The 70,935-nt window shown below is 45.4% G+C and overlaps 3 protein-coding genes across 4 annotated transcripts; 2 read left to right on the top strand and 1 right to left on the bottom strand.

Moving 5' to 3' along the window:
• Positions 1–15,165: 15,165 nt before the first annotated feature.
• Mrps5 (mitochondrial ribosomal protein S5) lies at positions 15,166–31,813 on the bottom strand. Its single transcript, XM_059261367.1, has 12 exons — positions 31,683–31,813; positions 28,411–28,494; positions 27,281–27,418; positions 24,529–24,654; positions 23,169–23,402; positions 22,124–22,158; positions 20,805–20,895; positions 19,037–19,083; positions 18,206–18,263; positions 17,885–17,947; positions 16,669–16,805; positions 15,166–15,513 (listed from the first exon to the last, which is right to left on the bottom strand). Exons 1-12 carry the CDS (start codon positions 31,738–31,740, stop codon positions 15,289–15,291), a joined length of 1,296 nt encoding a protein of 431 aa, XP_059117350.1. The 5' UTR covers positions 31,741–31,813; the 3' UTR covers positions 15,166–15,288.
• A 158-nt stretch (positions 31,814–31,971) lies between these two features.
• On the top strand, positions 31,972–44,450 carry Znf2 (zinc finger protein 2). Of its 2 annotated transcripts, none has more exons than XM_059261369.1 (5): positions 31,972–32,366; positions 38,366–38,414; positions 38,818–38,944; positions 41,303–41,416; positions 41,872–44,450. In XM_059261369.1, the coding sequence occupies exons 2-5, from the start codon at positions 38,382–38,384 to the stop codon at positions 42,861–42,863; spliced, it is 1,266 nt and encodes a 421-aa protein (XP_059117352.1). In that variant the 5' UTR covers positions 31,972–32,366; positions 38,366–38,381; the 3' UTR covers positions 42,864–44,450. The 2 variants fall into 2 exon arrangements, with proteins under 2 accessions (XP_059117352.1, XP_059117351.1); XM_059261368.1 differs by lacking the exon at positions 31,972–32,366 and adding an exon at positions 33,921–34,566.
• An 11,693-nt stretch (positions 44,451–56,143) lies between these two features.
• Positions 56,144–57,484, top strand: Znf892 (zinc finger protein 892). Its single transcript, XM_059261370.1, has one exon. The coding sequence runs from the start codon at positions 56,358–56,360 to the stop codon at positions 57,396–57,398; it is 1,041 nt and encodes a 346-aa protein (XP_059117353.1). The 5' UTR covers positions 56,144–56,357; the 3' UTR covers positions 57,399–57,484.
• The last annotated feature ends 13,451 nt before the right edge of the window (positions 57,485–70,935 follow it).

The following is a 70,935-nucleotide window of genomic DNA, read 5'->3' as shown; positions in this document are numbered from 1 at the left end:
GAGAGAGAGAGAGAGAGAGAGAGAGAGAGAGAGAGAGAGAGACATGGGGGGGATGGAGAGAGGGGGACCAATGGGGGAGAAGGAGCGCAAAGGAGAGGGGACAGAGAGAGAGCCCACAGAGGGCTCAACCGCTTTTTTAGGCTGGGAAGCCAGCGAAGGCTGATGACATAATTAAAGGACGTAAATAAGGACCAAATCCTAACATCCCAGACTTTCCCTTATTATAAAGAAAGCAGGTAGATGGGACTAGGGGCGTCGTTCCTCTCAAAAACTGCTTCCAGCTGACTTTTGGACGTTGGTTGGCTCTTGGGGGAATGGAGAATGGGAGTTTTCTGAGGTAGACAGGCGTTGTGGGATGCTGTCTGTCATCGGTTTGCTCTGGAGACTTGTATCCCTCTTGGCTGTGGCTGGGAACTTTTTGTTTGACAAGATGCTGGTGACATAGGAAAAAACTTGGAGAGACAAAAGAATCATTGTTATTTTATGTTGACATTTATCTGAGGTAGATGCAGCCTGTCCCTATGGATTTTGAAACATGTTAAGCTTTATCAGAGACAGATTACTTTAAAACACCTATTTCCTTTACTGGTTCAGCATCTAGGAGACAGGTGATCAATTGTTAAAAGCATCTCATAGTAATAGATGTTTACATTAAAGTCTTTGTAGCGCCCAGACGCTTTTGGGTCTGGGGGTGTAAATACCTTTTAGCTGTTACAGTCTTATTTGATGATCTCTGGACTCCGGTTCTGTGGTGGTCCTGTACCATTAGCTGAACAGTGAGTTAGAACAGGGAACTGGGAAGAGAAAAGCTTGTGGTACGTGAGAAATTTTTTTCCCCCCTTTGGAATTAGGGACAAGGCAAAGATCAGGGCCCTGTCTGTATGCACATGAGAAACACAGGCAGTGGATCTGGAGTGAAGCAATGAGCTCTTATTTTAGGTGGAAATCTTTTTTCATTAAGTAACTCTGAAAGTGTAATTAAATCTGGTGAGGTGATAAGGCTGTCCTCTGTACCCGACAATAAAGGAGAGGTGACATCTCAAAACTCCCAGGACTGAGTCAGTGGCTCTGGTGTCCAGAAGGAAAGAAACGGAACGCTTCCCTGCTGCGTTCTGGGTTCCCTGCCATGTCTGTAGCCAAGCCTAGGTCTGCTGGAGGTCTTAGCTTGATTTACCCATGTGTCTTGGCATCTGGGGGCAGTCAGCTGACTCTTTGTCTTCCTAGGCGGCACTTTTAACAAGGCTGTCAATGGCCTGGCAGGGCATTCGCTAGCCCGTGGCCTTTTCCTCACTTAAAACAGGGACCCAACAGCTTTTGGAGTCAGCGAGTGTCAGCACTTGGCAATTTTGTTTTCGGGTTTTTATCTCTTCCCTGGCACACCTTAAATGCCACAGATAACTCTTTTGCCTGTGGGGTCAGGAGCCTTGCTCTCCAGATGTTTAAGTTTTAGTCGGGGAGGTCTGGGGAACAAGAGACGGATTTTACTCTATGTCCTGAATTTCTTTTTCTTTTTTTTTTTTTTCCTGCTGATCGATGGCTTAAGGGCAGCTTTTGGAAGATCTGCCAGGAGGCAGACTATAATCCGATACTTTCCGGAAGACTTGCCTGAGGCTATAAGCTGAATAGTTTTGGCTGAGCCATCCTGACTACTGTAAACTTGTTTGTATGAATCTTAGCCGCTTCCGGACCTGTCTGTGCTTCTCAAGGCAGTTTGAGAATGAGTGGGTGGAGTTAAGGTGAGTTAGGGCAAGTCGTAGAAGCCGCCTAAGCCCGCCCACTTGAGCCCGCCCACCGCCGGCGGAAGTCAGACAGAAAAGGTTGTGGAGACGCAGAAGTGGGGAAGGAGAAGGGTTTAAAACTTTAGCAGAAAGCTTGGAGATAAAGTAACTCTTATTTGCCCGTTTTCTGGCAGAAGTTCCCGCGACTTTGTTATGTGGCCAGGTTTACGCTGTTATGAGGCCAGGTTTACCAGTGCCCGCCCCTATCCGCCAATGTATCTTCCCTTTTGTCCCATGGCTGTAGCCGAGAGAAAAAATAAAAAAATTAAAATAACAAACCGGGATCAGACTACAATCTTGGGCGTCCCCAAAGAGTGGAGATCCATGAATCAGCTCAAGTTTGCCATCCTCTTCGTCAAGGGATGCGAAGGGCTGCAACTGCACCACACTTGATCCACCCGGTAGACCAAGACATCATTTACTTTCTCGTCAGAAACGAAAATATGCCGTTGTTGGTGCAACTCGAGGACAACCCCCGGGGTGTCCGTCGCAGAGAACATAGCTCGGACTACGGCCGCGAGAACCGTGGACTTACTGTGGTGAAGAATCATGGTGGTAGCGGTGTGGGGGTCCAGCGGAGGCAGCAAGGGACGTGTGCGCGTGCTCACGGTCTCGCTGGATGGGGGAAGAGGCGGCAAGCAGCAGCAGTCAGCAGGTCCTCAGTGTTTGGTGGTGTATCCAAGTCTGAACAGCACCAATGTTGGTTATGCCACGGCACTGCCCCTCGTGGCTGGTCACCACCCGCGGCGGCCATGCCGGCAGAGGAGCGTGCTGATTAAAAGAATCATAGCCATGGTTACTTTTTAGAGCTTTATTGGGGGGGGAGAGACAGAAAAAGACAGAGAGAGAGAGGGGGGGGGGAGGGAGAGAGGGGGACCAACGGGGGGGGGGGGGAGGAGCGCAAAGGAGAGGGGACAGAGAGAGCCCACAGAGGGCTCAACCGCTTTTTTAGGCTGGGAAGCCGGCGAAGGCTGATGACGTAATTAAAGGACGTAAATAAGGACCAAATCCTTACAGTTTGTGCATGTGTTCAGCTGTGTACTGATGTACATTTGTGCTGTGTGTGTGTATGTGTGAATGTGTTCAAGTGTGTGCATGTGTTCAGGTGTGTACTGATGTACATTTGTGCACGTGTGTATAGAAGCCAGAGGACAACCTCTGGCGTGGTTCCTCAGGCACGACCCACCTTTTGTTGTTGTTATTTGTTTTTGACAGGGTCTCTCACTGGTCTGGAACTCATCAAAAAGGCCAGGCTGGCTGACAGAGAACTCCAGGGTTTGCCCTTTCCTGGTGCCGAGAACTGTAATTGCACGCCATCACAACTGCCTTTTTGATTTCAGGTCGGGGACCCAACTCTGTTCTGCAAGCTCTTCTGTCACCAAGCCCTCTCCAGTCTGGAATCCGTCCTTTGCTTTGTTTGGTTTGGTTTTTCAAGACAGGGTTTCTCTGTGTAGCTCTGGCTTTCCTAAACTCACTCTGTAGACCAGGCTGGCCCCAAACTCAGAGACCTGCCTGCCTCTGCCTCCCGAGTGCTGGGATTAAGAACATGGGCCCCCACCTCCTGGCTGGAATCTGTACTTTTAAGAAGGCTGTAGAAGTTTCTTATGGAAGTCAGGTTTGGAGACACAGATGCAAGCGTCCAGAAAGAGCCTGGCCTCAAACTTACTGTCCTAAAATAGAGGGTTCCTGGAAGGTCTGAGATGTCCCGAGTACCATGGGCCTCTAGGGACTGATCTAGTGTGAGCTCCAGTCAGGATGAAGCAAGAGTACATGTGCCCCAATGCGCATATCCTGGACCATTCCTCACTAGGGAACTGGGAGGCTCTCTGATTTCAAAGCCCTTGGCTTCTACCCTGGGGGTCCTTGAAACTGGCTCTGAGCCCCACCCCACCACCTTGTTCTGTTGTTGTTTGTTTTTTACTCTATTTTTTTTGGGGGGGGGGAGTGGGCCACCACCCAGCTCCCAAATAAATCACACACAGAGGCTTATTCTTATTTATGAATGCCCGGCCTTAGCTTAGCTTAGTTTCTACTAGCTTTCCTTAACTTATCCCATCTACCTTCTGCCTCTGGGCTTTTCCTGTTCTCTTACTTCTGTAAATCTTACTCTTACTCCGTGGCTTGCTGTGTAGCTGGGTGGTTGGCCCCTGGAGTCCTCCTCCTCCTCTGGCTGCTAGCTCATTCTCTCCCAGATTTCTCCCTCTATATATGCTCTCTGCCTGCCAGCCCCACCTATCCTTTCTCTTGCCTTGCTATTGGCCAGCTCTTTATTAGACCATCAGGTGTTTTACACAAGTACAGTAACACAGCTTCACAGAGTTAAACAAATGCAACATGAACAAAAGTAACACCCCTTAAAATAACATTCCCCAACAAGTGCCCATAAACATTGTAATGCTAGTTTTCAAACATACGCAAATATATCTGTGAAGCCCACATTCAAAGCATTGCTGAAGTCAGAGCAACATTTAGATTTTAATTTCCTCTATCGCCAGTCACTAGAAGCACACCTATCACCAGTGTGTGCCACAGGTGGAGGGTCAATTGTTTTACCAAAAAATAAAAATAAAAAAATTGGGAATAAAGTTTTATACAGTCCAGGCTGACCTTAAACACACTATGTAGCCATGGATGGCCTTGAAAGTCTGACCCTCCTCCTCTACCTCTCAAGTACTGGGATTACAGGAATATACCACCATATCCAGTTTTGTGTGGTGCTGAGGATTGAACCCAGAGTTTCATGCATGCTAGGAAAGTACTCAGCTGACTGAGCCATATCAGCAGCCATGTTTTACAGATACCGAACAGATATCTTCCCATGTGGGCAGACTGGGAATTCTTGGGGTAAGAGCCTTCCTGGAGCAGGCAGTGGCTAGTGGCTACTGGCCTGACCACTGAGCCGATAGTCACCCCATTCCTCCACCCTACTCGGGTGACCAGCTGTCTTGGGTGCTCTCCAGGACTTGTGTCATCTCAGAGGAGAGGACAGAGTGAGCCTTTGGACCACAACAGCTTGGGATGGGGGTGAGAGTGCCTCAGGCACCACCTTTAGTGAGTTCCTCACCCACTACCTGACCCTGCAGGCTGGCTTCTATTCTAGAAGAGTTCTCAGCACGCCCAACATTGAGTAGAAACGTGTAGATGCCAATGACCCTAAAGGTTCTAGTCAAAATGGTCACTCCAAGTCCCTCATGGCTGCCTGCCGAGAGGACAGACTGTGCTGTAGAGACGGGGGTGAGTCTTTATTGCACAGGAAGCCCTAATCACATGGCGATCTTGAGAACACTGCGGACCTGGGACCCGAGGAAGGGTTGGGGGTAAAGGACTGCATTTCCCTGAGCTGTCTTCAACCTCCTTTTCTCAAAGCACCTTTTCTAAGCCCCGCTCTCTTCAGCTGAGAAGTTCTGCTTGGTTCCGAGCAAATGTGGTCAGTAAAAGAGAAATGCTACCTTCTCAAGAATCCCCATTTTTTTTCCTGCCCTCTGAGAACCAACAGAATACTCTGAACTTGCTGTTCGCATCCTCTGAAGATCTGCTGTTCTCTGAAGTTTTGTGTGGTAGCAAGAACAAGTCAAATTCCTTAGTGTTCACTTCAGGAGGAAGGGAGGGACCTGGTGGAATTTGTCAGGTCCAAAGGAAACTCTGTTTCCCCAAGGTCTGGCAGTTAGACAAAAGCCAGCATTCTTTAGAACTTGTGAAGCTGGTTCCCCTCAACCAAAAGGAGTCATTTCTCTTATCACCGGCAGAAGGGACAAATGGCTACCTGTGGTGCCTATTAGCATACCAAAGCGCATGCTGATTCCTCAGCCTCACCAAAGTACCTGTGATACATTTCAGAGTCCATGCTAGCATCCTGGCTCTTCTTGCCTCCTCCCCTACCCTAAACTTCTCCAGATCATGGGCTTCCTTCTCCCTGGCTCCTCATTCTCCTTATAACCCTGCTATTCCAGCTGTGCATTCTCTTGGTTATCTCTTTATCTTCATCTCTTGCTCTCCCCCTGACCCCTGTCTGCCTCTCTCTGTCTCCCTGCCCTGCTCCTGCTTCTCTCCTGGCCAGGATCGGTCCCCTGGCCACGTCCAGTCTACTACTTTCTCTCTGTGCTCTGCATTCTTTCAGAAGTCTCCAGCTCATATCCCCCTCATCTCTACAATGAAAACCTTCCCCTTAACCACACCTTTGAGTGGTCATGATCTCCATTCATACGGAACCCAGGGTGGGAGAAGTTTCTGGCCCTGCAGCAGGCAACCAGCTTAAGGGCTGGAGCTGCCATAGGGAGCTGCCAGGAGGGCTTCGGCTGGGGGAGCATTCTACTAACCCTGGCAACACAGAGTAAGGGCTACTCACAGGGCTATGTCACAGCAGTTCCAGCGGACAGCTGCAGTCTGGAGGGGAAGTCTTGATTTCCAGGAGTTCGGGCTGGGATTTGGGCAGTGCCACAGAGTCCCTGCTGGGTCTGGCCAGCATTTGGGAGGAGGAGACTGAAACTGGAAGACAAAAACCTTATTCCGACTTTTCTGGTATATCTACTATTACTTTTAAAGATTTATTTTTGTTATTTTTAAAGTGTGTGTGTGTGTGTGTGTGTGTGTGTGTGTGTGTGTTTAAGTGCAGGTACTCATGGAGGCCAGAAGCTGGAGATCCTCCTGGAAGCTAGAGTTACATGCAGTTGTGAGCCATCCAATCTGGATGTTGGGAACCCAACTGAATGGTCTGTGCTTTTAAGCACCAGCCAGCCATCTTTCCAGCCCACCCACACTATTCTTAACTAGAGAACTTTCTAGATTATATTTACTAGGTGCTACAGGAATAAGATAAATATAGTGCCGCCCTGCTGTGTGGACACTGGTGGGTATGCCCCAACAAGGGGTAGCTTACTTTCAAGGAGCCCCCAGTGCTGAAGTCTGCTCTCGGCTAAGAGCTTGTTTGCTCAGTCCCCTCCCTCCAGCCTGGTCTATGCAGGGAGTTGTTCTCTTCAGGCAGAGGGCTGCAACAGCAACACCATGATCTGAGTCTGTTAACCATTCCATCTGTCTTTTAACTTTATAGGTAGGTAAACTGAGGACCCAGGGCCACATGGTCTTCTTTTGTTATTCATTCATTGACTCCACGTACACAGAATTTTGATTCCCCATCACTGGGGAAGGGGAGATGTATTTTCTTCCTGCCCTTTAATCAATCACAGGTCTCTCTGTGTTTGAAAACTGTCCAGAGCTTTGACGCCACCTAACTCCGTTGCCCACTTTGTATCTGGACATGAATGTGAAGTTCGTGGGTTTACTGCTTCCCACTGTGTTTGAAAATCAGTCACCACAGAGTTCTGGCCTTGGCCACCCACAGTGTGTTTGGCTCTCCAGGAACAGCCCCCTCTCCATCCTCTGTAGACACCAGGTCGCCAGGTCTGAGGCCCTGACAGAAGGAACTTCCTGGTGCCTGACAGGCTGGAAGCCCAGTGGTGGTGTCAGCTGAGGACACAGCCAGGGACTTGTTTGCTAGGACCCACTTTGGAAATGGCCTCGGTCCACTCAAGCCGAGGATTATAGGTCCCACACAGAGCACCCACCCCTCTGTAACACAAATCTTAAAAGGTCTTATCAATAAAGACAAACCCAGAGCCAGGTATTGGGGTGAATGCTGGAAGATCAGAGAAACAGAACAAGCCACAGCTAACCTCACTTCGCCAATTCCTCAGCTGATCTCATTTCCTCAAACTGGAAGCCTCTGTGTCCTCATCTGAATGGATCTCAGCTGAACTGCTGCTCAAAAGCCTAAAAGCTTAAGACTCTAGTTCCTGGTTTTCACGCCTTATATACCTTTCTGCTTCCTGCCATCACTTCCTGGGATTAAGGTTGTGTGTCACCATGCCTGGCTATTTCCAGGGTGGCTTTGAACTCACAGAGATCCAGACAGATCTCTGTCTCCAGAATGCTAGGATTAAAAGTGTGTGTGCCATTATTTTCTGGCCTCTATGTCTATCTAGCGGCTGTTCTGTCCTCTGACCCCAGATAAGTTTATTAAGGTGCACAATATATTGGGGGACACAGTATCACCACACCTCTCCTGTAGTCCTGGGTCAACGCTCACCATGCAGTTGCTTCCACAGACCTTCAGGCTCAGTCAAGGCTCATAGAACCATACCAACCTGAGACCAGGCCCCAGAGCTGCCCGCTCTGCCCTGCAAGGCCAGCCTGGGAGAAGGTGCTGGAGCAGATGCAGGAGGGATCCTGTGGGGAGGAGGAGACCTCCTGGACAGCAATGCTCCAGCTTCCCCGGGGTGAACCCAGTCGCCCACCACAGCCCTGGAGCCATTAGCAGCCCAAATTGGAGTGCGCCTGCCTGACTGCCCCAGAGCTGTCCCTGCTGGGTGGGGTGTCATCTTCCAGCAGTGACCCGGAGGCTGCGGTTGGGTGGGGATCCATCAGACAGGGAATAGGAGAGGGGCACCTCAGGCCTGGCTATCCCTCTTCCACGGCAGTGTCCCAGGACAGTTCTGGCCTTTTCCCACCCCCACCCCAGGGGCTGCAGAGCCCCTCAGAACTAGCCAGGCAAGTTCTCACTGTTGAGGAACAAAGTGTGATCACAGACACACACATACACCCCCACCTGCACTCAAGACCCCAAGAGAAAAACTATTCCATCCTCCCAACTCTCCTACCTTCTTTTCTCTAGAAACCCAGTAAGCTTCCCATATAAGCACCACTCTCCCCCACCCCACCCAATGCTCCTCAAGAAAAAAAAGCCCCAGATAAAGGAACTCACCCTGTGTTCTTGGGCATACTGGCTTCGGGAGCTGGCTCTAGAGGTCAGGTGCTCAGGCAGCCTTTAACTAGCTGTTATCCTGAGCAAATTCATTTAATCTAGGAATCTCAGGACTCAAGGGATCTTAGTTTACCCAAGTGGACTACAACACTGTCTAACATGTTAGCTACTCAATAAATGCCAGTCTTTTGGTGCCCACTGTAAAAACATTGTAAATTACAGTGACACCCCCCCCCCCAACAATATTTGTGGCCCAAACGAGAATCCTATTCAACAGCAAAGTAATAGCTGATCTCTGAGGGGCAGGAATCGGATTTCATGCTAAGAAAAAGGCTGAGTGCCTCTGCACTGGCTGCCACATTACAGCCAGTGACAGTACTGGGTGCCTGACACCCAGTTGCTCCCCAAAAATCCCAGACTGAGGCACCTCCTGCCTCTGCCAGGCTCTCCTCTCTCATTCCCATCAATTCTGGAATTTTTCTAAAACAATGGGCTGCTGTCGAGATGCTGGTGCCTCACAAGCCAGGGCCATGAGGAGCCCCCGACTCAGAAGGCTCCAATCCCCATTCCGTCAGACAGACCTGGTTCACACACAGTCTTCTCTCACCTGTGCTGCCCTGGCAGGAAATGTGGGCTGCATGTGCCACATTTGTGTCACTACCCGCTCTTCGAAAGCTAAACTGGACCTAGGGGTAGAGAGTAATTCAGCAACTTGACTCATGACACATGCATTGAGGGACTTGGAAGCCATCCCACAATCCTGACTTCAGTTTGGGCCTGCAATACCTGTCTGAGGCCCAGCATGGTGGTGCACATCTTTAATCCCAGCACTCATAAGGCAGAGGCAAGAAAGGATCTCTGTGAGTTTTAGGCCAGCTTTGTCCACATAGCAAGTCCCAGGCCAGATAATGAGACTGTCTCAAATAAATAATACAATTAAATAAATAAACCTGTTTGAACCTTGTGATCTGTGGCTGGAAGCCAGAAACAACAGCTACACCTCATGAAGAAAGACAGGAGATTCTCTCACAACAGCACTTGCGAAGGCAGAGTGGAAGTTCAAATGGAGTTGGCATCCAGCATTTGAAAGAACAATCCCCCTGTAGTAGACAGGCTCTTCTAACTGCATGTCAGTGACAGACAGGTTTCTGTGGGAATTTCCACACGGTAGCAGTCCAAAAGGGAACAGAACTATTGGAGGAACTCTCTGCCCTCTGGTGGTTGTAACTAACTTTAAAAAAACAAATGAAGTGTAAATAATAGTGGGAAGAGAGCCCCACCCCCACCCCATCACATGCTGCCATGGTGGTGACCCTGTCTAGAGCATCAGGAGGGTCCCCAACATCTGTCTGAGCTCCACAGCAGCCCAGGTGCTAAGGCAATCAGACGTTATTGCAATCCACAGCAACCGCAAACCCCCAGCTTCCAGAGCTGCCTTTGACAGCTTACAGCCACATTGGATTGGACCCACCCTACCAAGACAGGAGCTGCCTCCGTTAACAGCCAGGTAGGTATCTGCTCCCAGGGAATGAAGCTCAACAGACACCAAACCTCCCCAACACAGTAGGCTGCACTTAGCCCCGACAAACTCTGCAGGACTCAAGTATTTCCCATGCATCATATAGAGAGTGGGAGAGGAGAGGGCTCGCTCATTGAGGACACGCTCAGGTTTGGGCTGGCCTTTTCTTCTCAATGGTCCCATTTTATATCCCACTTGCACACACTCAACAAATCAGGGACCCCCCCAGGCTCTGTGTAATGGGGCACACTGCCTCTGTCCTGACCCCCAGCTGGGGTGGGAAGCAGTTCTTTTCAGAGGAACCTGAAGATTTCAGTCTGGCTCCCAGAGAAGATGCTCCCAGGCACCCACTCCCAAACAGACCCGCAGACCTGCCACAGCAGCGGGAACTGCTCCTACTCCTGCTGGATGCTGCTCCTGCTTCCTCAAGGCTGCTCCTGCCTTGAAGGGCTGTTATTCTGCCGCTTCACCTACAAGTAGAAACTGGGGCCCCAGACTTCCGATGTCCCAGGAACCGGGACCTGCTCTCTGCAGACTGGTTCCACAAAGGACTGCTTTCAACCGGCAGGCCAAGACCCCCCGCAAGAGCTTAGAACAGTCTCTCCCTGACACCCAGAAGCTAGCTAAGGGTGGAGTTACCACACTGGAAACATCTCCCAGCCGGCATTCTGTGGCCCTAGAGGATCTCAGAATATCTATTTCCCTTTGCATTTGGATTGTTACTCCTGATTGGCAAAAAAAAAAAAAAAAAAAAAAAAAAAAAAAAAAAAAAAAAAAAAAAAAAAAAAAGTCCCCTGTCTGCTCACCCTTTGCTGTCTGCCCCTCCATTCTTGGAGGGAGGGTAAGTCAAGAGCTCAAGAACAGAACCCTTCAGCCCATGTTCAAAGCATCCTCTTGGCAGTCTTGATGTCTATAAGCACTGTGGAACCATCGCCACACACCCCGGCATCTACCATCCAGAAAGTTGCCTCACACCCCTCAGTAACACCCTCTTCCATCCTAACAACCACTATCCTGATTTCTACTATAGTCTTCACGTCAGGAACTTTCCACAGCTGGAACCACAGCTCACTTTGAGGAACCCCGGCTTCTTTTACTCAACACAATTACTCTGCTAAGTGTCACTCCCCAACTCCTCCATTGATAAGTCATTAACTGTATGGACACATCACAGTGTCCCAAGGCTAGGGGCTGGGGAGGGGGCATGAGTCCGTTCACTTGGCACGTCCGTCTCCGGGCTTTGATTTCACTTACACGTAGGGTTCCTAAGCCCATTTCCCCGCACATCTTAGGAAGGCAGAAAGGAGCTGATGGGTTGCTGGAGGCTGTGCTGACAAGCTGGGCATCAAACTCCAGGTAACTAGTCACAGGGGCCCTGCGGGAGGCCAGCTCCCACCTTTTCAAGGGTTCTTATGAGGAGGAGAGAGGGGTGAGAAAATATTAGAAAGATAGCGAAGAGGAGAAAGACAGAAACGCAGGATAGCTTCGGGAGGACCTGGGTCAATACCCAATGGCCTTTTCCATTTGTTCCTTTTTATAACATGCCAAGGGGCGGGGCAAAAGACCTCCCCCTTGCTAGATCAAAGCACATCACACAGCCAAGTGTAGACCCTTCCAAACACCTGGTAACCAGGCCTGTGGTCGAATCATCCCCTTATGCAGCCAGGCTGGGTAAAGCAAGCTCAGATCCTCTGTGGGTCTCCACAGGTCCCCACATTCAAGCAGGTTCACCACGCTTCTAGTGGGAGGAGGGAAACACAGCATTCCTAATGACAAGTCCTAGTTCTCAAGAAAAACTTCTATTTCTCTTTTCATTTGATTACCAAGTTACTGGGGAAAAATTAAATGTCAAAACAATTTTTAGCGAAATAGTTTTTACCCAATGTCAATACAGCTGTCAGGGGCTTGGAAAAATGACATTTTTAAAAGGTGAGCTTATCAGGTATAAGGAAACAACACATTAGACTAATAAAATAGAGGTCAGGGAAATAATAAAATAATAAATTGCAAAAATAATTCAAGAGGTCTGGGGGCACAGCTAACAGTAGAGAACAGGGTTCTGCTTTCAAGAACCACCAGTCCCAACCATTTTCTTGTGGATTCCATTTAAAAAGAAAAAAGTTTAGATGTTCCCACTGTATCTAATTTAAAGGTATTTCTTTCATAATAATTAGCTTCTATCTGTAGCCTTGAATAATATAACTCTAGAAAAAAAATCTCCTTTGGGGGTACGTATGTATATGCAGAGGACTGAACCCAGGGCCTCGAACATGCTAGGCAAGCGAAGACAAAGTACTTGGCACACTAAACTACTGCTGGTTTATCAGACTGTGGCCCAGGGGAAGGGGAATACTCCAGTACCTACGGGGGAGAACTGAGAAGCACCCAGTCACAGGCTCACCAGGAGACTGAGGTCTAACCACAGGACCACAGAGAACTTCCCATCCTCCACATCTCACCCCTTACTTCCTGAGGCCGACTTCCTCAGCTCCTCACCCAGCACATCACATCTAGCTCCCAGCAATGAGGGACAACTTCCACTGAAAGCAAAGGCACCATCTGAACAGTGCAGGACCGAGACGCAGCAGGGATGGATGTTAGTGACCAGCCCAGGCATGTTCAACACAACTAAGGTTAGTGTGCTATGGGAAATAGACAACATCAAAGAACACACGGGAATGTAAGCAGAGAGGGAGAGTCTAAGAAAGAATCAGAACCATGCTGGGGAAAAGAAGGTGGAAACACGCCAGGGGTGTCCTTCGGCGGCAGAGCACTCATCCAGCTTGTTCAACATCCTGGGCTCCATCTCTGGTACTGTAAGGGGGGCGGGGGAGATGTATGATACTAAGTGGGGCATACTTGCACACCATGTAATCACAACACTTAGCAGGACAATCAGGCCAGCTCTGGCCACATGGAGAATTAGAAGCCAACCTGGACTACATGAGACCCCATGTCTTAGTTACTGTCCTACTACTGTGAAGAGACACCATGATCAAGGCTACTCTTATTTTAAAAAAATAAACAAACAAAAATATTTAATTGTGGGCTTGCTTACAGTTTCAAAGGGTTAATTCATCATTATCATCATGGCAGGAAGCACGACATTAGGCAGGCAGGCATAGGGCTGAAAGCTTTACATTCTAATCCATAGGTAGCAGAGATAAAGACTGGGCCTGGTATGGGTTTTTGAAACCTCAAAGTCCACCCCAGCGACACACCTCTTTCAACAAGGCCACACTTCCTAATCCTTCCTAAACTGTTCCACTAACAGGACCAAGCACTCAAACATACGAGCCTATAGGGGCTATTCTCATTTAAACCTTGTCTCAAAATATGAATAAACAAATAAAAACAAAACACCCAGAATGCTACAAGAGAAACAGAGAGCATCTTTAAATGGGCTTATTGCTAGACTAAACATGACAAGGACCTCTAGTTGGAGATACATCATTAGACTTACAGAGCAGGACAGAGGAGGGGAGGATGAATCAAAGAACTGTAAGACAACAAAGGGGGTAGCAAAACTAATGGGAACACAATGAAGAGATACTCGAAGGAGTAACAACTTCCGCCAATTACTGTCAGACATCAAAGGTCCAGGAAGCTCAGAGAACACCGAGCAGAAAAAGCATCCAAAGACCCACATCCAAGCACATCACGTCAAACTGCTGAAGAAAAAAGATGCAGGGGAAGTCCTCAAAGAAGACAGAGGAAAACACATTACCTATAGAGGAGGAGCAGAAATAAGCCATACACCCGACTTCTCAGAAACCATGGGAGTAAAATTCTTAAAGTGTTCAAAGAGAAACCTCACCAACCTACAATTCTGTACCCTGTAAAACTATCCTTCAAACTATGAGACCGAGACTTAGACAAACACCTGAAGGGCTTTATTGTGATGAACCCGCCTTGTAAGCTAAGCTACACAAAAAGGAAGTGATGTAGGTCAGAAACAGACTTACGGAGAGGAAAAAAAAACTTAAATTTTTCTTAGTTGGCCTAACAGATGTTTGCTCAAAACCATGATCGTAGCAATGACTCAGTGAACACCGCTCAGGTATCTGGTAGAGGGGGCAGGAACTAAATCCTCCATTTCTGCAGACTACCTACCGGGGAGAGCTGAATTAGCTGTAAACATAAACAGCAAACTCTAGTGTAACTACTAAAAAAAAAGGAAAAGGAGAATAGCTGATAGTGGAAGATACTGATTCTACCACATCACAACCACTTTATAGGTCAATGGCCTAAAAACACCAATTAAAGGCAAGTATCAGAAAGGGGGGGGGGGGGACACAAAACCAGTAACTAGGACCCAACTGCAAGTGTATGCTGAATCTCATAGATTTGTTCTAGAATACACAAAGAACAATTACAGCTCATAATAAAAACACAAATAAGGGCTGGAGAGATGGCTCAGAGGTTAAGAGCACTGGCTGCTCCTCCAGAGGTCCTGAGTTCAATTCCCAGCAACCACATGGTGGCTCACAACCATCTATAATGAGATCTGGTGCCCTCCCTCTTCTGGCCTGCAGGCAAACATGCTGTATACATAATAAATAAATACATAATAAATAAATATATCTTAAAACACACACACACACAAATAAGCCAATTTTTTAAATGAGTAAAGGATTTGAATGGACATTTCACCCAAAGCACACATGAATGCCTACTAAGCCCATGAGGACACTCAACATCATCAGCCTTCAGGGTCACACGGTGACAGGCAGCACTTCAGATACACACCAGAACAACTATTGCGTAAAGACCAAGAGTAACGGAACATAAACGGCACGTGCAGCTGCCAGGGAAACCGTCTGGTGGTGCCTAATGTAGTCAGGTTACTCCACTGCTCTGTAAAGTAAAGTTAAAAAAACATCCATATTTGGATGACTCAGTAATATACATTACCTATAATTATCACAGCAATGACCGTGGTGCATATGACTATCGACTGGTCTATTAGTTCTCTCCCATTTCACTTACTAGCTTAAATGAATGACTTGCTCCTGATATTTGCACATAGAATTCCCATCACACTGACTGCTATATACCATGTGCTCAATAAATCAAATCTATAATTATTTATTTGAAAACAAAGAAGGTTGGACTCTCTTTTAAAAAAAAAAAAAAAAAGAAAGAAAAAGAAAGGCAATACATCAAATTGTAGGGTAGAGTCTCTTCCAGGTGCTGGCCAGCACCAAGCACTGGCTGGACCAGGCTGGGGACATTCAGGTGGCAGATCTCTTTAAACCAGACCACACAGAGCGCTTCATCCCCTGCATGGCCTTTATTTCTTGCCAGTCCAGTTTGACGTCAGGAACCTCGGGCTCTGGCTCCGGCTCCTTACTCAAGGCCCCCTGCGGGGAGGCTACCAGAATAGGCAGAGGGCCACATTCCTCCCGGAACTCCACCACGTGGAGACCCTTCTTATCGGCCAGATGTTGGTGAGTTTCCTGGAAAAGGGCAAATGGAGAACAGATCAGGTCTGTGAAGGACACTTTCGACTTAAAGGATCAGAAGCTTCTGTCAGCCAGAGAGGAGCCAGCATCGAGAACCCTCAACAGCCTGGGGAAGTGAAGTAGCTGTTTCACTTGATTTGGGTAATGTGTGTGGCTGACAGGGATGATGTGTCCACAGGGATTTACCTCAGCCCACAGCCCACCACACCAAACTAAGATGGAAGAAAACCTGTTGGCCAAGGTCACAGGACTACCAGGAGGGCCTCAAAGTCACAAGCCATATAGGGTTGAAGGACCGTGAGTCACAAACCTTCCCTTCCATATGGGGTGGTGGGACAGTGAGCCAGACCCCACTGGACAGCAAGTTAGGGTTCCCACCTCAGAGGACATGCCACTCTTTGCTTCCATGGCTACATCTGACAGTAAATCTACTGAAGTAACTTTTTTTTTTTTTTTTTTTTTTTTTTTTTTTTTTTTTTGAGCTGAGGATCGAACCCAGTGCTAGGCAAGTGTTCTACCACTGAGCTAAATCCCCAACCTGAAGTAACTTTTAAACCAATGCCTCATGGACTTCTTCAAGTTTAAATTTCAGCATTTTACAAAGTCAGTAATTATACTGTTCTATCATTAAAAACATGCTTAGTCTAGCTCCTTCAGTGTATCAAATGCCAAAATGACAAAAGCAAGTCTAGCTGGGTGGTGGTGGCGCAAGCCTTTAAACCCAGCACTCAGAAGGCAGAGGCAGTGAGTTCTGAGTTCGAAGCCAGCCTGGTCTACAAAGTGAGTTCCAGGACAGCCAGGGATACACAAAGAAACCTTGTCTCAAAAACCACTCCCCCCCAAAAAAGAAAGTCCATTTGCTAGTTTAATCCTATTTGTTGGACTTGGTGAAGCACCTAGGGCCCCTCCATTCAGGGAGCACAATCAGTCTTCATGTTACCCACAGAGCACACACTGACCTGAATTACTGAACTATAACCATTAATAAACAAGGTTCTATATCCTGGGAGGTGGAAGCCCTGGGCTGTCTGACTAGGCCTGGACCTAGCTTAGAATCCCTCTACTCCACGTGGAGATGTACCAAGGAGAAAACACTACAGCACGGTCTGGAACACAAGCCAGTGCTTCCGCCTTTCCACTGGGGGTTACCTGGCGAGCAAGCCCATGGAAGAGGCCCCGGGTGAGGTTGGTCATGTTCATAGACCCAGTGACCCTTGCATACATGTCCTTGATGCCAATGAGGCGGCAGATGGTGATAATGGCCCTGTGGCAGCGGAGGCCATAACCTGGAAGAAGATCAAAATTAAACACCCAACAACTCTGTCACCCTCTCTGCTGACTTTCATACGGTGCTGGCCTCTGCATTTAGGGAATAAATGTGTCTAAATCAACACATACACACACACACACACACACACACACACACACACACACACACACACCAAAAAAGAAAAGGCAGTGTAAGAATGTGATTGATTTAAATTTTTCTCATAGATGAATTAAAGTTTTTTAATGCATTTAATGCACAATGCATTTTTAGCAATATATTTTACTAAGCCAACAGGTCCACATATTACCATTTCAAAATGTACTTCCTACAATATGAAGTGAAAGACTTTACATTCTTTTTTCATAGCAAATGTGGTGTGTATTTGATTTGAGCGATCTCAACAGCCACAGATAACCACACAATCACCTACAGGCTGGCAGCCATTCTATGGAACAAAGTGGGTCTGATCCTTGTCATAGGTCTAATAAGCAGGCATCTGAGTGATTTATTAAGCTGAGGAGCAGAAGACAAGTTCTGATGCATTAACACATTGGTGTGAGCGTTTTGTTTTGTTTGTGGGGGGTGATGTTGTTTCACCCCACAGCTTTAGCAGAATTGTAGAAGCCTTGATATAAAATTGTAAATGTTTTAACTTCTCAGCACCAAACTTTCAGAGATTTATGTAACTAGGGTTATACGAGACCATTTTTCACTGCAGAATTGCAGGCGAGATGTAAATGAGACTGTGTCAGAGTCTACACCCACAGATCATGAGGAGTGACTATCACAGCCCCAAGGCAAACTCTGCCTGCTTCTCTGAGAGGCAGGAAGAGCCCTTTCTGCATGCCCCATGCTTCAACAGGGAGACCTCACAGGTGCTGGGCACTCAGTGTGGGGTGGGGCTGGAGACATAGCTTAGTGGTTGTACTGGCTAGTTCTGTGTCAACTTGACACACGCTAGAGTCATCAGAAAGGAGGGAACCTGAGTTGAAAAATGCCTCCATAAGATCAAGAAAGGTGGACAAAAAAAGAGCAAAGGACTGGGCTGCTGCAGTTCCTCTGCCTTATCTTCTACAAATGGTGAGAGCTAGTTACCTCTGGGTTGTCTCTTCATCCTGATCTGCGTCCTCTTAAATCTTAGTGAAATATCATGGAATACTGGAGGCAAAAACACAAAGACAAGAAGGGTCGGGTGAGAGGCTTCAACAGCTCCGCAACAGCACAGAGCCACGCATCCTGCCCTGAACAGCAGCACACAGAGGCCAAGGATGGACACATACTGGTCCCTGGGTTAGATCGGTTTCCACATTTCATGCATTTGTAAGAACAGAATACAGAGAAACACAACAATATCTTGCCATACATTCTGTAACAGATACACTCCTGCAGATTTCAGGAGAAATGCCTCATACTCACTTGTATGGCCTTCGTATAGTTCTATATAATGCAAATAATGAATTGCTCTGTTCTTTGCCTAAAAAAAAAAAAAAAGAATGAAAATATTTCTTAAATATTTTATTGTCTAGATGAGTGTGGTGGCACACGTCTTTAATCCCAGCACTCAGGAGGCAGAACCAGACAGACCTCTGCAAATTCAAGGCCAGCCTCCTCTACATAGTGAGTTCCAGAACAGCCAGGACTATTTAGAGAGACCCTGTTTTTGTTGTTGTTGGCTCAATCTCTGAGTCAGGGTTTTGCTATGTACCCCAGGCTGACCTCAAATTCAAAATCCTCCTGCCTTAGCCTCCCATGTGCTGGAATTACAGAGGTATACCACCACATCTGGCTTCTTATTGGAGTTCAAAAACATCTTTTATAAAATATTTTATTACAAGTAATTTCACCTATACAAAAACTTTAGTATTAAAAAAAAAATAAGCACAATTTCACTGTTCCACTTATGAACCTTCCTGAGTGATTCTGAACAGCCTGTCGGTATGCAAGCCCCCATAGCAGGCTCGTCACAGACAGCAACCACAGGTCTGTAACAGGTACGTGAGAGATGGCTTCTTACGAGATAAGCAACCTTTGACAGTGAGAAAGTTCTAGAACAAATTATTATTTTCTTATGGTTCCCAGGCTGTCTAACACACAGCTCATTATCTTTTTTACTAAATAGGAAAACAGAAAAGCACTGGATGTGGTAGCACGCATATGCACTCCTGACACTCGGGAGGCAGAGGCAGGAGGACCCAGAGCTCCAGCCACAGAGGAACCCTGTCTCAAACAGAGACATAAAGCACATACCTTTCTGAAAGCATCTGCCCGGTCAGCAGCTTTCCCAACAGCAAAACCTTTCAAAGAAAAAGCAAAGATGTGGAAACGAAAACAGCCTTGCATACAACTTGCCTTCCACCACATCCCCAATTTTGGCTCCAACAGTGTTTCCAAGCCACCACCCACAGAAAAGCTGCTCCCATAACCAACAAGCACAGCCACAGGGCTTTGCCTGTCTGCTTTGGACATTTTAGTTTTGAATGTGTTCATGAAACTCAACATCAGACGCACTGCACTGCCTTTAATAAACCTTTACTGAAGTGAAGTGAGCTTGGTTACTCATTTATTTACTTATTTTGGGTTTTTTTTTTTTGAGATAGGGTTTCTCTGTGTAGCCCTGGCTATCCTAGAACAAACTCTATAGACCAGGATGGTCTTGAACTTGGAGATCCACCTGCCACTGCCTCTCAAGTGCTGGGCTGGCTCTGGGTTATTTATTTATTTTTATGTGTATGAGTGTATGTGTGTGGATGTGTATGTGTGTGAGTGTATGTCTGTGTACTACATGCACGCAGGAGTCCAAGGCGGTGAGAAGAGGTGTCAGATGCTCTGGAACTGGAGCTACAAATGGTTGTGAGCTGCCATGTGAGCACTGGAAACTGAACCCTAGTCTTCTGAAAGAGCAACAAGTGCTCTTAACCCTGAGCTATCTCTCCAGCCTCTGCACTCAGGTTTTAAAATTAAACATGTTCTAAGTTAATAGGCAAATGATTTTGGACACCTTTTGAAACAGATTAAAGTAAGCAGCAGGTGGAAAACACATTGCTCCAGGGAGACAAATGCTTTTACTGGGACTGTCACGCAGAACCTAGGTTTTAAAAGATAAGATCAGTGGTCCTTCAACCTGTGATTATTTCAAATAAGGTTTTTCATAGGTTCTGAGAAAGCAACTGGCATCTGCTGCCACTGCCAATTATTGAATTTGAAGATTTACTTTGTAAGTTATACAAAGGGAAGCATCATGTATAAGACAAGAGACACGCAAGACACCGAAGACCTGGGACAAAGAAATGTGAATTCTAATTTCAGATAAATGAAACAAACAAAACCATGAAAACATGGCTATCCCAGAGGAAAATATGAGTGGACTTATTTATAATCTTCAAATAGAGACTCTTTAAGCAAAGCATAAAATTGGAAGTGATCTAAGAGCGACAGATTTGCTATACAAAAGCTTACAAAGTCTCTGGATTTAACACTGTCAGAAAAAAATTAAAACTAAGTCAAAACATTGAAAAGGCAATGGGCTGATATGTCTGCAACTTATAAAAAGCTTACACTACTCAGTTAGGAGAACCACCACCACCCGATAAACTCAGGAAGAAAACGGCATGGTGGATAAACGTGTAAAACCATGCCCGCACTTCCTAACCAAAGATACACAAACAAAAACTAAGAGGTATGACGCACACATCATGCTGTCAGTCACGGAAGCTTGACAGTATCGGGGGCAGGGGTATGATGGGAGACAATCTGGTAGTTCTTTTCACCACATAAAAGGGTAGCAACCTCACTACCAGAAGTCCCCCTATGCCTATAGCAGCAAAGGTATTACAAAGTGCACTCACTGGGCTTTGGTTACATAGTGAAAATTTGCGTCTGTGAACCCAAACCACTAAAAGGTTTAACCAGTAGGGAGATCAGACCAGCAACATGGACTCTCAGGCTCTCAGCAAGGCCAGGCCCAGCCCAACTCCCACCACCACCACCACCACCAGTGTAATACCACCCCATTCACCTGCAGCACCATTTCCATTCCCCACAGCAACCAGGACACGGACCGACTTCTTTCTTCCCTCTTTTGCGGTCATATTGAAAACATTTCTTACCTAGAAGACAAACTGTCTCATCAGTATTCCCTTGGGACAGTTCTGAAGGACCAGCAGTGCTGCTTGGCTGGCCCCGCTACACTCACTCACGGTGTGTGGGCACTGCACCTTCTGTGCTTAAGACAAACAACAACGGACTTTGTCTGGACACAGGCTCACAAAGCTGCCCCCCGACCATCTCCTCGGGAAGAGGATGGAAGGAAGAATTTCTCTTCCTGTTTCACAGGCGAACTGGAAGATTCAACTAAGAATTCTGAAACTTACACAACTCAAAATGGCCTACCTTAATCAATGTGCCACAGGAAAGAAAAACACTCTGAATTAAAATGGAATGGCTCATCAGTGAGTAATAAGAGATAGCCAGAACAGAACTGCTCACTTGTCTACATACGGTGAAACACAGCATATAGAAGCATAGTACTGGACAGCTGGATAAGGGCTAGGCTTTAATGGGAAACAGAAAAATTGGAAATGCCTGCTTATAGTGAACTACAAAAACATTCTCAGGTGGTCTGTCTGGTTTACTCTGGCCCATTCTAAAGGACGGGAACTATTAACTGTTAACTACCTCACTTACAGGGAGCCACACCCGTGGTTCATGTGCTCCTTTACTGTAAAACAGATAAAGGAAAAGGGATCTGCATCTGCTCTGTGGACAATCATACAGAAAACTAAAACACAACAGAAGCTAGCTCTCAACATCTCTAATCTTGGCTAACAACAGAAGTCCTGACGGACATCCTTTAAGCTGAGCTCTGACTGACAGAAGACGTTATGTGCATACTCAGGGCAGCTCCAGGGCAGGTGACTGCTCCCCAGTGACTCAGCAGTAAGGTGTAGTGCCAGACCAACGGCAGGGACCGCCCTAGAGAATGCTCTGGAAAAGTGGCTCAAGTTCACTGATCGGGGAGTCACTGCCCAGCTTCTACCAGTGACTCTGCCCCCTCATCTGTGTCCCCTCAGCTGAGCGCTGACACAGCTGTTTTTAACTCAGGGTAAACTGCTAACCCTTCTTGAGCTTTAGGGTGGAGGGAAGCACACAGAAGCTCAAGTCTGCTATTCAACAACCACTGAAGTCACCTGTCACGAGGCTGCCTCGGCCAGATCAGCCGTGCGTCTGAGACACTCCTCCCCCGAAAGCTTTTCCCCCAGCCCCTTTTGCCCTAGCCCATTCATCTCATCTCAACTCTCCAGAGGCATGGTAGGGTACCTAATTCCGTGTGCCTACCTCAAGAATCCTGGTATCAAAGTCTTCATACGTTTCTACAAGAAGAAAGAAAAAGCCTGTAGATGAATGACTGTGGTATTACTGTAGGCAGTGTTCTGGCACCATTACAGACATTTTTCTTTGGTGAGGTATTAATGAGGACTGAACCCAGGGCCCCCTGACTGCTGGGTAAGCATCCTATCACAGAGCTACACCCTGGCCCCCCCACAGACTCTACTGTTAAAAAGTCTCAGGTCCTCAGGTACCTCTCTCAAGGCCACATCCTGGCCCTATACTCAATAGACTGCTCTGCCTCTGATTCATGAACTTGGATCACCCTCTGCCAACTCCGCAGGGCTCTGCCTTACCAGCTCGAAGGGCCCTCATCAGCTCCAGACCGTTGATCACTGTTTGCCTTAAGACACCAAAGGCATCTCTCTAACCCCCAACCTTTTCCCCACACTCCCTCCCCTGAATCAGTGCAGCTCGCTGGCCACACCTGACTACTGGGCATGGCTGGACTGAAGTCAAGACACAGCACCTCACCACTCACCACTCATGACCTCTAGTCCCACCAAAGCCTCCTGGCCATGAGGTGCTCGGTCACCTCATTCGCCATAGTCTGTCTTTAACTTTTGAAGATAATCTTTTATTCACCTACAATTTTACATGTGTGTAATGCACTCTGATCAGAATCACCCATTCTCCCTCCTCTCCCTGCCTACTCGCCTTGAAACCTTTCTACCTACGCATCTCTCTCCCATTTTCATGTCTTTTCTTTTCCTTTAAAACAACAACAACAACAACAACAAACCACTGAGTTTAGTTATGGTTACTGCACGAGCTTAACTTAGTATGAAAATTTCTAGCCACGCTTCTCGGCTGTGTTCCCTATGACACAGTGTGGATAACAATGTGGTAAATTACTCGAGGATGCTGAAACCCTTTTCAGGAAAAAGTAAAACCTAAACAGGCAAGGTTAAAAATAGTAACAATAATAAGTCATTTCAAAACCACCCTAGCACTGTCACCTGTCACAGGGCGAGTAAGATGGGAACTTGGCTACCTCCGTTGGGTCCTGGGTCTGGGGGGCCGATACTGACACCTCCCCATGAGCTTCCGCTCCACCCGCGCGCCCGTTTGACTTTTATCTTCCTCCTCCGTTCCCACTCTTCTCTCTGCTGTGTCATGTGGGCCTCCACCTTCTGCTGCTCTTCTCTGCTTCTTTGGCCAATGGTCTGGACTACTCCACTTTTCATAACAGGGACATTCAGACCGGGCCACAGGAAACCAGAACGCCCTGAAGATTTAAAAATATTCATAAATAAGAATTTGAAGAATCATTTTTCCAGTATTAAAATGCCAGGCAGGTCTGGACAGATAACCCAGAGCTGGCAGAGCCTGAGCAGCATGACTGCTCAGCATGTCACCTTGTGCTATGGACACTGTAAATGTGGGACGCTAAATCACTGTGATGCACACTACCTAAAGACTCTCATAGGGGACAAGCACACGTGGGCCTGGACGAGCACATCCACTCAGATGTTATTGGAAAAGCAATCTTCACAATCAAAGTGTTCAGCCACACGGCACAGCTGGTGTGTGGGACACTCTTCATGAAATCCAAAGAACAAAGTCACTTTCGAAGGTCTGATGTGGACTCTTCCAAGACCAACTAGTGACCAAAACAAGCAAATTTTAAGACAGCATAACCTGCTTTCCTTTTTTCTGATAAAAGACTCAGACAAAAGCAACTTGGAAGAGGGTTTGTTTTAACTCACGGTTCCAGGTTCCCATCCACCACTCAAGTCAAGGAGGCAGCTAGTCAGTCACACCCACAGGCAAGAGCAGAGTGAGAAGGAATGCACACACTTGCTAGCACTCGGCTCACTTTCTCCTTTTTGATAAGTCCAGGACCCAGACCTCCTGCCTTTAGACTGGGTTTTCCCACACTAACCCACATAATCAAGACAGAGCCCCACAAACATGCCCACAGGTCAACTTGACCTAGACAACCCTTCACTGAGACTCTTCCTGGGTGACTCCAGAGTACGTCAAGGTGACAATTAACTCACCATCGCACAGCACACAACATGTAGCGTGATTAAATTATCTTCAGAAAGGCATTTATATAAAAACATGGAAATATTAAAGGAAACAACAGAATGAGATGGGGAGGCAACCAGACTACAGGCACTGAAAGGGGCGCTCCATGTTCTCTACATACTTGCTTTTGTTTCTTTTCTAACTGACAAGATATACATGTGATTTTGTAATACAAAAAAACAAAGATCAGCACATTAGCTGGGAGTTCCAGCACATGCCTGTAATCATAGTTTCAGGGAGGCTAAGGTAAGAGGATCACGAGTTCAAGGCCAGCCTGGGATACACAAGACAGGAGATCAGAAGCTTTAACGTAAGCTTACCTTCTCCGATGATCTGGCCCCTGTTCAAATCCTTCTTCCTCTTCCTCTTTGTCCTTTTGCCCCTGCCTTTCCTCGCCCCGGCACCAGTCTCCGCTAAAGCACCTTTCCAGAGTTCTTCTGCTGTCACTGCAACGACACAGGGTCGGCTGCTTGAAATCCTGCATTGTTCAAGCGATCACCTATGTCTCCTTGAACAAAAAAGGCCAGGAGAAGCCACTTCACGTACACCCTTGCAGTGGCATTAGAAGCAGAACAAAGTCACTCTCTGAGTACCACACAGTCACATTTGGAAAACCCAAGAGGAGCCTATGCTATTACTCCTCACAGAAGACAGCTGCCACCTGAGCCCCTCGCTGGCAGGCTTGTCTGCCTGACACTCAATCAGCTATGACTTGGGTTGCTTCCCTGTCCTCTTGCCTCCACAATAATCACTGGAGTAAGCAGTACCCTTCTGTCCTATCTCATCTCCACTGCGGTGATAAACCACTCTGACCAAAGCAGCTCAGGAGAGGGGCACCGTGGGGTGGCTCCCAGTCCAGTTCAGTCCACTGAGGGAAGTCAGGCAGGGATCGAAGCAAGACCTTGAGGCAGAAACCATTGAGGAACACTGCTGGCTGGCTCAATGGCAGGTTTGTGCTCATTTGCTTTCTGACATAGTCCAGGACCACCTACCTAGGGCTGGTGCCTCCCAGAGGGCTGGTCCCTCCTACATCAATTAACAATCAAGACAGTCCCCATCGACATGTCCACAGGCCAATCTGACTTTGAGGCTTTCTGCCCAGATGACTCTAGGCTGTGTCAAATTGACAAGTAAAGCTAACTAGGACACTTTCTTACACATGAGAACCTACACCCCATTTAGAGAGTTCGCTCTATTCTTCCGTCGATACCCAACATCCCCTTCTTTCAAACTACACATAAAAGAGATATTCCAGTGTTTCATAGCTAATCCCCGTGTGTGTGTTTGTACTTGACTATTTTAAGTCACACTGAGTTCTTTAACACATGCACACTCTAAGACTGCTAATTCATTTCTATTTGTCAATTTCTAGGGTCCCAACATCTGTTTAAACCCTGCATCCCAATCAATACTTTGTACTTGTAAATGCCTAAATTCTTTAAGTTGATCCTTACTGCATTTTATTGGTATTTAAATTTCACCTTTCCAAGTTCACCAACTATTTCGTAACTAGATTTTATTCTATTACGAACTTATATAATAAAAATTGAAGCCAGGGCTGGGAAGATGGCCTAGTAGGTAGTGCTTGCCTTGCAAGCCTGAAGGCATGGATCTGACCCTCAGAAGCCACGTCCAAACAGCCAGGCACAACGGCACATGCTTGGAATCCCAGTACTGGAGAGCAGATAAGGTGGATTCCTGGAGCCTGCTGGCCAGCCTCTTAGGTGAGCTCCAGTGACATTATCGCAAATAAGAGCAGTATCCATAAAATAATGTTACTAAAAATTACCTTCCCCAGATTGATCTATCTCCTCAGCTAAAGGCACAACTAAAAGGAGCCAATAGGTTGGTTTGGTTTTTTGTTTTGAGACTAAAAGTTTGATCATTTACTTGTTACTCTTAAGGACTTTTTTTTAACTGGACTCAGAAGTAGAAGCTCTCAGTGAAGAGAGCCTACGTCTCTTGACACTCTGGGGCATTTTTGACTCCCTTCATTCTCTTGGTTAAAAGTTTAGCATGTTCTGCAGCCTCCTCCTCATTTTTCTTAGTGTGTTGTTTCTTCAGAGCAACATGTAGGCTTTTGTGTTGCAGGGCACGTAGAGTAACAAGACACTCAATCTTTGGTGCTTTGGTCCTGGGCTTCTTACCTTCTTTGTTTAAGATTTTCTGACAACATATGGGGACTTCTTTAGAGAGACTGAAAACTTTCATTTCCTGTGAGCTCTTTTGAGTCCCAACTGCCAAGGCACAGGAGTCTCTGTCAGTCCAGAAATATCCTTCTCTCCTTTTTTAAAAATAACCAGGTTGAGAGCACTCAGATTGGCACCTACAGTGCATCCCGGAACAGACTTGCGCGTCCTCTCTCCTGTTCTCCTTGGTCTATAACAAGAATGCCCCTTACTCAACAGCAGGGAACTATGCAGTGGGTCAAGACACCCCACTTCATGGGAAAACCTTGTTTGTCATTCCCACCACTGATTCGGACCACACAGCCCTTCCACTCCTCATCCAGAGCAGCAGCAGCTACTTCTGTGGCCACGAGCTTCTCAGAGAAAGCAGAAAGCTTGGTGTTCATCACCCGCTTCAGTGAGCCTCTGACAGCTGATGGCTGGAGAGGAGACAGCCTCATCTCGACGCAGTCAACCACCTAGGAGGTGCCACCAAAAACAGCACCAATGTATTTTTTCCCTTGGCCTGGCTCTAAATCAGCAGGGTATTAGGCCATGATCCAACAATGAAGGACCTTACATCTTGCTAGCTACATCCCCAGCATTCAAAGTAAATCTGTTAACAATTGTACAAATGATGACATGTAGCTAATTCTAATGGGTATATCAAGGGATGTTTTTTGTTTTTTTTTTCCAGAGCTGAGGACCAAACCCAGGGCCTTGCGCTTGCAAGCGCTCTACCACTGAGCTAAATCCCCAACCCCTCAAGGGATGCTTTTATTTTTAACAGGACATTATAAGGTAGTCACTAAAATGTTTATTTGTTTAAGAAAGAAGGATAATGAAGGCACAAACACCTTCTCTTTCTGGTTCCATGAAAGGAGAAGTTTATCATTCTACATACGTTTGGTGAAGAAGCTGTAGGGTCTACTCTGCTGGCCCATCCAGCTGACAGGAGAGGAAACGCAGCACTGTGTCTGCAGTGCATGGCTCAAGCTGGTCAGACAGTGGTTTGTTTTTGTTCCCCTTGGTGACCAAGAGCCTACAGGCAGACAGAACAAAACTTGGTGTTAGACCCCATAGCTGTTAGAGAAACACTGCCAGCACCAAACAATCACACTAATAAAAATAAGTCACTAAGGTTGTTGGGACGGTTGGGCAGTCAAAGGTACTTGCTGCCAAACCTGACAATCTCAATTTGACCCCACACAAGTGGTAGGAGAGAGTCAGCTCCTACAAATAGTCCCCATGACTTACACACGCACAGTAGAATGAATGTACACACACATACACACACACAAACACACACATACACACACAATTTCTAAAAACTGTTCAAGTCACTAAAATTTGGAGAATCATGTTTTGGGGTTGGAGAGATGGCTTAGCAGTTAAGAGCATATGCTGCTCTCAAAAAGAAGCCAGGTTTGGCTCCTAGCACCCATTTTACATGTCTCACAACCACCTATGACTCTTCCTCCAGGGAACCTATGCTTCTGGCTCCTTAGGCATTTACACACATGTATACATACCCTGCACCAAGACACAAAGACATAACTAAAAGAAATGTATTTTTTAAAAAATCACAAGTTGAGACACCTTCAAAACAAAATAACCTAAATGCCCATGCTAGTTAGAGAAGCGGCAACTCCTCCACACAATGGATGTGGCATTTCTCTGCAGTATCCAAGAGTGCAGAGCCTACTGTGGGAAAACAGTGACCTCTGCTGTGTGCAGCCAGGGAACATGCAATGACCTGCAAATGTCCCCCAGAGCAAAATGCCAGAGTATGCAGAATATCCTGTTTCATGTTCAAAAACAATGCAGGTGTGTCTGTGACTGTCCCTTCCACACTCCAGAAGGACAGACAAACGGTCACTACAGTCGCCTCTGGGGAAGAAAGCTGAAGCATGTATAACTAGATGGGAATGCTTCGGCAGTACCCCTAGACGGCCACGCTCATCCCAAACCCCGTCACAAAACTACTCCATCGTAAGCAAACCTTACAAGAACAGAGATGTGGTAGAATCTTACCGTGGCTGAGAGTGGTTTTCACTGCCAAAAAGGAAGCTGCTGCTGGAAAGGTGTTTAGAGAGAGCTGCCTAGACAGGAAATGACCTGTAAATGGGGGGAGGGGGTACACTTGTTTAAAGATACTTTCTACACAAAAAGGAACACCTACAGAATAAAAGGATTGAGACAAAGTGTAAGCCATCTCTGGGTCCATGACCATTTGCCAAGTAGTTGACATGATATCTGCACCCTTCACCCTCAAACCCACCCAGTTTCCAAGCCTTTCGAAATCCCCTTGGGTATGAAGCCGTCTGTCACCTGCCCTGGGCTGTCCTTGCTGGTCCTTCTTTGCTAAGGCCTCTTCATCACTGAGCCACAGGATAACCCTAATTCCCTTCCCAGCATTTCAGATCTAGGCAGGCAGATCTCTGTGAGTTTGAGGCTAGCCTGGTCTACAGAGTGAGTTCCAGAACAGCCAGAGCTACACAGAGAAACCCTGTCGGGGGCCAGGGGGGGGGCGCGGGGGGGGGGGGGATGTTTCTTCATGGGCCAGGTCTCATATCCCAGTCTGGAGGCAGAGAGAGGCCGATCTCTGTGACTTCAAGGCCAATTTCGTCTACATAATGAGTTCCAGGCTAGCCAGGGATACACAATAAGAGCCTATCTCAAAAAATACCTTTTTTTTTTTTTTTTTTTTTTTTTGCGTATCTGACAAGAGACTTGTATCTAGAAAATACAAATAAGTCTTCCAATTCCATAATAAAGTCAACCAAATTGAAAAATGGACAAGAAGCCAGGTCTGTTGGTGGATGTTCATATATACCTAGCTATTTGAGGCTGAGATGGGAGGATAGACAGTTCAAGCCCAGCTAGAGAGCGAGTTCAACAATAGCCTGGGCAAGTTTTTGGGCACACAATTCTGGAGAGATGCAGTCCACCACGGAGGAGAAGACATGGTAGCAAGCAAGGATGACATGATGGCAGATCCCCACATCCACAGCCCAGAAACGGGGTTCAGGAAGTGGAGGCAGGCTATAAAGCTTTGAGGCCCAACTCCATTGACCCACTTCCTCCAGCAAGGCTCCGCTTCCTAAGCACATATAACCTTCCCAGACAGCTCCACCAGATGAGATCCATCTGTTCAAACACTCGGGCTGAAAGCTCGGTGGTAGAGCACTTGCCTAGCATGCACAAGGTCCTTCCTAGCAGGTGTGCCCAACCTTTGACTCTTAACATGGCACAGACCTCAAATCTACAAAGTTTGTGGTCAAGAACCACACAGTCAAGTTACACACACACAATCTTATGTTTTAAAGATGTTTACAGTTTTGAACGGGACCACACAGCCGCCCTCAGGCCACAGTCTGGACATACCTGTACCTAGGGTTCAATCTTCAGTGTACACACACAGACAAAAGATTTGAACAAACATTTCTTCAAGAACATATGCAAATAGTTAAGAAGCACATGAAAACAAGCTCACTAGAAATCAAAGCCACAAAATTAGTACATTGTCACACCATTGGCTTGGCTATCTGCACAGAACAGACAATAACAAGTTTTGGCAAAGAGAAACCAGAACCCCTACATTGTGCTGGAGCTGTAAAATGGTATAGCTACTTGGCAGTTCCGTAAACATGGAGTCATCGCTGCAACCAGCAATTCCACTTCCAGGAAATGTACACAAGAGAGGATGGATATAGGCATAGACAAAAACACAGCTCTCAAATACTTTAACTTCAGTCCTGATAGCCAAAGATGGAAACGGCTCACATGTTCATCAACCAACGGATAAACAAAATGTGGTATATCCACACAAGCATATTATTGGGTCACAAGCAACATGGGACTGGTATGTCACAGCCTGGATAAGTCCGACAACACTGCAGATATCTTTTGACTCTGTTTATAAAAAATGTCCAGAACAGGCAAGCTATAGACAGGTGGGAAATAGATCAGTAGTTGCCTAGTGTTGAGGATTATTAAGAGCTTGGAGGGGATGAACACAATAGTTAAAAAGTAGTTTTTCATGCTGGGCGGTGGTGGCGCAAGCCTTTAATCCCAGCACTCAGGATGGAGGCAGAGTCAGGTGAATCTTTGTGAGTTCGAGAGCAGCCTGGTCTACAAAGTGAGGTCCAGGACAGGCTCCAAAGCTACACAGAGAAACCCTGTGTCGAAAAAAACATAAACAAAAAAAGTTAAAAAAAACCACAAAACACTGAAGTGTACACTTCAGATGGGTGTTTTATGCTAATTTATGTCAATAATAAAAAAGGGGAGTTACACAAAGAGGGGAGGGGCTTGGAGCAAGGCATCATGGGTGCAAAGTTTTAAGTCTTAATCTGTGAGCAAGTTTCCCATCTCTGTAATTCCCTCATCTATAAAACAAGAATAATGAGGCAGAGTCTGATAGTAAAAACAACTGTAACTCTAGCGTTTAGGAGCTGAGGCGGGAGGCTTATAAATTGGGAGACTTTGTCTCAAAAACAAAAAAGGTGGGCGGGGGTGGGGTAGGGGTGGTTTGAGAATACAACGGAATCATAAAGGCACTCTGAGGAGGAAATGGAGGTATAAAATCACCAACAGCTTAAGATCGTTTCTGGCACACGGGTAAGCCCCTGTGACCGAAGGCTACAACCCACTATTCGACAGAGGCATTAAGGAGATTGCTCCAACGCCGGCAAAACAAATGCAGGCTCACGTCACATACCCCACCAAGTGATTCCGGGCCACATACTGCAACCAAATTAACTTGCAGGGCCTGGACGGTGGGCTTGATAAAACAGGACGCTGTGGATCGCGAAGCCATTCCCACAGGCCAACGCTATGCTAGAGAACTGCACACAACTAAGAAGGGCGGGAGGAAAACGGCGACATTCCGACAAACGGATCGTCCCAGGCGCTAAAATGACAGCTAGTTAATCTAACGGGCTCGGCAAGAGGACGATCCTTTAGTTTTGAGCTTCGCCGGCGGCCCTCGGCCTCGAAGCCGGGACTGACATCACCCCATGAACCATAGATGATACTTGCTACTCCTGCTCCTCCTCACCGGGTGGGCTCGAGAGGTTTTCCTGGCTGAAAGCAGAGTCCAGTCGCTTTCTATAATCTCAAACTATAATCTCAAGACCCAGAGAAGGGGAGAAGGCGCGCAAGGTCACACAGCCTGCCCGACCCGAAAGCGAGACCAGGATCAGGGGCCCAGCGACTTCTTGCGTCCCTCGACCTGGAACTTCGCAGACCCGAGGGAAAGCACCCTGCTGGCGCGCGCATACAGTCCGGGTCCCAGCGCTCACCTGCCGGCACGCTACACAGTGCAGGGAGACAGCCCGCAGCGCGTACGGCCGCCGCCATGCTGGAGCCGGAGCAGCGACGCTGCCTGTCTCCGGGACAGCCTTCCCCACCGCCTGCCGCGACCGGCTGCGACCGCGCCTCGTCAGACGTCCGTCATCAGCGCAAGGCGATGTGCTGAGACTCGAGGGCCAGCGTTCAGCGCACACGGAGGGTCGAGAAATTGTCCACATGGACCACAAAGGAAACCGAGTCAGGCTCAGCCACGGACAGCTTCGCGGGGGTCCTCGCGCTAGGACCCCAGGCAGGGGCGGGGAGAGGGCGGGGCTGGCGCTGGTTCTCATCTCAGGTAATGGCCAAATCCGTCAGATCCAACCGATGGTTGGCGTGTCCTGAGAAAGTCCATTCGTCCGAGCCGGGAGACAGTCTGGGAACAGCAGGAAGGATACCGAGAGTGAATGAGACCAAGTTTAGGAAGTTCGTACCTGACTCCAGTAAAGACCTAAAGTTTATTAAACATTACGTTGCCCGTGATTTCAGACTCATTGGTGTATTCTTGGTAGAGGTTGTTCCCACACGCATGTCCAGCCCTGGGCCGTGTTTTTTGCCTCACCTGGCCGTGGCTTTACACTATCCCTGCTTACCCAAACGAGTCACATATGATGGTCCTGGACGACTCCTCTGAAAAGGTAAGCCTCCAACAAACTTTTTTTTTTTTCTTTTTTTCGAGACAGGGTTTCTCTGTGTAGCTTTGCGCCTTTCCTGGAACTCACTTGGTAGCCCAGGCTGGCCTCGAACTCACTGAGATCCGCCTGCCTCTGCCTCCCGAGTGCTGGGATTAAAGGCGTGCGCCACCACCGCCCGGCCCAATAAACTATTTTTAAGGTGCCCTGGTCACAGGGTTTTGTCACGGCAATAGAAACTAACACAGCGGTTTTCTTCATTAAACTTCAGCATGTCTTCGAAGGCTTTCTGCCTTTCCTGAGGGCGATGGTTGTCAGGCAAGGTGTAAGTATTTGCTACCTAATATTTTGGTCATGATTTGAAACACCTGGAGATTCTGGGCGAGTCCAAAAATGGGGGAGAATTGCTTATGAGAGAGTGCCTTGGCTACTTCTCAAGCCTTTCCAGCATGGACCGGAAAGGCTTCATTTCACTCAGCGAGGGTATCCGTGAAGTCCAGTAGGCAATTGAAGACTTGGCAGGTGGGGAGCTCAGTGAACTACATCTCTAAATCTGTCGTGGGGCAGTGACCATGTCTGTGCATGGTCACAAAAAGAGATTTTCTGAAGCACATGCAGCCCCTGGAAACTCGGTAATGGAATAAAAGAGTCCCTTTCCTAAGAATAGGAGATTGTGTGTTTCTCCTGACCTTGCCTGACCAAAGAATCATGGAGCTACTTTACAAGCTTCCACTGAAGACTTGGAGAACATAGTTGAGGATTTCCGTATGTAGCCATCCTTCGGGGTTACAGAGGAACCCTGTCACAGCTGTCCTTTCCACTGCCGTAGGGGCAGACTGAGGCTTACAAGGTATCCTTGATAGAGGGGAAAGGGGCCAACAAAAGTTAGGCACCAGGGCTGCGACCTTGGCAGTCTAGTGATCTAATCCATTCCCTCCATTGACAAGTGAGTCGTCCCTTTGGTGTGCCCTGTAGCAGACATGGCAGCACTGGGGAGTTTCTGAATGGCATACATGAGAGACAAAACCTGTGGTCAATATTTGATGGAACCTCTCGTGGAGTTCCGTAAAGCTCTTTCCTTCAGGATAGCAGCATGGACATGTAACACCAGGGAGGTATGTGGTTACTTAGTAGAAGAATTTGCTTCTTTGCTAATTCTATGTCCATCCTTAAGAAAGACTGATATTGGCGGTGTCTACATAATAGCCGAAGAGATCAAGTTCTTAGGAGAGTACAGATAGTGATCCAATGGCCAATTGAGGACAGTTATTGACCCTAGTTTTTTGGGGGTTTTGTTTTGGTTTGGTTTGGTTTTTTGTTTTTTGTTTGTTTGTTTGTTTGTTTGTAATGTGCTGTTGAAGAGCCTATCCCTCTTGGGAAGCCCGGTGCCAGGACTTTCTTAGGGATTGTTCCTTGGTATGGATTTGGGGCTCTCATTTAGTTTCTCAGAGACTGGCCTGGCTATTTTTTTTAAATGCTGCAATCCATATTCTGCAGTACCCTGTTTTCCAGAAAAGCCCTAACATGTCTCTTATTTCAGATATCCTGGGGCTAAATGAAGATTCAGTAACTTTTTTGTCTCACAAGTTGAGTCTTTCCCTGGAAACTCTGCATCCTTTTTGTGCTACAAAGTTTAAAGTCTGTACAGCTGGTATCGTCTGAAGCAGTAGAAAGGAGGTCATCCTCAAACAGAATTGTGGTTACAGAGTTGAGTGTAAATTCCCCGAGGTGCGGACCAAAATAGTGAAAACTGCCTAAGAATTCTTGCAGGACGACAGCAACAGGTGTGTCGAGCATCTGGGACAGTCCACTGAAAGATGACTAAGAACTGGGAACCCTGGCTTTCAGAAAAGACAGGCACGCTGGCAAACCAGAGACAGGACCTGTGCTGTCTTAGGACCCTCCTCCTCGCTGCGCTACTCAGGTCCGCCTTCACCGGACAGCTGGTCTCCGGGTTTAGGAGCGCGCGTGCACACAGCCTGCTCCCATCCGCTTCAGCACCACGGATCTGGAGTGCAAGCTTGTGCAGTTCTTTTTTTACGCGTCATCTTAAGGCGCGCCGGCTGTCGAGACTTCTGGGAAATGGAGTCCATGCGAAGGCAGCCCATTGATTGGAGCCCAGAGGCGGAAGACCATCGCGCAGGCGCACTGCCTTCCCGACCCGAGGCGGTACGGCGTTCGCAGGTACCCAGTACTCTTGCGGAAGGTGAGGGCTGCGGGTCTAGGTCTTCGAGATGCCGAGTGGACGCAGCGGCGGAGAGAAGGGAACCCCGGGGACTTGGGGGAGGACTAGTGGGCGTGACCTGATGGAGCTAGCTTGCGCGAGAGCCTGGGAGGAGAGTCGTCCCTCCCAGTGTGCGTAGGTAGGGCATAGACAGGGCTACCAGTGTCTTTGTGGTACGCCCACTGTGTGCCAGAATCCTGTACTTCCAAGTTGGAGGTCCCAGTCTTCCCCCGTCTTCCTCTAGTTCCTTCTTCCCTTCATGGGTGCTTCATGAATGTAGGTGGTACCGACCCTAAATCTAGGGGTGCCCACTCTATTCTCACCCAGTCCCCCCAGAAAACGTCTCACGTTGTGTCTTTTGCTCCTCATCCCCAGCCTGCGCGAGAATGTCTGGACGTGAGCTTAGGGTGTTCGTAGAGGAGGCCGGATTTGAGGTGAAGAAAACCCCAAAGGAGATGGCAAATGACTTCAGGCAGATTTGAGATGATTTTGACTAGAGTGCACTGTCACGGAGTAGTGGAAATAAAAATGAAGGAACTATATTGAGGCCAGACAAGACCCAGAGGGTCAGGGTAAGACCCACCAAGCAGAGTATTGTGTGGTCTTAAATGAGATCAACACACACGAAGTTTTGAGGAACAGTTCTAGAAGTAACATTCTGATCATAATAAAGTCGAACATCCCAACTTAGGACCAACCACCGACACCGACAACCATCATATGTCTAGAAGTCCGTGTGATGACCAGTTGTCTATTACTCCATTGAAGTTGTTTGCAATTTACCGGTGATCTTTTCCCTAGTTTTTGTTTTTACATTTATTGCATTTGAGATACGGCCTCATTTTGTAGCCTACCCTGGTGATAAGCCAGATCCTGCTTCAGCCTTCCAAGTGCAGGCATTACAGGTATATGTCACCATACTTGTTTTCCATGGAGCTTCAGTCATGCATATAAAGCTTCCCAAAATGTTGGGATGCGTTTCGGGATTTTCTATTTTAGTCTAAAGATCTGCTTAACTTTGTGACTATCTTTTGATGAAATAAATTATAACATAGAAGTAAAAGCTTCCAGGCAGACTTTTTCAAATTCTGCCTCAGCCTTTTACAAAGCCTGAATACCCTATAGTCCCTCTCTTGATGTATGAGGATGGGATTAAATTATCCTTATTAAAAGCACTTAGCAAGAGCCTCAGGAGAGCAAGTGCTCAGCAATACTAGTTAGGGTGATGTTTCATAGCGCTCCATTGTTTGTCTAGCCTCTAGGCAGTAAATTATTTAATCAAGTCTCCTGTTGTAGATGCTTAATAGAGTTCACATTCTAGTTGCATTGTTTAAAGACTAAATGGGATGATATATGTAATTGCTTAAGAAGCTGGCTGGCAGAGAACCTTCAATAAAGATGTGTTGGCGATGGTTAATTAAAAGCTCTGTAACTATTCTCTTTTATTTCTAGAATAAATTCCTAGAAGAGAATTGGCCAATCTGAGAATGTCTGTGTTTGAAAGCCCTTGCTATTCATCACAATGCTCTTTCTAAAGTACATATCTAATGAGAACACAACCATGCTCAACACCCCCCACCCCCAGCTCCTTTTGATGTAGTTTGATCTCTGCTGGTTTCTCCAGGCTCATCTTTTCTCCAATATTGCTCATGACTAAGACTTCCTCTTATCTAATTTCAGTAGTAATCCTTTATGTGATAAGGATCTGCCTCTTATTTTTACTCAAGGTTTTCCTTGTCTATAATGTTCCTCCCTCACAGCAAAACTGTAGATCCCAGTTGTGCCAAGAAAGCTGCAGCATTTCTCCCTCAATCCTTCCTCCATGGGGAGCCTCTTCAAAGCCCTGACAGCTTGCCCTGCATCTCTTTACATACCATCCTATAATAAATGTTTCTTTGTTCTTTGTATAAAGCTGTTGCTCGTGGAGGTCAGGGAAAGTGTCTTGCAGGGTTTGTGCTTGGTGTAGTTGGTACTAAATAAATGCTGATTAAGTAGGTAGATGAATGAATCACAGGGGGTGGTGATGTATTCCTCTGGCTGCAATAAAGTGGTCAATGAGCCACAGATACACATTTTCTCTTCCTTCTCAGAAGCGTGCATACTATCTCCCCACCCCACCAGGAGTTCCCCTAATTTTTGCTTTCACCATTATTTTAATTAAACTTTTATAGGGGAAAGAATTGATGTGGTATTTCCTATGTAGCTCAGGCTGGCCTTGAACTCAGTATGCAGCAGTCTTACCTCAGCTTCTTGAGTGCTGAGATTCCAAGTATTTGCACTACCACACCCACTAGGCTCTAATTAGATTCTGAATTGTGAGAAGGTGAGATGCATTTAGCATCTAACTTACAAGAATGGAGGTCGAAGAAGATAAATCTTCTGGAAATCCAAGGATAAGTAAAGCTGCAGTGTGTGGGAACTGGAGCTCCCTTCCTTTCAGCTTGAACCAATGTGAGCACCAGCGTCTCACCACTAATGTGAGCCACATCCATTGGTTCTGTCTCCTGGTAACTGCTCCCCCGGTCCCTGAGGCAACTTCAGTACCTCTTGATGTCTTTTTGACTCATCATCTGCATGTTGTCCCAACTAAAGTTCATGGTCACTGAGAAGGATGTCATCTTTTCATACCAGATCATTTCTGTCACAGTTTTTATTAACTGGACACAAACTTAGGCATACTTGGGAAAAGAGAATCTCAATTGGGTTGCCTCCATCAGATGGGCCTGTGAGCATGTTTGCGTGGGGTATTTTCTTTCTTTCTTTTTTCTCAAGACAGGGTTTCTCTCTGTAGCCCTGGCTGTCCTGGAACTCACTCTGTAGACCAGGCTGGCCTCAAACTTTGGGAACTCAGAGAGATCTGCTTGCCTCTGCCTCCCAAGTGCTGGGCTCAAAAGCATGCGCCGCCATTGCCACCACCAGGAGGATGGGGCATTTTTTTAATTGCCAGTTAATATAGGCAGGCCCAGTCCATTGTGGATAATGCCAGCCTTGGGAAAGTAGGCCTGGCCTGTATGAGAAAGTAGCTGAGCAAGCCAGTAAGCAGTGTTCCTCCGTGGTCTCTGCTTCAGTGTCTGCCTCCAGGTTCCTGCCTGGGCTTCCCTTGGGAATGGACTGTAACCTGTGGGCCATATATAAATCCTCTCCTCCCTGAGTTGCTTTTGGTCAATGTCTCCTCAGAGCAAGAGAAAGCAAACAAGGATGTTTCTAGTAGGCCAGTTAATTTCTCACTAATTGCTAGTTACTAATTGGTTACTCACTGATTGTCCAGTTGTGATATGATCAGTGTGGTTCTAGAAACGAGATGAAGAGTCTCATAGTATCAAAGATGGATGCTTCATTAGCAAGAGCTGTAAATGGAATGCTACTCCTCTAAAGAGGCTATCGTTTTTATTTATCTTATCCACATAGTTTGTAAAGTTGCTTATGGTTTTAGCTCATTAAACATTCAGGGCAACATTAAATGTGAATATATAAATATCATATGAATCTTGCTGTGTTCTGACTCTTGGGAACAGAACTCTGCCCTGAATGGTACAACAGACGCTGCTGTGGGTTCCATATCCATGGCTTTTGTTCTAACTCTGCAGTGAGCAGAGAGTGCCCTTGGTCTTGCTTTCTTTGCTCTTTGTAAGGTGCTGGGAATGAAGGTGGCTGCATTGCTCACTGGTATATGGGGGGGGGGGGCTTGCCACATGGGCCAGAAGACCCCAGGACTGCTCGTTCTCATACCTTCTCTCCCCCAACACTTTTTCCTCACTAGTCCTCTGTTCTTCCCTACCAGGACAGCATAGGAGGGAATGGCCACTGTGTCTCCACCTACCAGATGCCAGGTGAGGTGGACATTTTTATTTCTGAACTACTATTATTTGATGCCAAAATGTAGTCACTTTTCTTTCTTTATCCTGATCATCTTCCTTTACAACCCTCCACCCTTGGGCCAATGAAGGGCTCCAAAGTAAGATGACCTTCAGCACCTTGAGCTTGTGGCTTTCCCCAAAGCTTACAGAACAGGCCTGCCTGGAGGACTCTGGAATCAGTGGTTCCATCCTGATTGTCCTTTTGGTGCAGCCAGTTACGGACTGAGAGTCAGCCCCCACACACCAAAGAGTGTTGGGTTAGGCTGGAGTTTGTGGTCCATGCTATTATAGAGCACCCAGAGTTAGACCCTGTCTCAAGAAAAACAAAACAGACAAGAAAGAAAAGGGTCGTAAGGGGGTGTGGTTGTGTTTTCAGACGTCGGTGACATTTGAAGATGTGGCTGTGACTTTCACAGATGAAGAGTGGAGGCATCTGGTCCCTGTGCAGCGGGCACTCTACAAGGCAGTGATGCTGGAAAACTATGAGAGCATCATCTCACTGGGTAAGGAGGCTTGCTGTGAGCAGTCAGAACTTGTTCCAGACCAGTGTGGGTCACATGGGCTGGGGATTGCTACCTCTTTGACCCCCCACCTGAGTTCAAAGCCACCTGACAGACTAGAGCGCCAAAGAAGGCGGCTTTAGGTGCGTAGCTGGCGACCCCAGCCCTGGACAGGTGGACTGCCTTGGTGTTAACAGCACTGGACAACCACAGGCCTGCTTGTTCAGCAGCTTGCCTCCACAATACAGAAGGCAGTCTAGAGGATAGGGCAGAGTATGGACCTGGCTGTCCAGAGGCAGCAAGCAGGAGTTAATGTGTCCAGGTTTTCTCCTGGCATGCCAGCAGGTAATGTCCTCAGTTCCATCCGGTAGACAAGGAGCCATCTTGGTGAGAGGAGATGCCTATCATTTCGTGGAAGCCAGAGGAAGACAAAGAAGTGCCCCTGTGAAAAGGAGAGAGGTCATCAGAGATGTGCTTGATTTTGAAAATTTGTCTTAATGACAATCTTAGATACCTATAAAAGGCACTTTGTAACTATATTTATGTGACAAGGGGGAAATTAAGAGCTGTTGTTAATGTCAACTGTTAGTGAAGTAAAGTGAAGTCCCTACAGGTAATAAGGAACTCCCAGAAGTTTCCAGAATAAGAGGCTGAAGCCAAGCACAGTGGTGTGTACCTGTAGTCTTGGCTACTCTGGAAGCAGGAGTACACAGACGCAAAAGCAGATAACAGTCACATTCATGTTGCAGATGTATATCAAAAAGCCAGTATTGGGCTGAGGACGTAGCTAAGTGGTAGAGTGTTTCCTAGCATGTGCAAGGTCTTCAGTTTACTATATGGACACATACACACACACACACACACACACACACACAGGCACACACGCATGCATAGGTCAGCACCTTCTGAATTATCTTAAACAGGTCAAGTCATATCCCAAACAGAACAGATCATTCATTTGGCATCAAGGAAGATCCTGACCTTTTGTCAGGGGCTTATATAGAAGTATGGAATTCCTTAGGTCAGAGACCAGAAGCCACAGGAAGGGATGGGTGTGGTCAGTCTGCCAAAAAGGGAACCAGTACACACCAGACTGATGCTTCTCAGGCCCAGGACGAGCATACCTGTCTCCCTTATCTCCCAAGGCGGAACCCTGTGCATGGGGAATTTAGAGCTCAGGTGTTTCCAGGAGTGGGATCTAATTTTGTTCATATGGCTATGGATATGATTGCTTCTAGAAATTGATCCAAAGAATGTCATAGGATTGCCAATTCATACAGCACACCAAGGGCCAGTTCCCGTACTATTGTGTATTAATAGCAAAACATTAAAAATAGTAAAATGTCTGTCGGTAGGGATTTCCTAAATTATTTATCCATACAATGAACTATCATATAGCCATTAAAACATTGTAGAAAATCTATGCTAAATAAAATTAATGTTTTAAATTTACTACATGAAAAGAACGTCAGTTTACAAGTCAGCAGTATTTCCTCATTCGGTTTTTTAAAGTTCTTATAGCATTTCATTACATTTCTTCTTTATTTACTTGGGGCACACATGTGCAAGAGCATGTGTGTGGAGATGAAAGGACAACTTGAGGGAGTGGGTTCTCTCCTTTAACCTGTGGGTTCTAGGGAGTGACCCAGTTCAGCAGGCCTGGTGCACCCACTAAGACATCTCACCAGCCCCCCACTATCCAGTCTTTAACATGTCACATATAAGGCCTTTCCGCATCAAAATGAGGAAAAAGAAAGAAATATTAGTAGAAAGCATGAAAGGTGATTTTCCTTTTTACTTGCAGATAACTCTAATTTTCCTACAGTGAATACAACCGACTTGTTTCCATAAAAGCAATATACTAAATATGAGCAAACACACAAAATTGAGTTCCCTCTTTATGCTTTTTCAGTCAAGATGATCCTTTTTTTTTCTTTTTCTTATACTCACCTATGGAGCCAGGAGCCTCCTGTGCTGCCAGTGTCCAGATGGAGAGCTTCCGTAGGCTGCCTGTGAACTGAGGAGGCTTTTGTGGGCGCTGTCCTGGTGCCTGGCATTGGGGGGCACTGTCCTGGTGCCTGGTGCTGGTGGGCACTGTCCTGGTGCCTGGCATTGGGGGGCACTGTCCTGGTGCCTGGTGCTGGTGGGCACTGTCCTGGTGCCTGGCATTGGGGGGCACTGTCCTGGTGCCTGGCGTCGCTTCCTTTCAAGAGCCTCAGTCCTGACCTTCCCTCAGAGGTGTCTTGGGTCTGCATTCCGCATTTCTGGAAGAGTCTAGGCTGAGATGCCAGGATTAAGTTTTGGAATGGTTAGGCATTTTCATCACAGCAACCACCTGCCTTACGTTTTCTCCATGAGCAGGGCTTCCCGTGCCTCGACCTGATGTGATTCTTCAGTTGAAGAGAAGGGACGAGCCATGGACACAGGGTCGTCATGGGTCTGAGGAGAAAGAATGGCCAGAGAGTGTCTCTCTAGGTAACCAAATTTGTTTGTTATTTGGGTATGAAGGAATGTTAGGGGTCACCCTTTTCTCAAATTCAAGTTGTCCGCTTGCTTCCTGTTATACTCATCAGTTCTCTGGTTCCCCTGCTGTACATCAACATACTAGTTATCTGTATTCATCAGCTTGTTTCTCAGAATTGTCGCCTTGCCTGTGCACACCTCTTTTATTTTTAGTGGTCTCCCAGGTCTCTGTTCAGCCCACCCTAATTAAGCCATTGGCTCCACTCCCAGAGCTGTTCTCCTGTGTTCTGAGAAGTCTGTTGTAACAGCCCTTCCCTGCCTCCTCTTTTATTCCCAAGCCTTAGGCTTTCCCAGGATGTAAGACCATCTGGGAAGTGAGCTGTGCTGTGACCAAGTGTTACCTTTACATCTGCCATTGTCCCCCAGTCCAGAGAAGAAACTGCATCTGAGTTTTCTCTTTGTTGCAGACTGGGAGACCAAGCCCGAGATCCTAGCTACTTCAGAAGGAACACTGAGAGAAAGCCGTAGAAGGCCAAGTCCTCTCTGCCCTGAACTTGAAGTTCAAGCACTAGCAGGTGGGTTGGAACCAGGAAAGGAAAGTCCTAAAGCAGACACTGGCAAGAAACCCCTTTCCTCGGACAAAAGCTCGCAGCGAAGGTCAGCCCCATCCAAGAAAGTCCTCACTAAACACCAAGACCAGGAGTGTAGTGACTGTGGGAAGACCTTCTTTGACCATTCCTCACTCATCCGCCACCAGAGAACTCACACTGGCGAGAAGCCCTATGACTGTCCTGAGTGTGGGAAGGCCTTCAGTCACAGGAGCAGTCTCAGCAGACATCTGATGGCCCACACAGGAGAGAGCCCGTACGAGTGCAGTGCCTGTGGCAAAGCCTTCTTTGACCGGTCATCCCTAACTGTGCATCAGCGGATTCACACAGGAGAGAAGCCTTTTAAATGCAGTGAGTGTGGCAAAGCCTTCTTTGACCGGTCATCCCTTACTCGCCACCAGAGAATTCATACTGGGGAGAGTCCCTATGAGTGTCAGCAGTGTGGGAAAGCCTTTAGCCAGAAAAGCATTCTCAGTCGTCACCAGCTGATCCACACTGGCAGGAAGCCATACGAATGCAGTGAGTGTGGGAAAGCGTTCTATGGCGTCTCCTCCCTAAACCGGCACCAGAAAGCACATGCTGGGGAGCCACACCATCAGTGCCACGAGTGTGGCAAAGCTTTCTTCGACCGCTCTTCTCTCACACAGCACCAGAAGATACACACTGGAGACAAGCCATATGAGTGTAGCGAGTGTGGGAAAGCCTTCAGCCAGAGGTGTCGGCTCACACAGCATCAGAGAGTTCACACAGGGGAGAAACCCTTTGAGTGTAGTGTGTGCGGAAAAGAGTTCAGCTTCAAGTCCTCAGTTATTCAGCACCAGAGGCGTTATGCCAAACAAGGGACGGACTGACCAGGGGAGAAGCGTGAGCTACGCAAAGGGCCTTCCTATAGACTTGGTAGGTCTCCCTGTCATCCACAAACCCAGCATTTGCTCATTCTGCCTACTCTGGCTGCCCTCATCGGTCCCACCTCTGCCCCACAGTGTCTGAGTAAACAGCATACCTACTGTGCTACAGAACTAATGTGGAGTGCAGAAACTAAAACATGAATCTCCAGATTGAGAATTTTGGACAGAGGCTGGGTGTAGCTCAGTGATAGAATCCCACCTAGTAAGTCTGCGGCCTGCTGTTCCATCCCCAGCACTGCGAAAGAAAGTTGGAGAGATTGTCAGACAGCAGGATAGATGTTAGGAGGGGAGTTAGTCTGCAGACATAACCTTAGGAGATTGTCAGACAGCAGGATAGATGTTAGGAGGGGAGTGAGTCTGCAGACATAACCTTAGGAGATTGTCAGACAGCAGGATAGATGTTAGGAGGGGAGTGAGTCCGCAGACATAACCTTAGGAGAACATAGGTCCCTTGTCACTGCACTTGAAATAGCTGCAGGCTATTACAGGGGGGAATGTCACAATTATGCGAGAAGACCATTTTCTCCAGAAGTTTCTATAGCTTTTAGTCCTTCGGAAGCTTTTTGGAACACAGACCTTGTTCTCTTGTGCCCTAGCATTTAGCCCTCCTAGGACTGGTAGTAGTGGTAGCACTTACTAAGCACTTACCTTGGGGTAAACACTCAGCAGAGAATTTTGGAAGGGCTAGATTGACTGATCCTCTAACTAAATCTGTGAAACAGGTCCTTTTGCTGTCTGACTTTCACAGATGAGCACAATGAAGTTTAGAGAGATTAAGTAATATACTCTGGGTGACACAAGGTGAAGCCAGGTGTCTTAGCTACTTTTTTATTGCTGTGTAGAGACATGATAACCAGGGCAACTTACAAAAGAAAGCTTTTAACTAGGGGCTTGCTTGCAGTTCCAGAGGGTGACTCTGTGACCATCGTGGCAAGGAGCATGGCAACAGATAGGCAGGCATGGTGCTGGAGCAGTAGCTGAGAGCTCACATCTGATCCACAAGCAGTAGGCCAAGATATAGGGACAGACAGACAGACAGACAGACAGACACACTGATCTTGGCATGGGCTTTTGAGACTTCAAAGCCCACCCCCAGTGACACACCTCCTCTAACAAGGCCACACTCCCTAATCCTTTCTAAACACTCCACCAGCTGGGACCCAAACATTCAAATAGCCTGTGGGGGCGATTTTCATTCAAACCACCACATTCCACTCAAGGACAAGATCAGCTGGTCCTCATGCTGTGAAACAGGTCCTTTTGCTATCTGAATTTCACAGATGAGCACGCTGAAGTTTAGACAGATTAGGAACATACCCTAGACAACACAAGGTGAAACCAGGTCTTTAGTGTGGGTCTGCCTTCAGCGTTTCTATTAAGCATGCTCTTAACTTTTGTCTTATAATTTATATACCTGAGTTGTCTTCTCAACTGGATTGTAAGCACTTGGAGGTGTGATTTAATAGATCTCTGAATCTTACACAGTGCCTTGCAAACATTAGGTTGCTCAATAAATGTTTATCTAATGAATACCAAACGTATTCAAACCCTGCTTGGGTCCACCTCCTGAGTTTTCACAATCCAGCCTATAGCATCCTAGTAGTCACTTCCAAGTTCTGTTTCTTCCTTCTTCACTGCTCAAGAGATCTATACTAAGCTGTGGTACAGTAACAAAGAAGCCTAGGTAAACAAAGACCTGTGTCTCTCATCTGGTGTGTATCATTCTGTTCATTCAATGATACCAATCTATACCACATGGGACCCACACATTACGAATAAGGAAGAAAGCTAAAGGATATTCTTATCATCTTCGTGCCAATCCAGTCGCAATCCACACCTGAAGGCTAGGGACACAGCAGGCACCTTGATATTTGGATGACACTAGAAGCCACTACGTTTTGCACATCACTTAGCTTAGTCTGTGTGAAAGCCACGTGGCCCCTTTCTGCCCATTATTCCAGATCCAACATAGCTCTCTATATAATAAAATATCTCTGGATATTTAAAATCTTCTTTAATACACTCCTCCATCACCAAACTTCAGATCCTGGGTGTTGCAGGATATTTGATCACACTGTGAAACTTTGAGACTGCGTTAATAAAGTTAACTTGGAGCAGGGGGCAGAGCCAATGATTAGTTGACAAGAATTAGCCATAGAACATTTGGAGGACCTGGGAAGATGGATACAGACACACACAGGAAGTAGGGTGGACTTAGAGATCTGCAGTTCTTTTTGTTTTGGGATGGTATGGAGAGAAGTTATCCTGCTGGGTCTCCGGCCAAAAAGAAAGTTCAGCTGGTTGCTTCTCTGATCTGGCAGGTTTTCACCCCAATATCTGACTCCCAGGTCTTTATTGACTCAGTAAAGAGAACAATTTAGATAAGAGCAACACCTGAGTACCCAACTGCATCTATTTCCTAGGTGAAACTCTATTTTTATTGTATTAAAGGTCAGATACGAGACAACCTCGACTTTGGGAATCAGTATTCCCTTTTTGCAAGGTAAGGCCTGGAAAAAGTCGTTGTATTCCAGTTGATCAAAGTAGAACTGAGAGGAAGCAGAATTGCCAAATAGTCCTCTCCCATGCTACTAAACATAAATTTATTTTGGTCTCTCTTAAAGCAGAAAAGTGTCAGGGAATACATTGTATGTGTGTATTTATGTAATTTATAAGCAGCTTAAAAATACCACAGGAACTGTGTGTAGATAATACGTAATGTTTCATAATGTCAAGTAAAAACTAAAGGGACTATTGGCACAGTTGTCTTTTGACTCTGAGAGTTCTGCGTCTTTCCTTGTTCGAATAAATTGAGTATGAGTATTGTATTTGTTTAAGACACTGCCATTATCAATGAGATCAGATTGGGGCAAATCCAGAATCCTGATGGACTTTTGGGGAAAGTGACTGAAAACAGTGGGGAGGTCAGTTCATAGCTTCCTTTTGTAAAGTTGCTCTGCACACACTCCCAGAAGCAACAGCAGTCTCTGGGGCTTGTAAGACCCTGCTGTAAGCCCAGGCTACTGGTCAATGAGTTTGCAACCTGTGGTCACAAGCTGTGCAGACCCTCAGTTTCTCCTTTGTTCTTTCCCCTTTATAGCCCACAGCTACTACCTCCCACACCCAAAGACAGCGTTTACATCTGACTTCTTTTTATTTATTTATTTATTTATTTGTTTACATCTGACTGACTTTTCTTTTTACTTTTCTTACTTTTTCTTTTTTCTTTTTTTTTTTTTTTTGGCAGGGGGGGCGGAGTAAGTGGTCAGGCCTGGTTTATTGATATTTTTCCCAGACTGGTAACACTTCCACTCTGTCTCATTGGTTTGCCATGTCTATGTGCATGAACCCTGACAACTTTTTTGTGGTCCAGCCAACATGGAGAAGGACACTTAGAACTTTTAAGAAGCACTTTTGTTCTCAGCCCCACTGACAGGAACAGAAATAATGAGAAAAGGGAATTTTAGTCTAAGAAGCATTAGATCTAAGATTTGGCCATTATATTGAAGAAATGACATTGGACATTATGGTTTGTTCCCAGATACATGGGTAGATCAAATTTTTTTCTTCTGTAAATATAAACTGGCTATCAAATTGGCTAGTTTCTTGTAGGAAGATAGGGGAGAATACACTAGCTGAAGATTCACCATCTATAGAGTCCCAGAGCTCTTGTAGGTATATTGTTACAGTTATATATTATTATATATATACTTATATATGTAGTTTTATATATATAATTATATATCATTATATAGTTTTATATATACATAGTTATATATTGTTATACATAGTTATAAATTGTTATATATATAGTTTTTTATATATATATATATATAGTTATATATTGTTATAGTTCAGGGGAGAAAGTAGCAAACTACCATGCATATAAACCCTAATTTCAGTCCTTTATCAGCTGTGACCAAGAGGAGGCTCTTGTCCCCAAAGAACTCTCAGCACTGAAGTTCTGGTATACAATGTGGGCAAAAACCATAATGATACCATTGTCAGGTATAGGTCAGGGGAACCTGGTAACATCTGTTTTAGTAGACACAGTTGTTTTGGTTATACAATTGGGCCATGGTCTGGATCAAGGAAAAATCTTGCATGTGGTGATGTTAAGGGTCTAGGGTTGCTCAGAGATTTACCATGACAATAAATAAACTTTAATAAGGAGAGACTTTTGATTTAAGATACTGGAATCCATGTGGGGCCAGGACTGCACCTGAGAGCATTCTCAAGATGCAGTACCTAGCTATAACAGCCCAGGGCTTATAAAAGCAAAGCTCACAAGATGACATATATTTTGTCTACATGTAGGCAGGGTCTAGTTTTCAACATAACTGTCTTGCAGTTGTCCTAGTAATCTTTTTTAATAGAGTAAGCAAGTTTGATTACAAAAGCAGAAATAGCAGTTACTCTTGTGACCTACCATCTTGCTAAAACAGCAAATTTTACAAGATCAGTCAATTTAAGGGCAAGGGCAACTGAAATGATCCATGTGAGCTAGTTATTGACAATCACACTAATTAAGCCAATTAAAAGTTTTGGGTTCTGGGCTGAAGATGGCTCAGCGGTTAAGAGCACTGACTGCTCTTTAAAGGTCCTGAGTTCAATTTCCAGCAACAACATGGTAGCTCACAACCATCTATAGTGAGATCTGATACCTTCTTCTGGCCAGCAGGCATATATGCAGTCAGAACACTGTATATGTAATAAATAAATACATCTTTAAAAAAAAAAAGTTTTGAGTCCTTTTGTTAATGGCCAAAGAGTGAGCTAGTGCCAAAGAGTGAGCTTGTGCCTCTGAAGTCTCTTGGTGTCCAAGCTCAGGGGTATAGCGTTTTTTAAAGACAAAACCACAACAACATCAGTGCTGGCGGAGGGGGATGTTAATGTTACATTACTGAGGGAGTCCGGGCCTAGTAATATCTGCTTTCTTTGTAGAGTTCAGCAGTATCTATCTTCCAGACACTACAAATACATCTGGGCCATGGTCCAGGTCACGGACAGTCCTAAAAGCATCACCAAGGTGGATGTGACTGTTGGGGGTGAGAGGCTGAGAAGTGTCTAGGCAGACACAAAGTTGGGACCTTAGTCATTTCACAAGTATCAGTTCCCAGTTACAAGCTTTGGCACAGTGGATAAAAGTGCCTGCCACCAAGCTGGACTCATATATACGGTGGAGGGACAACCTACTGTGGCAAGTTGTCTTTTGACCGCCACACGCACTTTGTGTCATATCTCCAAATAAATACATAAATAAATAAATGTGCTTTTAAAATTAAAAGAAAAAAAAGCGAAAGCTTGGTCCAGGCAAACAACCCAGTAGGGGATGCATCCAGGCATTTCCCCTTAAAGCGGAAAAATGGGCAGCCTGCACGGGTCAGGGGCGCGATCCTCCAGGATACAGTCACCCAGAACGAGGGTCCCGCGGCACGCGGTTTGGTGCGCTGAGAGCACAACGCCTGCGTGGAGGGACGAACTGGAAGCAATGCGGGAACATGTGCATGGACCGTGCGAAAGTGAGAGGGTTTAACGCTCGTGCAGGAGTAGAAGAAGGCGCCCCCGCGAGGTCCTCTGGGAAGCGGCGTGCGGAGTCGAGGTGCTATGTGCAGAGGAATTCTGGGAGTTGTAGTTCAGTTGGCCAGCCAGCTGGCGCGGCTCTGCCCAGGGCTCTCAGGTACCTTTGCAGGCGGTGAGAGGACAGCTTGGCATGGAAGGCCGAGCCGGGTTCCCTCCGAGTCTGCGGAGCACGCTGAAGGATCCGGGTGCGCCCTGCCTCTAGCTGCACCCTAGCGGCGTACTCACGCCCTTCCTGGAGGGCAGCAAGGCGCGGGCGGTTAGACAGCCTCGGTGGAGCCCAGTCCAAGGTGAGGCGCTGTGAGTAAAGCGGAGGGAGCCCGTGGCTTCCCGTTTCTGGGTCCCACATTGGGGTTCTGAGGGAGAGCCAGCTAACTTCATCCATTGGTCGTCTCGATGATGGGCAGCCAGCCCTCCCTAAAACCCACCGCTTTGACAATTCGGCTTCTGACACCGACTTGCTTTTGTCTTCGCGGGAACTCTGTAAGGAAAGAGACTAACCCATTTTGGATTTGAAAACTCCCAGGTTTTATTTAGAATTCTTTTTATTTGTGTTTGGGGTTTTAATTGTTTTTGGATTTTAAATGCTTTAGATGTTTCCACACAAATTGCATCTGAAAAGTCAGTGAGTGGTCAAAAAGAATAAAACTAATTCCATCTTCATTCATCCCTTGAGCCTGGAGAACGAGATGAATCATTAAGTGAGGCACAGGTCCACGCACAGAGATCTTTATTATTCTGACTAACAGATGAAAGAGAACTATATATTTGTATAATGTATTCAGATTCTCATAGGAGAGTTCTACTGTAGTAAGTACAAAGGTGTACAGGAGGAACCTGAGATAGAAACCCACATTAGCTGTCTTGTATCGGGGGTGTTATTGGATCGTTCCCTGTATTAACTTTAGGCAAGGTAGCTAGTGCCTAGGGGCTGGACTAATTGCCATGGCTCCTGGTCTCCACGTCTAGGATCCCTTTCTGAGGACTCACCTTCTCCCAGTGCTGGAAAACCAAAAGAAAATGGCATAACCAATGTGTTCCCAACTCTTGGGACTCAGGTAAGTCTATAGGTTCTTTTCTTCGCATGCATATGTTTTCTTCTCTTCTTAAAACTTGCTTTGCCCTATTTGCTAGACCACTGGGGTCATCCTGAGAGACTGAGTAATGAACCTTACAGGAAATGTTCCTCACTTAGAACTTTCCTTCCCAGTATTGCTTCTTGGCCATCCACTTTACTGTGCGTGTTCTAGCCACTCACTACTGTAAATGGCCGTGTGAGATGCGAAGTCACATGCCCTGTCTCATGGTGTTTGCTGAAGCAGGAGACTATAGATACATAAAGTAAACAGCATGAAAGAATGTGGGAGGCCAGCTCCCACCTTTTAAAGGATGCGAGGAGAGAGGGATAAGAGACTTTTAGGTAGAAAGATAGCGGAGAGGAGAAAGACAGAAACATAGGATAGCTTCGGGAGGAACTGGATAATCCAACAACCCTGTCTGTCTCTTCAAAAAGGCTTTTTTATAACAATGCCAAGGGGTTGGGGGGGGAAAGACCTCCCCCTTGCTAGATCAAAGCACACCACATAGTCAAGTGTAGACCCTTCCAAACACCTGGTAACCACACTCATGGTCAAATCACCCCTTATGCAGCCCTGCTGGGTAAAGCAGGTTCAGCCTCTCAGACCCTGAGTAAGTTCTCATTAGGAAACCCCTGTGGGTCTCTACAAAGGAACACACTTATAAATCTGTATTTTATTTTATTTTTATTTTTTTTATTTTTATTTATTTTATTATTATTATTATTATTATTATTATTATTATTATTATTTGGTTTTTCGAGACAGGGTTTCTCTGTGTAGCTTTGTGCCTTTCCTGGAACTCATTTGGTAGCCCAGGCTGGCCTCGAACTCACAGAGATCCACCTGGCTCTGCCTCCCGAGTGCTGGGATTAAAGGCGTGCGCCACCACCGCCCGGCTAAATCTGTATTTTAAATGCAGGAATTATTGTCTCTGACAAGTTATTAATGACCCTGGAGGATGTCCATCAACTAGACTATTTGAAAGGGGTTTAAGATAAAAGTTCATTTTGAAAAACCAAGGAAGGTAGTTGGTAGTTCGAAAATAGAATACAGGAGTATTTCAAGAGAGAAGAGCTTTGTTTGGAGGGAAGGTGTCTATAAGTGATTTGGAGAGATCAAGGAGTGTGTGTCATTGTGGGATGAGGTAATGTCTAAAGAGGATGTGTTATATAGCCAGACCACAGGGGGAAAAAATCTATACTGTGTCTTACTCCAAAGCTGCATAGGCCATGTGAACATTTTCAGTCCCAGCAATATAAAACATGCCATAACTGATTGGAAAGAAATAATAAGGATATCTCTGTAGAATCTGGAAGACTGACAGTCCTTTTCATACCCAGCTTCTGGGAAACATCAAACCAGGTACATAGTTGCCGATGATGGTAGATGCCATAAAACTTCAGTTCAGGGGGCTGGAGAGAGGCTTAGTGGTTAACAGTACTTGCTATTCTTGCAGGGTACCTGGGTTTTGTTCCCAGCATCCACATGGCAGCCCACATCTTTGTTCTAGATCTGGCATCCTTTACTAGCCTCCTCAGGCACTGGGCACACACACACACACACACACACACACACACACACACACACACACACATATATATCGTCAAAATACTCATGCATAAAATTTAAAAAGAAAGCAACGATACAATCAGACATGAATCCTAAAGTCCTTTCTATGCATATGACCTTAAGGGACGAGAATGAGCGTGACGCTGCAACCCAGCAGGCAAGGCTGTCTGTGGAGGAAAACGTAAGTGAGATTTGATGTGAGTAGTGGTCAGGTGAGAGCTGGTGTGAGTAGTGGTCAGGTGAGAGCTGGTGTGAGTAGTGGTCAAGTGCGATCTGGTGTGAGTAGCAGTCAGTGCGATCTGGTGTGAGTAGGAGTCAAATGTCTGAAAGGATGGGGCAGGGAAAGCCCTCGGGAACAGGAAGCGGCATACACCAAGCTGCACAAGGCAGTGTGACACACATTTCTAACGGCTGAATGGCAGCCACCAACCGGGGACATAGAAGGATAAATGCAGGAAGAAGAGTCAATGTGGGGCCAGGCCCTGCTTATCAGTGCTTTGTGGAAAAGGACAGGAACATTTGGGGAACTTCATGATTATTTGAGTTTGAGTAAATCATATTCTGTGGCACATGCAGCAAACATGTTTGTTCATCTATTTATTTATGTAGGTTTTTTTGAGACAAGGTTTCTCTGTGTAGCCCTGGAACTGTCCTAGAACTCCTCTGTAGACCAGGCTGGCCTCGAACTCACAGAGATTAACCTACTTCTGCCTCCCTAGTGCTAGGATTAAAGAGATGCGCCACCACTGCCTGGCAAGCATGTTGATTTTTAACATATAATGGACTGGGAAAGAAAAACTAAAGAGAGAAGCACTTTCTCCTTTGTGAACTCCCTGTGTTTTAAAAACCATACTGCAAAGAAAGTGTGATACTTTTGGGTCCTCTCCCTGAATACATAGTAAGCAGCTCCACAGTTCTTTAATTCAACAACACAGAAACTAGAAACTCCTTGCCTTCGGGTTTTGAATTGGAAGGTGCTGCCAATAGGTAACAGGAATTCTGATGCAAAATGACAAAAAAAAAAAAAAAAAACCAAACCTGTGGAGCACAAATATGCCAAAGAGTCTTAATGTTAAAACGACGTGAGAGTCATTTTGTCTACCCTTCCTGTCACCCTCCTCCACTATCAGTGGTTCTTTCTGGGGTTGGTGTATTTGGCTTTTCAGGACTTGCTGATCAAGAATATGGCTGAGGCTCTCACCCAGTGGGGAAAGCTGAACCCTTCTCAGGGAAATGTGCCTAAGAAGCACAGGAATCTGGTTTTGCTGGGTAAGGATGGTGCCCCTCTCCCTGTGAGTTACCTAGCTCGGTACCTTACTGCCCGGGTTTCTAGGAGCTCTGAGGCTCTTAGTTCCAAAGATTCTTGGTCTTTATAAGTCCTGACAGAGCCCCTGCTTTTTGTTTCTGGTTCTACTTTCACTACTTCTAGAATTATTATAGCCTATATGTTATATACTATAGTAAGTACCCTTTTCTACTCCCTAGGCAAGGGTGTCAAGACAAAGCTCTGGTAAAGAAACTCTTAAGAGAATAGATATTTATTTTTATAGTGAGGTTAAAAACGAGTGATTTAATGGTTCTGAACTCCAATAAACCCTCTGCTGGCTAGTTTTATGTAAACTCGACACAAGCTAGAGTCATCTGAAAGGAGGGAACCTCAATTGAAAAAATGCCCCCCATAAGATCTGGCTGTGGGGCATTTTCTTAACCAGTGATTGATGAAGGAGGACCCAGCCCACTGTGGGTGGGGCCATCTTTGGGCTTGAGGTCCTGGGTTTATAAGAAAGCAGGCTGAGCAAGCCATGAGGAACAAGCCAGGAAGCAGCACCCCTCCATGTCCTCTGTGTCATTTCCTGCCTCCAGGTTCCTGTCCTGTTTGAGTTCCCATCCTGACTTCCTTAGGAGATTAATAGTGATGTGGAAATGTAAGCCAAATAAACCCTTTCTTCCCCAAGTTGCTTTGGTTATGGTGTTTCATCACAGCAATAGTAACCCTAACTAGGCCAAACCCATATCAACTTTTCTACCTTCTTTTTCTTTTTTTTTTAAAGATTTTTTTTATTTATTATGTATACAGAAGAGGGGGCCAGACCTCATTACAGATGGTTGTGAGCCACCATGTGGTTGCTAGGAATTGAACTCAGGACCTCTGGGAGAGCAGTCGGTGCTCTTAACCTCTGAGCCATCTCTCCAGCCCCATTTTCTACCTTCTTCTAAGCACTGTTGAAGAAATCCAAAACTGACCCCTCCCTGCTCCCTTTCTTCTCTCCTTCTTCCCCATTCCCCACATCTTTCCTTAAGACCAGGGGACCATCAGGGCACTCTTTACCAGACCCCTTTCCTTTCCTTGTGAACAGGGCTTCCAATTTCCAAACCTGATGTGATCTCTCAGTTGGAGCATAGGGAAGAACTAGAGAGGGATGTCTCAAAAGCAGCCAGGCCAGGTGAGTGACTCTTGGAGACAGTGGGAATATAACTCAGATGGTCATGTAAATGCCTGTGGAGGAGCCTGTTGGGATTGCCTCTACCCATGGAAATGCCACACAGGTAGTGCAAAGGCCATCAGGCTGTTAACTATCTCTGCCCCCAGCCTTCTGGGCAAAAAACAGGCTATACATCTTTCCCTTTGAAGAGACAACCCTCTATGTTTCCTGGTTTCCCTAATGCATATCTGTGAGCGCAGAGACCTCTGTGCCTCCTACATTACTTGACTGTCGTTTTTCACATGCTGTTTTATATTTATAGTATAATGATTTTTTTCTGTCTTAGTCCACAGATTATTGGTTGGTTTCTGTGTTTTCCCTATCCAAGCAGAGGTAGCATGGCATCGTGGTTCAGGGTACAGACTTTGAAACACGTTTTCTGGGTTCAAAACTGATCTTAGGTACTCAGTATTTCTGAGATTTTTAAAGAATAGGTTACCCTCTTTGTGAGTCAAGTGTTCCAGCTGTAAAACAACAGCTCTTCACTCACTGTGGTGAGGTCAAGTAGGATAGAAAGTGTTTAAACTGCACCCCCTATATGCTAAGCAAATGAATGCTATTGATTAACTATGGTATTTTTTAATGATGTCATGTTACTTCTGTCAAGATGGATTATTACAGTAGATTACTAGCAAATTTATATTTCTTTGGCCATATCCTTGTATAATTGAAGAAGCATTGTTTTCCTGGGTTCTTCAATGAATTGCTAACTTTTCCAATGCTATATTTTTCTACATTCTTCCAATGTCTTTATAGTTTTCCTGCCTAAACTTTTTTACTTCTCTTGAATCCTTAACAGAAGACAGGCATGTCTCTTAGTATCCTCCACTAATCATGAGTTCTCTACAGATACTCAGAGCTTCGGTTCTTCATTTCCCTTAGCTGGACATCTATTTGCTTTTGATCTTTTTTCTACCTATTTGTCCTTTAAGATTTCAGGCACTTTGCAGAGTATGGTATGCAATTTATAACATTTAGAGACATGGCTGAATATTAAATACCATCTTTATTAGCCTATTTTGTGTTGGTATAGCAAAATGTTCAAGGATAGGTACTTTGTAAGAAAAGAAATTCCTTTTGACAGTTCTGGAAAATGAAGAGCTTTGTGTCACATCTTAATGGCCCTGGTCAGAGCTTCCTTGTCTACATGACAATGTGGCAGAGAAACAGAAAGGAAAGTGGTCATGTGCAGAAGAGACCAGGTATATAGGGTAGTCTCATTTTATAACAGCCCATTCCTGCAAGAATTAATTCACTCCTCAAAACACCCTTTCAAAATTATTGCCCCCTGATCTAATACATATCACTAGTCCTCACTTCTTAAAGGTTCTACCACCCAACACTGCTACACTAGTTATCAAGTTAGCACATGAACCTTTGGGGCCCATTCAAACTGTACCCAAATGATAACACTTAGAAGCCTGGCTTTAGCAATGAAACTTACCCCTTGAACTCTTATCAGTACATCAGGATTTTGACACAGCTACCCTGACATGCTGGGAACCAATCTGAGCAAATGGAACTGTGACCTGCTTGGACACACTGCTCTTTTCTTTAAAAAAATGTGATTCTATTTTGTTCTTTGTATTTTTTCTGTTTGGGGATGATGGTAAGCAATCAGAGTTTATCATGTGTTTTCTAACTACTAAGTTTTATAATCATTTGAATTGGTAGAGCCATACAACATTGAATACTAGCTTCTAGAATTTGTGTCTTATTTTGAAACAGTGACAACCAATTTGTGTGTGTGTGTGTGTGTGTGTGTGTGTGTGTGTGTGTAAGAGGACTGATTTTGAAAGATTAGTTTTTAGTCACAATTAGGACATAAGAGCATGGGAAAAGATTAGAGCAAGAAGGGAAGCTAAAGATGGTCTTTCTTCAGGTATGCAGTGAAGGGCTCTGTGGGTACAATGAGTCTGTGGGTACAATGAGTCTGTGGGTACAATGAGTCTGTGAGTACAATGAGTCTGTGAGTACATTGAGGCTGTGGGTACAATGAGCCTGTGGGTACAATGAGCCTGTGGGTACAATGAGTCTGTGGGTACAATGAGTCTGTGGGTACAATGAGTCTGTGGGTACAATGAGTCTGAGTCTATGAGTACAATGAGTCTGTGGGTAAAATGAGTCTGAGTTTGTGGGTACAATGAGTCTGAGTCTGTGAGTACAATGAGTCTGAGTCTGTGAGTACAATGAGTGAGTCCCTAGAGGCTTTTTATTATCTCAGTCATGTGTCCTCCAGACTCTGTTTTATTTTTGTGTCGTTCCTCAAGCCACCACTGCTTGGCCTTGTTCTGTTACTATTCTTCCTTCTCTACCTTGCTGACTAAAGCAGTGTTGGCTGGCTTCTCACCCCTTCCCTTTTTGCAGCATCTTTTCCCAGTCAGCCATTTTTTCATGTCCCCTCAACAGTGCAAGACTCTGAGGACTTTGCAGTTTATATGTTTTCTGCAAGCATTTTTTGTTTGTTTTATTATTTCTCTTTGTATGTAATTTGTCTTTCAGAGTGGGAAACAGTACCAGAAAGCAAGAAGCTAACTCAAGAGAAGCATTTTTCTGAAGAGGAATCATCCCCTGGAGTGTTACTGGAGAGTTTTCCAGAGGAAAGGTCTAGGGACTGTGAAGACTCTTTAGAAAACCAGCAGGAAAACCATGAAAAATACCCAATACGAGAGCTGGTCCCTCAGAAGAGACTTTCTGTGAAGAGAAGCTACCAATGTGGTGAAATTATGAGAAATTTTAGTCAGTGGTCATTACTTGTTCAACACCAAGGAGAGAGACTTCATAATTGTGGTTCGCTTAAGAACTTTAAAAATTCAGCTGTGATTAAACAGGGGAAATCTTGTGCAGGAAAGAAACCTTGGAAATGTAATGAGTGTGAGAAAGCCTTCAGTTACTACTCAGCCTTCGTCTTGCATCAGAGAATTCACACAGGAGAAAAGCCCTATGAATGTAATGAATGTGGTAAAGCATTTAGCCAGAGCATACACCTTACTCTACACCAGAGAATTCATACTGGAGAGAAGCCCTATGAGTGTCATGAATGTGGGAAGGCCTTCAGTCACCGCTCAGCCCTTATTCGGCATTACATAATTCACACTGGAGAGAAACCCTATGAATGCAGTGAATGTGGGAAGGCCTTTAATCAGAGCTCATACCTCACTCAACACCAGCGAATTCATACTGGAGAGAAACCTTATGAATGTAATGAATGTGGGAAGGCCTTCAGCCAGAGCACATTCCTAACCCAGCATCAGGTCATTCACACTGGAGAGAAACCTTACAAGTGTAATGAATGTGGCAGAGCTTTCAGTGACCGTTCAGGCCTTATTCAACACCAGAGAACTCATACTGGAGAGAGGCCTTATGAGTGTAATGAATGTGGGAAGGCCTTTGGCTACTGTTCAGCCTTGACTCAGCATCAAAGAACTCACACTGGGGAGAAGCCCTATAAGTGCAGTGACTGCACCAAAGCCTTCAGTGACCGCTCAGCCCTTATTCGTCATCAGAGAACACACACTGGAGAGAAGCCTTACAAATGCAAGGACTGTGAGAAAGCTTTCAGCCAGAGCTCATCTCTTATGAAACACCAGAAAACTCACACTGGAGAAAAACCCTATAAGTGTAAAGAATGTGGAAAAGCTTTCAGCCAGAGCTCATCTCTTTCTCAACATCAGAAAACTCATGCTGGAGGGAAAAACAAGGCATATGGACAAGCCTTCAGTGAGCATTCAGTCTTTGGCCAACAAAAGAGAATCCATACTGGATAAGTGTATTACATTCAAAGTGAATTTTTTTGAGCATTTACCATATGTTATGAGGGCTACAAAGAAATTTAAGATGATTCTCTTATAAGTTATTGAGGCATCGGCTGATGTGGGACATAATTCACTTAGGCTATGAAAGGAGGTTTTAAATTTTTTAAAAGTTATTCTTTTTTAATAATTTATTTGTATTTTATGTACATTGGTATTTTGCCCACATGTAGGTCTGCGTGAGGGTATCGGATCCCCTGGAACAGGAGTTACAGACAGTGGTAAGCTGCCACGTAGGTGCTGGGGGTTGGACCTGGGTCCTCTGGAAAAGCAGCTGGTGCTCTTAACTGCTGAGTCATCTCTCCAGCCCCAAGGTTTACATTTTTAAAATAATTCCTGGATGGAAGACACCAAAAGGAAGTTCTCTTCTAACATCCTAATGCGTATGTGTTGCCACATGCTTGAGAGTAGGATACAGCATTGTGGAAAGAAGACATCGTACTCGTGCTAGATAGTCTCTGAACACTGAGGAAATAAGTTCTAAGGAAACACGTGGTCATTTTAGGAATAGAAATAAAAGACTGAGAATTCACAATGAGCATGCCTAGGATCCGGAATGGTAGAACCATTGTCCTTCAGCCTTAAGCACAAGAACACAGAAGTAGATGGAAAGGTCAGGGGAAAGAGTTGAGGGGTGATGGGTGCAGTAACTTAGTGTTGACAACCAGAAAAAAATAGTAGACTTGGCGGCTGCTCTGTTCACAGCTCACGTGAGGGCGACTTTCCCCTAAAGCTGAGGACTATTGGCATGGAGGCCTGCTTCTGTGCTTTCTGTCTATCTAGCTTTTAAGATGTATACTTGGAATCATTTTAATCCCAAGGCTGAAAACTTACAGCTTAGTTAGTTTACAAAAGAGACCCTTGATATGTTCAGTGTGTTTTAAACTATTTGAGTTACCTTAGAATATTCATTTATAAAGAGTTACCTCAATCATAAGTAGCTTGTACCTTGCATTTTTTAATGCCATAGAAAATGTAGTTGTAGATTTGCACTGACATTGCATTAATTGTGAGAGCCTTGAGAAGACTGATAGGCTTGCCTTTCTCCATTAAACTCTTGGACTAGTGGCAGGTGACTTTGAACATGCACGTTTTTAATTGAAAAGGTGAAGGTTAGTGTTGGAAGCATCATTTGAATGTGGCTATTTTACCTTCAGGTTTCGCTGTGCTGTGTCTCGGTGTGGATTACTGTTTCAGTTGTTGGGCTGCTTCAATCCATAGGTTTAGAAACTTTGCCAAACATGGGGATTTTTCAGCCTGGTGCCATTTCTTCAAAATAACATTTTTAGCCCACTGTCCTACCTGGTCTCCATTTCTGGATTTGGATGGCAGAACAGTTAGCTCTGGTTGTAGTCACACAAGTTTCTGAGACTGTTCATTTTTTTAATTCATTTTTTTTTCTATTAGTCTTCTTGATCTGCTGAAACAAAATCTCATAGATTAGGTGGTCCAAGGAAGGTGTCTCCCAGAGTTCTGGAGTGTGAAGAGTCTAAGATTAGGATGCCATCTGACTCCATTTCCTGCCAGACTTCTGACTCACAGGCAGCTGTCTTTCCTTTTTGGTTTTATAAGGATCTTATGTTGCATGTAGTCCAGGCTGGCTTCAGATTCTCTATGTAGCTAAAGATGGTCCCCATCCTCCTGCATCCCCTCCCCACATGCTGGTATTATAGGCCTGTACCATCATGTCTTCTTGATGAATTCTCTCTCTCTCTCTCTCTCTCTCTCTCTCTCTCTCTCTCTCTCTCTCTCTCTCTCTCTCTCTGTTTGTTTTTGTTTTTGTTTTTGTTTTTGTCTTTTGAGACAGGGTTTCTCTGTGTAACTCTGACTGCCCTGGAACTTGCTTTGCAGACTAGGCTGGCCTTGAACTCACAGAGATCTACCTGCCTCTGCTTCCTGAGTACTAGGATTAAAGGCATCACCACCACTGCCCGGCTATGATTATCTTCTTGATATGTCGTCATGCAGGCTTTTGTTAGTGAATGTACAGGGTGAGAGAGATACTTCTCCTTATGTTATCAGTCCCATTAGATTAGGACCCTACTCTTATAACCTCACTTAGCCTTAATTACCTCTTTGAAGTCCTGTTTCTAAATACAGTTTACACTAGGAGCTCGGCCTTCAGTACACATTTTATAAGGAGACACGAATGTATTTCTTGTCATGCCATTCCTGCCCTTTCCCACCTAATTCATGTCCATGCATGAAATACATACATTTTGCTCCAGCCATTTCCAGAGTCTAAAATTCCAGCCCCAGCTATAAAGTCTAAAGTCCAAAGTTTGGTCTATCACCTGAATCAGATATGACTGAGATATTTGATTATCCATCCTAATCTATACACCCGTGAAACTAAGTTATGTGCTTCTAAAATACTATGGTAGGATAGGCATAAGGCAGACATTCCTACACCAAAGGATAGAAATGCAAATGAAGGAATGGGTGATGGATGCCAAGCAAGCTCAAAACCCAGCAAATTCCACTAGATTGTAATATATGAGAATAGTCCATTTTGGCTTCATTCAGCTGATGAATCTGTTAGTGTGATAATCCTTCCTCTATGGCTCTGCCAGATAGCCCCATCCCCAGGGCTCTGCAGGGCAGTCTCAACTGTTGGGTTTATGTTGAAGGCCATCTTGCCTATTGAAACCAAGATGAACTAGTTGAATTCCCCTATGAGCTATGCCCATCATTTTATTAGCCCAGGAGCTGTACCCACCATCTCATCAAATGGCCGTCCAGACACAGCGTTAGCACTTTGTTCCTAGCAAACTTTCTCGGGTTTTCCATGAGCAGAATTTCCCCATATCTTTAGATTCTCGGTCCTTCTCGATTAACATTCCAGTACATTAGTCCATCTGTCCCATCGCACATCTTAACTGCAAGCAGTGAGACTCCACTCTTCCCTTTCGGTACCTTATCTACAAGTTGCTGCTGTATAGCCAGTTCCATCACTCTCAAGGGCTTCCTTCCACAAAACACTAGTGTGTTCATCAGACAAGTCTAACATCATAAAAAGGTCATCTCTAGTTCCAAGAGCATGTTCCTCTGTAGATGAATTTCTAAATGGTCTTATTAAATAAAAAACACGGAGCCGGATATAGGGGTTAAAGCCTGAGAGAGATCAGGGAAATGGGGAAAGCCACAGCTAAACTTACCTCACCAACTCAGCAGTTTCCAAATGCGAGTTACTTCCTGTCTACTTAGGCCTATGTGCCTTGCTGTTCTGCCATCTGATTTGCTCTCTCTGTTCAGCTACATCACTTCCTCTTTCTGCCCAGCTCTGTCATTTCCTGTCTGTCTCTACAGACCTCCAGACCTCCATGGTTAACTAGTGTTGGATTAAGACGTGTGCCACCACACCTGGCTCGGCTTCCAGTGTGGCCTTGAACACACAGAGATCCTGCCTGCCAAGTGATAGGATTAAAGGCATATGCTAACATTGCCTGACTTCTGTGTTGTGGCTGGCTTTTTCCTCTGATCTCCAGGCAAGCTTTATTTATTAAAGCACAAATAAAATACCACATTCCTCACTGCCATCTAAGTCCTCACCAGAACAGCCTTCCCATTCTGCATGTACCTCAGAACTCTTCTGGCCTCTCCCCACTATCCAGTTGCGAAGGTGCTTAGGCGTGTTTAACGTTTGCTATAGCAAAACTCCGTTTGTTGGTACCACAACCTTAGTTGGCTCAGGATGCCATAGCAAAATACACTGACTAAGCGGCTCAAACAAAAGACATTTATTTCTCACAGTTCTGGAGGCTAGAAGTCCAAAATCAAGGTCCAGCAAGGTTCAGTTCCTGGTGAGAGTGCTCCTCCTTATTTGAAGATGGTCTTCATATGGCCTTACCTCTATATAGGGAGAGAGAGAGAGAGAGAGAGAGAGAGAGAGAGAGAGAGAGAGAGAGAGAGCGCTCTCCTTTGCTTTTATAAGGCCAGCAGTCCTGTTGGATTAAGACCTTACTCCTATGACCTCTTTTAGCCTTAATTACCTCCTAAAAGCCAATCTTCAGAGATAGTCACATTGGGGAGTTGTGATGGCTGTTCTTGGTTGTCAACTAAAATACATCTGGAATTACCTACAACCTAAATGACTGGGTGTACCTGTGAGGGATTTTTTTTCTTAACTAAATCATTTGAAGTGGGATGACCCACTTCTAATCTGGATCTTTGAGGTGGGAGGATCCACCTTAATCTGAACTATACCTGCTGACAGTCTATATAAAGGACATGGAAGAAGGACTCTCTCTCTCTCTTTGCCTGCTGGCATCCTCTTGCTAGCACATCCACTCCTTCCTTATCGTTAGAGCCGATTTCTTGGGGATTTCAGCACACACTGAAGACCAGCTGAGCTACCCCACCTCGTGGCCAGAGCAACTACTGGATTCGTGGACCTTCTGTTGGTCCAGCTATTGTTGGACGGGCTGGACCACAGCCCGTATGCCACTCAAATAAATCCCGTGTGTGTGTGTGTGTGTGTGTGTGTGTGTGTGTGTGTGTGTGTTCATTCATTCTGTAAGTTCTGTTCCTCTGAAGAAGCCTAATACAAGGGTAGAGCTTCAACATAATGAACTGGAGGTGAGTGGGAAGAGATAGATGGATACAATCAATTTAAATGTTGATCATATTGGATGTTTTCTTTTGTTCTGTTTGTTGTGTTCTCAAGTTCACAGTCAGTTTCCCTCTCTCCCTTCATTGTACTCTGGAGCCCATCCTTGAGCTTATTTCAGTTACTGTATTGTTCTGTTCCGTTTGATTGTTTCTCCTGAAATTGTGGTGTGTGTGTGTGTGTGTGTGTGTGTGTGTGTGTGTGTGCGCACACACACGCATACGTGTGTGAACATGCCTTGTCAGGTAATTATAACATCTATGCCATATTAGTGTGTTGGACATCTGTGTTAAGACTTTCTTGGTCTTGGAGTGATGAGTGATTTTATACTGGAATCTGGATATTTTGAATATTACAAGACTTGGCATTCTATTTAAGTCTTCTGTATTGGCAGGCCTCCTCGGACATCACTCTGATAGAGAAAGGGCTGGGGAATCCATGTGTGAACTGGTATTACCTAGGTAACTGGTTTTACCTAAGCCTCTAATGGCACCATGGTAGGGGACCTCAGTACTGCTAGGGTGGTATAGAATTTATAGCTCCCCATTCATGCCACCCTGGCTAGGAAATCCATGAATGTCATGACTTCCAGTATTAGAGAAGGGTGAGATAACTTCATTACCATGGGGCAAATCCCGACTCTAGACTTTCACTGATGCCAGTATGGCTGGGAAGGGGTATCTTGTCTCTGGATAGTTTGGGAAGCCTCATCCCTCCACTGGCATTGGTGAGGAGGGGGCTGGGGTAGGGTGTTGCTGGAGAATTTCTCTCCAACTCCCGCCACCAAGTCCCGCCAGTCTCAGAGCCCACTTATAAAATAAACACACAGACTCTTACATTATTTAAACTGCTTGGCCATTAGCTCAGGCCTGTTATTGTCTAGCTCTTACTCTTATATTTAGCCCATTTCTATTAATCTTTACTTTGCCACGTGGCTTGTGGCTTACCGGTACTTTACATCTTCCTTGTCCTGATGGCGGCTGGCAGTGTCTCTCTCTCTCCTTCCACTTCCCAGAATTCTTTTCCTTGTCCCGCCTATACTTCCTGCCTAGCCAATGGCCAATCAGTGATTTATTTACTGACCAATCAGCAACACACTTGACATACAGACCATCCCACAGCACTTCCCCTTTTTCTTTTCTTAAAAAGGAAGGTTTTAACTTTAACATAGTAAAATTACATATAACAAAACAATTATCAAGCAAGAATTACAGTTACAATATTAAAGAAGAGATCCTATCTATCTTATATTTGTAAGTTTAAGGTTTTATATCTAACTTATCTTTTATTATAACTAAGGAAAATTGTAAGTATCTAGTCTTTAACCACATCAAAGACCTCAGAAGGATATACTACTACCTGAGAAATGGAGAAGGATATAAGCAACTTTTAGGAGTCTTGTAGGGTAGACAGAGACAGCTGGCAGCTTGGACAGTCGGTACCATTATATTCCTTCTCAGGTCTTTGATGGGATTGAAGACTAGCAGTTATAGTTACAACTTAGTAGATAGAACATATTAAGTATTAGATTCAGGTTCTTTAGGGTAGGACACCTTTTGGAATGATCTTTGTAACATGCCATTTATCTATGCTCTATACTTCTCTGGATTTTAATATGTGTTTCTTGCTTGATATTGTTTGCATTGGAAGTAGTTCCATCTTATCTAGGTCATTATCCCTCATTATTCCTGGACAATATTTGATAACCATTCCTTTGTATATAGTCTTGTATTAGGTTAGAACTTTCTTATTTAGACAAAAAGGGGGAGATGTAGTGGGTAGCCATTCCAGCTTTGTTCTGGAAGTTCCAACCCCCATTGAGACTTCGGCAACTGTCACGCCTACAAGGCGGGGCCAAGGGAGGCGCCTGGGGACCCGAGATCCGGATCGGGGAACGCTCTCTTGGTTCCAGGACGCTGGATGGTGGAGGTAGACAGAGGAGAGCTCCAGAGAACACCGCTGGACTGTGATACACCTTCCCCAGACCCCGCGACCTACCTATCCCTTAATTTGTAAGTTACGCCATTAAATAAATCTCCTTTTAACTACGTGGAGTGACCTTAATAATTTCACCCATAGTAGGGTTTCAAACTCTGGCACCATGGGGGTGGGGAGAGTAGAAATGCAGGCTCCCCAAATATCCCTTGCTGATAGGGAAGGACCACATGTTTTCCTGTGCTAGAATTGGGAAGTATTGTCTAAACGTTTTCTATGCTGCTGGTCTGCCCCCTTCCGGACCCACTTACTAGAAAGACTAGGTAGACTTTTCTTGGGCCTTTAAAAATCTACCTCCCCCTCTCCTCTTTCCTCTCCTGTTCTTCTCCCTGCTCCCAGCTCTGCATTTTTTGGCTTGCCAGCTTCTCCAAAAAGGAGTTTGTGATGCAAGGCTAAAAGAAGTTTCAAGAAAGTCTGCTGTTTTTGGGTTTCTAGGCCCTTGTCCATTTCATCTCTTTCTTCACCTGTTAGGACCTTGCATTTGTCTTATTCCAATTCTGAGCCATGCTTGGACTGACAGGGAAAACAGCTACTCCATCTTTCCCGTTGCCATTCTTGTACTGAGACCCACCCAGCACGTGGAGTTCTGTGGACACAGGTCTGTGGCATACAGAGTGGTAGTGCAGGACAGCCAGTTAGACCTGGTTCTGCAGAGGCTCCTGTGGGGAAACACACACTGGCTCCTCTAGCTTTTCTCAGTTGAAACAGCAGTGTTTAGTTTGTGCAATGAAAACCTGAGAAGGAAAGATAGCTACAACTATACATAGAAACTGTAGTGTTCATATTTTTATTTCTATCTCCAAGATGTTATTTATATATTTTTATTATTACTTCAAGAATGGGTAAGAACCACTGACAGATTGAATTTACATTTTTCAATTGGATTTTTTCCCAATTACGTATGACTTGTATCTGGCTATCAGTTCATTTAAGTTTGATATATGGTATTATAGAGAACCAACAAAATTGAAATGATAATTGATATTTGAGACAAGTCACTTTGTTTGAAATGTTTCTTTATATATGTATTTTTCAAAATGTCATACCTCTTTGAGAGTGACTAGAACTAGGTAGAGAGTGGGTGCAAAGGTGATTTGTAAACTGTCAAGTGCTATATAATTATTGATTATTATTGATATAGTCACTTATATGATCTGTCCATCCTGATTCTTTGTGATGGTATAGTTCAATAAAAATGACTATCAATAAAATGGAGAGAGTCTTTGTATTTTCTTTTTAAACTAAGTTTTCTTGAGCAGTAGTAAATATATATGTATATATATGTCTTTTGTAATAAATATATTTTATTTTTAAAGCATTTAATTTTTTACTTATGTGATTGCATGTGTGTACAGAGGGTATGCCCACATACCTGTAGACACCCGCAGAGGTCAGACACAATCAGATCTCCTGGACCTGGAGTTAGAGGCACTTATGAGTTGTACAGCGCAGCTACCAAGAGCTGAACTCAGCTTCCTCTGCAAGAGCAGTATACACTCTTAACTGCTGATGCATCTCTCCAGCCCCAAGCTCTTTATTACTAATTAACAAACTGTATTGATTTATTTTGATGTTAAAGAATCCAAGCATTCCTGGGATTTACCCAATGTTGTGATTTCCCCATCTCTGGAAAATATGGGAAAAGACATGCCTTGAATGTCTATGTTCTTCTGCTAAGTTGGGACTGATGTGTTTATAGATTTGTTGATTAGCTTTAGGACTAGTCATATTTCTGTTTCTTATGTTTGGTTTGTAATTGTGTCCTTTTCCTTTTGAGATTGCTTCTTCATAGTCTTTCTCTTGATTCTGTTTACAAAGTTTTGTCAACTTTATTAGGCCTTGAAAATTAATCTTTTGGGGTTTTAGAAAGTCAACTTTATCAATATTTACTTTACACATAATAAAATTCACCCACTTGTTCAGTGAGCTTGGAAAAAGTTAATGCCTCTTTCATCCACCACTGTGATTGTGTGCTGTATGGTAGGGTAGCTGTCCCTGCTTCTCCCTCCTCTTCCTCCTCCTCTACTTGTCCTGTTCCTCCCCGACTCCTTTCCACCCTCCCTCTTTCCATCCTCCCTCCATCTCCTTCTCTCCTTCATTTCTTCCTTTATTACCCACTGTGCTGTCTCATCTGTTCCCAAATTTCCTTTTTAAAGCTGAGTAATATTCCTCTGAGTGTATGTCCTGCTCTTGAGCCATTTCTCCAGCACTGCATTTACATTTTTAAAACTGTAGTTAAAATCTAATTACATCGCTCCCCCTCTCCCCTTTCCTCCCTCCAATTCTTCCCATGTCCCTTTCCTTCATCCCCTCCCAGACCCCAACTCTGAAGGAGGCTAGAGAGCTGGTCAGTGGTTAAGAGAACATGCTGCTTTTGCAAGGGACACTAGTTCAGTACCCAGAAGTCATGTGGGTGGTTCACAGCCACCTATAACTCCAGGTCCAGGGGATGTGACACCCTCTTCTGGCCTCTGCATTGAACTCATGTGCAAATCCATGCTCAGATATATACATTAAAAATAAGAATACAAACTTTTTAAGTGGGATATCTAAAATGTTGGCGGGGGCTAGTGGGGATAGAGCCTAGGGCCTCTTGAAGGCTAAGCATGCACTCTGCCATAGAGCTACATTCACAGTGCCTCTATGTTTTTATCTGTTTTAAAATTTCATTTTTATTCATCTGTGGGAGTTTGGTAGACATACTCTTGATGTGTTCTCAAATACAGCGGTAGCATGAATCCTAATTGGTCTTAATAATAAAAACTTGGAGTCAGATAGCTGGGTAAATGCTGAAAGATCAGAGAAGTAAAGGAGCAGCCAGTAGAGAGAGTTCTTACCTCTACCAAATCCTCAGACTGAAAAGAGGGGCTCCTGTCTCCTCCTGCCTTATATTACTGTCTCCACCTCCCTAGTGCTGGGATCAAAGGCATGATTCTCCCTAGTTCTGAGATAAAAGGTGTGAGCCTCCACCATCTGGTTCTGTTTCTTTTTTAGACTGGCTCAATCTCATGTAATCCAGAGTGGCCTTGAACTCCTGATCTTCCTGCTTCCTCCTCCCAAGTGCTGGGATTAAAGGTGTGTGCCACCCCTGCCTGGCCCCTATGGTCAACTAGTGGCTAGCTCCGCACTCTGATCTCCAGGCAAGCTTTATTTGTTAGGCCACAAACAAAATATCACCACTGACAGCTGCCCTCATCTATGAGGATGTGTTCCATGATGTTCTCAGTGGCACATGAAACCTCATGTAATACCGTTTCTTATGTACTTTATTCTTATAGCTTTTCTTTAGCATATGTGAATCATTGATCTTGTGCCTTAGAGCCATTATTGAGTAAAAGTAAGGGCTACTTAAATGCAAGCACTGTGATATCCTGGCAGTCGATCCAATAACACGGTGGCCAAGTGACTAAGGAGAAGAATATACAGTGTGGATACATTGGACAGAGACGATCCATGTTCCTCTTGGGGAGGATGGAGCAGAGGGGCATGACATTCAGATCAATGCACAAATGGAAACACAGGAATTGATTATTTCTGGGATTTTTCATTTAATATTTTCAGATGGTATTTGATGTAAGCTTTATTATTATTTGATGCAAGCTTTATTAGGGTACACAATATATCACCACAATTTGAAATTTCAGAAAATGGGGCCACAGATAGAAGAAGAACCACTATGTCTGTATTGGGATATTATCTCCCATCATTCAATAAAAAAAAAAAAAAACAATATGGAGGGCCAGTGAAATGACTTCATGAATAAAGGTATCTACCACCAAGTCTGATACATGAATTCAATCCCACGCTGACAGGTGGGTGCATGCCCAAGAGAAATAAAAACACATTTACAAAAAGATTTCTACAAATGGGTCATTAGCTCACCATTACAGCAGCCCGAACAGGAAACAGCCCAAACGTCCATCAGCAGTATAACAGAAAAAACAAATTACAGTGTTTTCATGCAATGGGCCATTAGTCAACAATAAAAGAATGAGCTGTTAATACACAAGTGAATGTCACAAACGTCTTGCCTAGTGGAAAGAGCCAGAACCCACAGCACAATGCTACATGACTCCTTTCATGGGACCCTCTAATGGAGGCCAAAGTGGTGGATGATAACAGAAAGTAGAAAGGCAGTTGCTTCTTAGGGAAGGACTGTCTGGGAAAGGGAGAGCAAGATTTCTAAAGTGCTTCAAAAAGTAATTAAGAAGCCAGGGTCTGGTGGCGTGTACCTGTTACCTTCTCCGGATGCTGAGGCAGCATTGTGAGTTTGAGGCCAGAGTGTGCTAAAATGGGGCTCTGATTCGAATAATAATACGGGGATGGTAATAACCTAGTAAAGGCCCAAGATTAGTTTAACTTTGGGGTAACTGAAGCCGCTTGCACACTAATGGGCTCCCACCATGCTGTCCAGGGGCTCTGCTTTGGTTTCCTGCTTAGGATTCCTATGCTTAAGAATTTCCATGTAGTTCTCATAATTGTCACCAGGTAGCAGTGTCGCGCAGTCAATCAGACTCCTGAGGCAGCTCCATGGAGAGTCTTGCCTCTATGCAGCTGTTTACATTGTCATCAGTCACTTTTGAGTAGACCACATTATTCACTCCGATTACCTATTTAATCCACCAGGCTCAGGGGAAAATGACTTATCTGTTTGTCTAGGATGTATCTGTGGCTCTGTTGCAGGAACCCACGGATCCTGTTGAGGACTGAACAATAGCAAAATTCAGATACTGCAGTGGCATGACCTTTGTCTTGACAGGTGGCACATGTGCGGCACAATCCCCTGTGGAAGAGTTTGGAAAAGCAGAGGGGCCACCTGTGTGTGTGTGTGTGTGTGTGTGTGTGTGTGTGTGTGTGTGTGTAGAAAGAGAGAGAGAGAAAGGGGGAGAGAAGCCAGTTGTGGTGACTCACACCAATAGGATAGCCTGAAGAGGTGGAGGCAGGAGGATCACAAGTTCGAGGCCAACTTGGACTGTGCTTTGGCACTGGTGAGTTGGCTCAGTAGGCAAAGACACTTGCCTCCAAGCCTTATGATGAGTTTGATCCCCAGAACCCATACGGTAGAAGGAGAGAATCAACTTCTGCAAGTTTTCCTCACTTCCGTCTGTGCAATGTGGCATGCCCCCATCAAATGAATTAATCATATAGTAATATTTTTAAAAGAACTTATGAAAGAGTAAATACGTTTTAAACAAACCTGCATGTCTCTGTGTTCAAGGCACACTTCCATAGCTTGCCTACTAGCTGTATTGCAGAGCTCTGGGCCCTATGGGTAATTGCTGGCTTTGTTGAACACATGCCATGTCCCATGAACAGCTGTGATTGCTGAGCACATCTGATAGCTGTAAGATATAGGGAGTCAATTAATCATTATCAGTCATCACAGAGGCTTCCTCAGGGGTCGATGCAGAGACCCACAGCCAACAATTAGTTAGAGCTTTGGGAACCCTGCCAAAGAGGCAGAGGAAGGATTATAGGAACCAGAGGTGTCAAAGACAACAGGAGAACACAGCCCACAGAATCAACTAAGCAGAGCTCATAAGGGCTCAGAGACTGAAGTGGCAATCACAGAGCCTGCATGGGCCTGTGCTAGACCCTCTGCATACATGCTGTGGTTGTTTAGCTTGGAGTGTTTGTGGAACTCCTAACAATGGGAGAGGGGGTATCTCTGACTCTTTTACCTGTTCTTGGGGCCCTTTCCCTCCTGCTGGGTTGCCTGGCCCAGCCTTGATATGACAGTTTGTGCCTAGTTTTACTGCATCTTTTTAATGCTATGTTCTGTTGCTATCACTGGGAGGCTGGTCTTTTCTGACAGGAAATAGAGGAGCAGTGGATCTGGGGGAAAGGACAGGTGGGAACAGACTGGGAGGAGTGGAGGGGGGTGAAACTGTGGTCAGGACATATTGCATGGGAGAAGAATAAATAAACAAACAAATAAATATGTAGGGACTATTGATATCTCAATTTTGAGGCAAAGAAACAGATAGCCAGGGTTCTCTGTGTCCAGTGTCAGGGCAGCTGGTCATGACTGACAGGGCCACAATCAGGGGAGGAAGATCTGAGATGCTTCTGCTTACTGGCTGGGAAGGCAAAATGATACATAATTGCCATCATTTCCTTATAACTCTTGAGAAGATCCCCAGTTCAGCAGTCCTCTGCATTCAGGTGCATGCTGACCAGTGAGCCAGACCTTCAAGGCCAGCCAGAGCAACATAAGACCATTTTTCAATGTCTCACCAACATAACTGCCTAAATATGTGCTGAACAAGGTCAACAATAGATATGCCAAAGTGGATGGGGAAAACCTAAGAGGTCTCAGTCCTGCACAAAGAATTGTAAGCAACTAAGGAATGAAGAGAGTGGGAGAAATAGTCTCCCCCAAGGAAGAGCACACCAATTGGTTATCCAATACCAATGGTCAGCCCTGAAAACATACATACAAGGAATGTTATATAGACTGAGCAGGTTGTATTTATGAATATATATGTATATACATATGTACATGCAATAACAATTAATGGGGGGGAGAAAGGCCATGAATTTTAAAGAGGTCCAGAAGGGGTATATGAGAGGATGTGGAAGGAAGAAGGGGAAGAAAGAAATGATGCTATTATATTATAATCTCAAAATAAAGGGAACAAAAGAAATCAACCCTAAAAACAGACCCTGGTTCTCTTCTTGTGCATCCTTAGCATAGCTCTGCACCCTAGTCCTATGGCCAACTGCTGCTGCAGGCTGCTCCTGGTTTGTATTTAAAGGGTGGCAGCAGCATCCCCTGTTCTGTACTTTCAGCCTGAGGTGGCTGCATCATGGGTACAAGGTGTGTGTTTGGAATTGCTTGCTGATTCTTGGCAAAATAACCTGGAATTATTTTTAGCTCTCAAATCC

Source organism: Peromyscus eremicus, chromosome 4, assembly GCF_949786415.1.
Source record: "Peromyscus eremicus chromosome 4, PerEre_H2_v1, whole genome shotgun sequence".
Lineage (NCBI taxonomy): Eukaryota > Metazoa > Chordata > Mammalia > Rodentia > Cricetidae > Peromyscus > Peromyscus eremicus.
This window is presented reverse-complemented; position numbering and strand designations above follow the sequence as displayed.

Excerpts from the sequence above, each read along its gene's own strand:
- Mrps5 (XM_059261367.1), bottom strand. The coding sequence starts at position 31,740 with ATGGCGGCGGCCGTACGCGCTGCGGGCTGTCTCCCTGCACTGTGTAGC. Across the intron at positions 28,495-31,682 it reads ACTGTGTAGCGTGCCGGCAG|GTCATTTCCTGTCTAGGCAG; the intron begins GTGAGCGCTGGG and ends CCCCATTTACAG. Across the intron at positions 17,948-18,205 it reads ACTATACGAAGGCCATACAA|TATTCCATGATATTTCACTA; the intron begins GTGAGTATGAGG and ends TTTTGCCTCCAG.
- Znf2 (XM_059261369.1), top strand. The coding sequence starts at position 38,382 with ATGGCCACTGTGTCTCCACCTACCAGATGCCAG. Across the intron at positions 38,945-41,302 it reads TGAGAGCATCATCTCACTGG|GGCTTCCCGTGCCTCGACCT; the intron begins GTAAGGAGGCTT and ends CTCCATGAGCAG. Across the intron at positions 41,417-41,871 it reads GCCAGAGAGTGTCTCTCTAG|ACTGGGAGACCAAGCCCGAG; the intron begins GTAACCAAATTT and ends TCTTTGTTGCAG.
- Znf892 (XM_059261370.1), top strand. The coding sequence starts at position 56,358 with ATGAGAAATTTTAGTCAGTGGTCATTACTTGTTCAACACCAAGGAGAG.